Source organism: Ranitomeya imitator, chromosome 4 (assembly GCF_032444005.1).
Source record: "Ranitomeya imitator isolate aRanImi1 chromosome 4, aRanImi1.pri, whole genome shotgun sequence".
Taxonomy (NCBI): domain Eukaryota; kingdom Metazoa; phylum Chordata; class Amphibia; order Anura; family Dendrobatidae; genus Ranitomeya; species Ranitomeya imitator.
Genome location: NC_091285.1, coordinates 555,831,451 through 555,903,539, shown reverse-complemented (window position 1 = coordinate 555,903,539; position 72,089 = coordinate 555,831,451).

Below are 72,089 nucleotides of genomic sequence, written 5' to 3'. Positions count from 1 at the left end.
TTTTTTGCGCCTGATGCAGCTGGTACTCCATTACTGCTTGCTGCTGCTCACACAACCGCTCCAACATATGTAACGTGGAATTCCACCTGGTAGGTAGGTCACATATGATGCGATGTTCAGGAAGGCGAAACCGACGCTGCAGAGCAGCAATGTGGGATCTTGCCAAGCTGGAACGCCGCAAGTGAGCACACTCTAGGCGGGCCTTGTGCAGAAGTGCATCAAGATCCGGATAGTCCCTCAGAAAACTCTGCACAACCAAATTGAGCACATGTGCCAGACATTGGATGTGAGTGAGGTTGCCAAGGCCTAAAGCTGCCACCAGATTTCGGCCATTGTCACACACTACCATGCCTGGCTGGAGATTCGCTGGCACAAACCACACATCGCTCTCCTGCTTTAGGGCATTCCAGAGCTCCTGCGCTGTGTGGCTTCGATTCCCCAAAGAAACTAATTTCAAGACGGCCTGCTGACGTATGGCCACGGCTGTGCTCATGTCAGTCGTAACAGGTAAACGTTCACGGGTCCATGTGGAGGTGGACTGTGACGGATCCTGCAGCGAGGAATCTGAGGAACTGGTGTAAGAGGAGGAGTCAATGCGTACAGACTGGATTCCTGCAATCCTTGGAGTGGGCAGGACACGTCCTGCGCCACTCGCACGGTCTGTACCCGGCTCAACAACATTAACCCAATGGGCAGTGACGGAAAGGTATTGCCCCTGTCCATGTTGACTGGTCCACGCATCGGTGGTGAGGTGGACCTTGCTACTGACGGCGTTCAGTAGCGCATGTTTGATTTGTCCCTCCACATGCTTGTGCAGGGCAGGGACAGCTTGCCTGCTGAAGTAAAAGCGGCTGGGCACCTTGTACTGTGGGACTGCCAATGCCATCAAGTCACGGAAGCTGTCAGTCTCCACCAGCCTGAATGAGAGCATTTCCAGGGACAGAAGTTTGGCAATGCCTGCATTCAGAGCCTGTGCTCGGGGGTGGTTTGCCGAGAATGCCCGCCTTTTCTCCCATGCCTGTACTACCAATGGCTGTAGACTAGGCTGGGAGTGTGAGGATGACTGGGAACATGGTGCTGTGGGTGGAATTACACTAGGTCTCTGGACAACAGTGCCAGAGGTTCTTCCATGGCGATCCAAGGAGGAAGCCGAACCAGCTGTGCGTGAGCTGGAGGAAGAAGCAACACGAGCTGAAGAGGTGGTAGCTACCGCTGTTGGTTGGCCTAGGTCTTCAGTGTGTTTTTGGAACTCCACCGTATTCCTGGTCCGCACATGTTTCCACATATTTGTGGTATTGAGGTTGCTGACACTTTTACCTCTTTTTACTTTCTGATGACACAGCTTGTATTTGACAAAACAAATGTCATCTGCAACTGTGTCAAAAAAGGACCAGGCACTGCAAGTCTTGGGAGCGCCCTTTTTGGCTTTTGAAAGAGACAGGCTCCTAACTGGTGCCAAAGTGGAGGCTACAGGCTCCGCAGTCTTCCCCCTCCCTCTCCCTCTTTGGCCCGTTAGGGGAATCTCTTCCTCTGAGCTGCTCCCACCACCTTCCTGTTCCTCACGCCACGATGGGTCAAGGACCTCATCATCTCCACTACCCTCTGCCACCAACTGCTCCTCCTGGGTAGTCTCGGCAGCACAGTACACACCAGAAAGCGGCACCTGAGTTTCATCATCAGATGCGTACTGCATTGTGGTCACCGCAGGCACTGACCCACCCGCCTCTTCAGAGTCAGAGAGACAAAGCTGTTGAGCATCACTGCACACTGCCTCTTCTTCCATTTCTCCAATACTGCTTGTCTGGCCCCCTGTTTCCAAGCCAAGAGATTCAGAGAACAGAAGTAGAGACGGCTCCTGTCCTGGGCTCTCTGACTGCCTGGCCAATTTGGCAGATGGTGAAGAGACAGATGGCTGCTCTCCAGTGGTCTGTGCCTGAAAGGATGTGGCACTAATTGAAGTCGATGCGTTAGCTGCCATCCATCCGACAACGGCTTCAATTTGATCTTCACGCAGCAGCGGTGCACGGCGCTCTCCGACAAAGCTGCACATGAAGGACTGTTCCCTGCTGAAACTGGGTGATGGTGAGTCATCGGTGCCCGCAGCAGGCACAGAATCACCACGTCCTCTCCCTGCTCCACGCCCACGCCCATGACCCTTACTCCCTGCCCTCTTCATCTTGGTTGACAGATAAAGATAAGCAGAAAAGTACTAAGGCCTTAGTGTGCTTATTCCTGAAATGCTCCTCCTAACAGGTGTAAGAAACACTAATGTTGTAAAGTGTGGACTAGACTTTATTATTGATAAAATGTGGCCTACACAAGTGTTAAGTGGTGTTTGGTGAACTTTACTTTTTTTGGGGGGCAGATCGGGCTACAGAGCGAGTTTAACTCACACGGAGACCGTGCAGACAGCCGTAAACGGCGCTGCAAGGCCCAAAAACGCTCCTCTAGGTTATCCTATCTAGTGTTTTTCCACTATTTTGCTGGAGACGGGTGGAAAGACACTAATAGGAAATTGTTTACAAAATTTTCAACAGGCTGCACTAGTTGAAAAAAAAGGAAAAGTTATTTAACGGTATGAGGCAGTGACAAACCCTGAGCTGAATACAACGGGCTGTCGCTGCACACAGACTACAGGGCGAGCTGCGCTCACACGGAGACCGTGCAGACAGCCGTAAACGGCGCTGCAAGGCCCAAAAACCCTCCTCTAGGTTATCCTATCTAGTGTTTTTCCACTATTTTGCTGGAGACGGGTGGAAAGACACTAATAGGAAATTTTTTTTAAATTTTTCAACAGGCTGCACTATTTGAAAAAAGGACAAGTTATTTTACAGTATGAGGCAGTGACAAACCCTGAGCTGAATACAACCGGCTGTGGCTGCACACAGACTACAGGGCGAGCTGCGCTCACACGGAGACCGTGCAGACACCCGTAAACAGTGCTGCAAGGCCCAAAACCCCCCCTCTAGGTTATCCTATCTAGTGTTTTTCCACTATTTGGCTGGAGACGGGTGGAAAGACACTAATAGGAAATTTTAGAAAAAATGTGCAGCAGGCTGCACTATGAGCAAAAAAGGACAATGGATAGAACTGTGTGAGGCAGTGTGAACCCCCCCTGAGCTGAATACAACCTGGTATATGGCTGCACACAGACTACAGAGTGAGCTGCACACACACACACACACTGAGACCTTGCAGAACGCTGTTAAAACAGCGCTGCAAGGCAAGAGCAAGGTGAACTGAACAGTGAACACAGCATTTGCTAAATTAACCTTGGAAAAGCAAAATAAAGCAATTAGCTATCTCAACTGGCCCTCAGTTAGAACACAGCGTCCTGTCCCTAACTGAAATCACAGCAGAGTGAGCACAAAATGGCGGCAGCGTTTTTTATAGTGCAGAGTGACATCATTTCAGCAGCCAATCACAGCCTTGCCAGTACTTACATGCCCACCATGCTTAACAGGATGTGCCCACACTTCCATTCATTCCTCATTGGCTGCTGCGTTCAGTTTGAATTCTGGGAACTTCCGATTCCGGTATCCGATACGCGGGAAGTATCGGAATTCGGCATCGGAATTCCGATACCGCAAGTATCGGCCGATACCTGATACTTGCGGTATCGGAATGCTCAACACTACCCACGAACGAAAGTTCATTTTAAAAATCGTCAGTGTCTGACCATGTACGGAGCATACCTCATCTCCTGGGCAGGGGAGGAAGCAAAAGACAATACTGACATTACAGCAGGGGATCACAGAGGATTTCTTTTGTCAGGTAAAATATTTCACTGACTGTTTTTAAACAATATTTTACCTCACAAAATGTATCCTCTGCGATCTCCTGCTGTAATGTCAGTATTGTCTTTTACTTCCTCCCCTGCCCAGGAGCTGTGGTATGTTCTGTACACGGTCAGACACAGACAATTATTAAAATGAACTTTCATTCATGGGAAAACCCCTTTAAAATGCAAATATCAATGCCAACATGGCTCCTCCTAAAAAGTATGCCAATGACAATGAAAGGAAAGCAGCACAGGCACAACATCAAAGACAACAACAGGCAAATGAGACTCTTGAAGAGCAACAGCATCATTGGGACTAAAACAATGCATATAAGTGTAGGTGTCAAGCACATGAGTCCCCTGATGCAAAAGTCATTAGATTATCACAGGATGCCGTAAGAAGACAGCACAGTGGTGGAGAAAGAGAGAGCAGACAAGGGGGAGAGCACATGGGGTACACAGGTCAAAGAAGAGATGACATGAGAGGAGAAGACAGCAGATGGGGAGAGAGAAAGCACACAGGGGTGAGAAAGACAGAGCACAGGGGGGAGACAGCTCAAACGGGACAGCACATGAGGGGAGAACACAGCAAATGAAGGAGTGAGACAGCAGACATGGGGGATAGCACATGGGGTAGACAGGTCAAAGAAGAGAGCACAGATGGGAGAAGTCAGTACATGGGGAGAGAGTGGATAGTGGGTGAGCACATGAGGGAGAGATTTGCAACGCTGCAAAGCCTGCCCCCATCGTGACATTACCGCCCTCCCGATGCTATCGCAAAACTTACAACGTTGTTGACAGAAGTCTTCTAAGGAACAGTGACATCAGGGAAGCTATGCCCAACCATTACTGTATTTGCTTTAATTGAATCCTTGAATTCTTTTTAGCATTCACTGCTGGGGGGTGCATCTTTAATTACATGTAGAGTGTTTATGAACCTTTCTAATACATGTTTGAAATGTACATAATGTAAATGTTACTTAAAACCCAATTTAATTCCTGGTTTGGAAAATTACAAAAACCCATTGTCACCTTACTAGAGCATTTTGATTTACCTATGTGTAAGTGGTACATACTATTAATATAAATAAATCTAGATAGTGCAATACAATGTTCAGAATCCCATTAACTTTCAATAAGTCCACTCTCTCCTTAATTGAATTCGTTGAGATTAATGTCTCCAACCATGCGCAAGTAAAATGGTTTTCCTATCAAAGACCCTATGGGCGTTTATAACTATTTCCCATTTTCTACAATAGAAGTCTCTATAAGTAATCATTTATGACTCTTTATTAACCTTGTTCATGCAAGTACATCACTTATCTCATACTGTAATTAAATTTAGCGAGATTTGTTGCTGCCTTCTTGGTGCTTTAGGTCATGATCACATATAATATTACTGGTTATGGGTAATAGATTCTGTGATGGGATCCAAGGAACTAGTCTGATTAATATATGTGAAGTTGTGAAGGAATTTTTCCCCTAATATAGGGCAATTCATATGTGCCTCATGGTTTTTTTGCCTTCCTCTGGATCAACCTGTTTTATTATAGGTTGGACATGATGGATTTGTGTCTTCTTTCAACCTTAACTATTGAAACATCGACCATATGTGTTAGGAGTTGAGTTTCCTCTGCTGCACAGGGGGAATCTCGATCCCTGTCTGCTGCGGTCTCCCATTCTGTACCGGCCGCAGTGGGGCCTGCTCGGCGGAGGCGTCGCTCCCAGCGTCTTGCTGGGACTGATTCTGTGCAAAGGGTTACTGTTGCCTTTTCTGGCTCTCCTGTTGTACCCTGCACTGATCTGTGGCAAGCGGGCTTCTCTGGGACCAAGTCCTTATTTGCACACACTGAGCATGCCCAGGGCAAGATCTCCCGTTGGAGATCGAGGGTCACATGCTCAGGTACTGCAGCACATTCCATTGGTCCTCCAGGAAGGTCCTGAAAGGGCAAAACTTCAGTAGCAGCTTCCTGTGCTGCAACTATATAAACTGCGCATGACCGCACGGCCATGTGCTAGTATTGTCTTGATAATATGTGTGTGTGTTGTGTGTGAAAGTCGCTATTTAAAATACCCTCCCTATTGGATGACTGTTCGCGTAAGGTGTATGTTTGCTGTCTAGCGCCCGACTTATCCAACAGCACGTTACACACATAACAGCGTCTAGTTGCTGTGAGCCTGTACGGCGCCGTGCGCTTCCTGTGCGCTTTCCTTACCCAAGCCTGGGTGGTTAGTGGCGTTCGTCAGTGCGGCACTGCATGCACTCTCGTGCCTTTATATACTATTTTAATAGTTTCCTTACACACCCAGTTGCGGTGTTGTGCCAGCAAGTGGTCTAATCGGACTTCAATCCTGTGTTGGGGTTGTGTTCGCTGACTTCTTGTTCGCGCTCTATGTGCGGTACCACGGTCCTGTGACTCAACAGGATCGCTTCCTTCATGCAGGGTGAAGTTAACCCGTGCGTGTATACTTTTAGTACCGCCATATAGTCCGTCTTACTAGCAGCAGGGTTTTTACCTGCATGGTGGACCTCGGACTGCGAACGCACCTAGTTTCATATCATCTATACTTGGTGCGTTCCGCCAGTCCCTAACAGAATACTAGCGCCAAGGTCTGGCTAGTAATGATGGACGATCAGCGTTTACAGCGATACATCCAGCAGCTGGAGGGAAGGTTGGCGGCTCTTGAGCGTTCAACCTCAGCTGTGGATGTTACTGCTGTCGCTGTTCAGGCTGCAAATGTGGCTGCAGCTACCTTGTCCACTGCCGCCCCTGTACCGACGCTATCTCGCCTCCCGCTACCAGAGAAATTTTCTGGTGACAGTAAGTCCTGTAGGGGTTTCGTGAGTCAGTGCTCAATACATCTCGAGCTTCTGGCCTCTCGTTTCCCTACAGAGCGGGCTAAAGTTGGCTTTATCATATCTTTATTGTCGGACAGGGCGTTGCAGTGGGCTACGCCGCTGTGGGAGCGTGGCGATCATGTGGTGCAGAGTGCTCTGTTATTCCTGAGCACTCTGAAACAGGTCTTTTTAGGACCTCGTGTCACCCATGATACGGTGCTCCAACTGTTGGCATTGACTCAGGGCTCGTCCTTGGTCAGCCATTTTGCCGTCCACTTCCGCACTCTAGCATCTGAGCTGGAGTGGTCGGATAAAGCCCTTATTCCCATATTTTGGAGGGGGCTGGCTGACCACGTTAAGGACGCCCTGGCCACTAGGGAGATTCCCGCCACACTGGAAGAATTAATAACAGTATCTACTCGTATTGACCTCCGTTTTCACGAGTGGAGGTTAGAGCGAGCCCAGTGTAGGCAGAGGTTTCGGCTGGCTCCCACCTTCGCCAAACCTTTGGAATCTCCAGCCCAGGCTCCTGAGTCTCATGAACCTAAGGTAGTTTCACGAGCGGAATCGAAGTTCCGGACCGCTCGTGCACTCCAGGTTTGCCATATTTGCCAACAGTCAGGACATCTAGCCACCAAATGTCACCAGCGGTCGAGGAAACGTCAGCATCTAGTGGTGGTAGGTGGAGGTGCACTAGACACGGCGACGTTTGCCTCCAAATTGTCCTTTAAGGAGACAATAACTTTTGGCTCATCCTCCCACTCGGTGGAGCTCTGCGTGAATTCTGGAGCGGAGGGCAATTTTATGTCTTCTGCCTTCGCCCAACGTCACTCAATACCCCTGATTATGCTATCTCAACCAGTAACGGTACGAGTGGTGAATGGGTCGACACTCCCCGCACAGATAACACATCAGACCATCCCTTTTACTCTGTCCATGTCACCATCCCATCAGGAGATTATATCTCTGCTCATCATTCCTGAGGGGATTGATGAGGTCCTGTTGGGGATACCTTGGTTACGGTACCACTCTCCTCACATTGAGTGGTCCTCAGGCAGAATTCTGGGATGGGGTGAATCATGTGGGGGTAGGTGTCACCGAGAGTGCGTTCAGGTTGCTACTACAGAGGTACCCGCAGATCTTTCCTCTCTTCCTAAGCAATATTGGTCTTATGCAGACGTGTTCTCCAAAAAGGCGGCGGAGACCTTTCCGCCCCATCGCCCCTATGACTGTCCTATCGATCTCTTGCCAGGTGCGGAGCCTCCCCGGGGTCGAGTTTATCCATTATCTCCACCGGAGACAGAGGCCATGTCTCAGTACATTCAAGAGAATCTGGCAAGAGGGTTCATCAGGAAGTCAGTGTCACCTGCTGGGGCAGGGTTCTTCTTCGTGCAGAAGAAGATTGGGGAATTACGTCCATGCATAGACTACAGGGGTCTTAACGCTATCACCGTTAAGAACAAGTATCCTTTGCCCTTGATATCCGAGCTCTTCGATAGGCTTCGGGGAGCTAGAGTGTTTACTAAATTAGATCTGCGGGGTGCTTATAACCTGATTCGCATCCGTGAGAGGGACGAATGGAAAACGGCGTTTAACACCAGAGATGGGCACTATGAGTATCTGGTGATGCCCTTCGGGCTCTGTAATGCACCAGCCGTTTTCCAAGACTTTGTCAACGACATCTTCCGGGATATGCTTTCCACCTCAGTTGTAGTCTATCTGGATGATATTCTCATATTTTCTCCAGATATTGACTCCCACCGGAGAGATGTTTGCAGAGTCTTCGACCTCCTACGGGCAAACTCTCTTTATGCTAAGTTGGAGAAGTGTATGTTTGAGCAGGAGTCCTTACCTTTCCTGGGCTATATCATCTCCGCCCAGGGATTGGCTATGGATCCTGCCAAACTACAGGCTGTGATGGACTGGCAAGAGCCCCATTCTCTTAAAGCGGTGCAGCGCTTTATGGGGTTCATTATCTATTACCGCCAGTTCATTCCCCACTTCTCAACTCTGGTAGCTCCCATGGTAGCCCTCACCAAGAAGGGAGCGAATCCCAAATTGTGGTCGGAAGAGGTCTCCAAGGCCTTCACTTCTATTAAGTCCCACTTTGCTAGCGCTCCCATCTTACATCGTCCCGTTGTGGATAAGCCATTCCTAATGGAGGTGGCTGCCTCATCCGTTGGTGCTGGAGCAGTCCTCTATCAAAAGGATGCTCAAGGTCGGAAGCATCCATGCTTCCTCTTATCTAAGACCTTCATGCCAGCGGAGAGAAACTACTCCATCGGGGATAGGGAGCTGCTAGCAATGAAATTGGCCTTTTCTGAGTGGAGACATCTTCTGGAAGGTGCACGCTTTCCCTTCCAAGTTTACACGGACCACAAAAATTTGGTCTATTTGCAAACAGCCCAGCGGCTAAATTCTCGTCAGGACAGATGGTCCTTGTTCTTTTCCCGGTTCCACTTTTCCCTTCATTTTCTCGCCAGGGAGAAGAATATTCGTGCTGACGCTCTCTCTCGCTCCCTTATGTCAACTGAAGAGGAGGAAGAGGAGCCTTGGCTTATTGTCCCTTCCGAGAGCCTGAGAACCGTAGCGCCGGTTTCGCTGGAGTCTGTGCCTCCGGGCAAGACTTTTGTGCCCATTAATTTGCGACCGGAGGTTCTCTCTTGGGCTCATTCGTCCAGGGTGGGTGGACACTTTGGGACAAAGAGGACATCTGAGCTACTGGCGAGGACGTACTGGTGGCCGCATATGGCCCGGGATGTCAGGGATTATATTCTGGCGTGTGTCTCCTGCGCCAAAAATAAATCTCCGCGTCAAAGGCTAGCTGGGTTGCTCTATCCCTTGCAGGTGGCAGATAGGCCCTGGGAGATGGTCGGGATGGACTTTGTCGTGGGTTTACCCAAATCTCGCGGCTGTACCATCATTTGGGTCATCACCGATCATTTCTCAAAAGTGGTGCATTTGGTGCCGCTACCACGGTTACCTTCTGCACGGGCCTTGGCAGCGTTGTTCATTAAACACATCTTCCGCCTACATGGTATGCCTGACAAAATTGTCAGTGACCGGGGTCCCCAGTTTGCGTCTCGGTTCTGGAGAGAGCTTTGTTGTCTTCTCAGTATTGAGTTGAATCTCTCTTCCGCTTATCATCCCGAGATGAATGGATTGGTAGAGAGGGCCAACCAGACCTTGGTCACATACCTGCGACATTTTGTTTCAGCCAGGCAGGATGACTGGGCATCCTTGCTATCATGGGCAGAGTTTGCGCTGAACAACGCCGTAGCCGACTCCACTTGACAAACCCCATTCCTCCTTAACTATGGTCAGCATCCACGGGTACCTGTGCCTATGCCCGTGTCTTCCGCAGACTCCAGGGTGGCAGACTGGGCTGTGGAGGCACGGGATATTTGGGACCGCACTCAGGATGCCATTCGGGCCTCAAAGGAGAGAATGAGGTCCTCCGCCGATGCTCATCGGCGCCCCGCTCCGACCTTTGCTCCTGGCGACTTTGTGTGGCTCTCCGCCCGTAACATCAGGCTGCGAGTTGAGTCCACTAAGTTTGCTCCTCGCTACTTGGGTCCCTTCAAAGTGCTCGAACAGGTTAATCCTGTGATTTATCGGTTGGCTCTTCCGCCACGCCTGGGTATCACCGACACCTTTCATGTGTCCCTCCTGAAACCCGTGTACATGTCCCGGTTTTCCGAGTCATCTGCTGGGACATCGGGTTCGTCTTCGGACGATTATGAGGTGAATGCTATTTTGGGGTGCAAGGTGGTACGTGGCAAAAAAATGTTTTGGGTGGACTGGAAGGGTTATGGTCCTGAGGACAGGTCCTGGGAGCCTGCTGAGCACATTCGGGCTCCGCAGCTCATTGCTGCCTTCGAGCATAGCGAGGTCCAGGGGGGGGGGCCCTAAGGGGGGGTTGATGTTAGGAGTCGAGTTTCCTCTGCTGCACAGGGGGAATCTCGATCCCTGTCTGTTGCGGTCTCCCATTCTGTACCGGCCGCAGTGGGGCCTGCTCAGCGGAGGCGTCGCTCCCAGCGTTTTGCTGGGACTGATTCTGTGCAAAGGGTTACTGTTGCCTTTTCTGGCTCTCCTGTTGTACCCTGCACTGATCTGTGGCGAGCGGGCTTCTCTGGGACTAAGTCCTTATTTGCACACACTGAGCATGCCCAGGGCAAGATCTCCCGTTGGAGATCGAGGGTCACATGCTCAGGTACTGCAGCACATTCCATTGGACCTCCAGGAAGGTCCTGAAAGGGCAAAACTTCAGTAGCAGCTTCCTGTGCTGCAACTATATAAACTGCGCATGACCGCACGGCCATGCGCTAGTATTGTCTTGATAATATGTGTGTGTGTTGTGTGTGAAAGTCGCTCTTTAAAATACCCTCCCTATTGGATGACTGTTCGCGGAAGGTGTATGTTTGCTGTCTAGCGCCCGACTTATCCAACAGCACGTTACACACATAACAGCGTCTAGTTGCTGTGATCGCCTGTACGGCGCCATGCGCTTCCTCTGCGCTTTCCTTACCCAAGCCTGGGTGGTTAGTGGCGTTCGTCAGTGCGGCACTGCATGCACTCTCTTGCCTTTATATGCTATTTTAATAGTTTCCTTACACACCCAGTTGCGGTGTTGTGCCAGCAAGTGGTCTAATCGGACTTCAATCCTGTGTTGGGGTTGTGTTCGCTGACTTCTTGTTCGCGCTCTATGTGCGGTACCGCGGTCCTGTGACTCAAAGGATCGCTTCCTTCATGCAGGGTGAAGTTAACCCGTGCGTGTATACTTTTAGTACCGCCATATAGTCCGTCTTACTAGCAGCAGGGTTTTTACCTGCATGGTGGACCTCGGACTGCGAACGCACCTAGTTTCATATCATCTATACTTGGTGCGTTCCGCCAGTCCCTAACAAGTTTGCCTTGTGCAGGCATGTACTACGGAGGACAGAGAATGAACTTCAATCCAACATTGTAGCCAGCATGCAGCCAGCGGATAAGGAAAGGGTGAATCAAAAACCCCAAAACCCCGCCTCCATGGCTGAAGATTGTTCCCTCCAAATTCAGGTGACAGTGTCCCTTTAACATTTGTAACATAATTAAAATAATAAACTACAATATTTGTTAACTGTCAGTCGAAAAGAAAAAAATCCATTTGTCCCAAGATGCCAAATCTATATGGAAGTATGTATTGTTGCATTATGTGACTATACAGCCTGCCATCCAGCAGAGACACTGAGCAGCGTGTGCTAACTCTGCTCAGTATATCACGGTGAACTCCTATCACCGCAAGTCTGAAAAAGTTCAAACACTTGAGGTGCCATCAGAAAGGTCCTGGGAGTTCACATCCAAAGAACTAAGTTCAACTCATTGACGTCAGCGCGAGTTCTGTTACAACTTTTCCTACGGTGCTCGCGCTGACATAATAGAAGTTCACAGCGAAACACTAAGTAGGGTTAGCACACACTTTTAAGTGTTTCTGCTGGATGGCATACTATATATCTGCATCATGCAACAATTCAGCCTGCCATCTAGTTGTAGCAGAGCTAGACTTGTCGTGGGACAAATAGATCATTATCGTCTCGGCGGACAGGAGAGGAATATTATTGTTTATTACTTTAATTCTGCTAAGAGATATTGGTTTCTGTGGACTAAGCAATGACATGAGTATGGTTTAAATTAGATTTATTAAAGGAGCCTGTGTGATTCTTTCAATTAGTGACGGAGCCAAATTTTTGAAATCTGACCAGTGTCAATTTATGTGGTAGTAACACTGGAATACTTCAACAAATCCCAATGATTTTGAGATTGTTTTTTCGTGACACATTATACTTTATAATAATGGTAAATTTAGGTTGATATATTTTGTGTTTATTTATAAAAAAATATCAGAAATTTGAGAAAAATGTTAAAAAAATTTGCAATTTTCAAACTTTGAATGATTATCCCTTTAGTCCAGATAGTCATACCACAGCAAAGCATTAATACATAACAATTCCCACATATCAGCTTTACATCCGCACCATTTGTAAAATGTTCTTTTATTTTGTTAGCATTTTAGAAGAATTAAAAATGTAGCAGTAATTTTTCATTTTTTCAAGGAAATTTACAAAATTTATATTGGGAAACCCCCAAAAGCGATACCATTTTAAAAACAGTACCCCCTGACATATTGAAAACTGCTGGCAGGTAGTTTATTAACACTGCAAGTGCTTTTCAGGAATTAATGCAAAGTGGCATGACAGAAATGAAAAAGTGTATTTTTATCGCCTAAATGCCTCTAACCTCTGAACAGGTTATAACAGCCGTCAGACTCTAGGGCCGCTCTTTGGTCGTGAATTGCCATGGCAAATATCAGGACCACAAAATCATGATTGGAGGGCACCAACTGGGATAAAGAGGAAGCCCCCACACTCTGTTAACCATTTTAAATGATGTTGTCACTATTGACAGCAGCATCTAAGGGTTTAAACAGATTTGGACGGTGCAAACACTGATCGTGGCTAATGGAGCAAGTTGTCAGCTATAGTGTACAGCCGACAGCTGCTGGATTGTCACCTGAATGGGGATGCTATTCTCTTATATCTTAGTTTAGTTAAAAGATGTATTGGCGGTCATTAAGGGGTTAAAAGACTTTATTCTCTGTGTGTTTTTTATACAATATGACTATGGGGTTAGTAATGGGGATCTTATAGACACTTCTCCATTACCAACCCTCTGGGCTTGATGTCACCTGACAATACAAAGGTGACATCTACCCTCCAACTATCACACCAGAAGCCACCGCACCAGAACAAGTGGGAACACAGAGGCTAAGTGCCAGATTTGGCGCATCTTATAGATGCGCCATAACTGGGGCAGCTGAAAGCTGATATTTTTAGTCCAGGAGGAGGCCAATATCCATGGCCCCTTCCTAGGCTATTTATTTGAGCCAGCAGCTGTCTGCCTCGCCTTTGCTGGTTATTAAAAATAGATGGATTCTATGTCATTTTTGGAGGGTCCCTCAATTTAATAACCAGGAAAGGTTAAGTGTACAGCTCTAAGTTGATATGAATAGTCTGAGAACCTTTATGAAGATTGTCTCTTTTCCAGAATATTAACATCAACTTTCCCTCTGCGGATTATGAAAATTACGGGGGACCCTCACACATTTTTTTAATTACTTTTTAAATTGTCAACATAAACAGTAAAGTCACCTGAGTTCATAGCAGCTGTTTCTTTTACTTTGCTAGTGCCAGTCTCTCCATTACTAAGCCGTGGCTTGAAGTCACCTGACAATACAAAGGTGACACCAACCCCACAAATATGAACTCCACTTGCCATCGTCACAGAGCAAGTAAGGCAAAGCGCTAGAATTGGTGCATCTATTAGGTGTGCCTTTTCTGGGTGGCTGTAGGATGCTATTTTTAGGCTGGTTGGGATCAATATCCATGGCCCCTTACTAGCCTGAGAATATCAGCCACCAGCTGTCAGCTTTAGCTTGGCTAGCTATCAAAAATAGGTGGGACCCCACAACATTTTTTTTATTTATTTTATTTATTTAAATAATTAAAAAAACAGCATGGGGACCCCACTATTCTTGAAAACCAGCCTTGCTAACGCTGACATCTGAGGGTTGTAGTCCGCAGCTGTCAGTTTTGCCCGGCTGCTTTTCAAAATTACAGGGAACCGTTGTAAATTTTTTAAAAATTATTTACTTATAGCACAATTGATGGGTCAATTGACGCCACATTTCCTGGTGTTTGCCCCTAATTTTAGCTGTTTTGGCAGCTTTTTGCTCCCCCGAAGTATTGTCTATGCGTTTGGTTTTGCCTCCATTTGAAGCAATTGGGGTTTGCATACACTACCGTTCAAAATAGAATACCAGCTGCCTACTTCTTCCTTAAATAGTTCTTGCATAATTTGGAGTTGTGCTTTGGTCATTGTCCTGTTTTAGGATGAAATTGGCTCCAATCAGGTGCTGTCCACAAGGTATGGCATGGCGTTGCAAAATGGAGTGATAGCCTTCCTTATTCAAAATCACTTTTACCTTGTACTAATCTCCCACTTTACCAGCACCAAAGCAACCCCAGACCATCACATTACCTCCACCATGCTTGAAAGATGGCATCAGACACTCTTCCAGCATCTTTAAGTTGTTCTGCATCTCACAAATGTTATTCTGTGTCATCCAAACACCTCAAACTTGAATTTGTCTGTCCATAACACTTTTTTCCAATCTTCCTATGTCCAATGTCTGTGTTCTTTTACCCATATTAATATTTTCCTTTTATTAGCCAGTCTCATATATGGCTTTTTCTTTGCCACTCTGCCCTGAAGGCCAGCATGTAGACATTGACATTTTGCGTGTACTATTTAATGAAGCTGTCAGTTGAGCTGTGATGTGTCGATTTCTCAAGCTACAGATTCTAATATATTTGTCTTACTGTTCAGTTGTGCAGTGGGGCCTCCCACTTCTCTTTCTACTCTGGTTAGAGCCTTTTTATGCTCTCCTCTGAAGAGAGTAGTACACACCATTGTAGGAAATCTTCAGTGTCTTGGCAATTTCTCACAAGGAATAACCTTCAGTTCTAAGAAGAAGAATAGACTGTCGAGTTGCATATGGAAGTTCTTTTTTTCTGGCCATTTTGAGAGTTTAATGAAACCAGCAAATGTAATGCTCCAAATTCTCAACTGGCTTAAAGGAAAGTCAAATTTATAGGTTCTCTAATCAGCCAAACTGTTTTAAGCTGTGCTAACATACTTCCACAAGGGTTTTTAAGAGTATTCTAACCATCCATTAGCCTTCTTACACAGTTAACAAACACAAAGTAACATAAGAACACTGGAATGATGGTTGTTGGAGATGGGCCTCTATACACCTATGAAGATATTGCATTACAAACCAGACGTTTGCAGCTAGAATAGTCATTTACCACATTAACAATGTATAGAATGTACTTCTGAATCATTTAATGTTAGCTTCATTGGAAAAAACTGTGCTTTTCTTTCAAAAATAAGGAAATTTCTAAGTGACCCTAAACTTTTGAACGGTAGTGTATATTCGTCGAACCATTTGGTGAACATTGGGATGTTCGCTGATCCGAACCAAACCAAACCCTGAATTGTTTGCTTATCTCTAGTTTTAGCCACATACCTCCATCTTGAATTGGATTGAAAACCCATTGTACAGCTTGAATTTTTAAACCTGTGACATTACATAGATGTACATTGTTGAAATGTGTGGAAATAAAAGAGATTTGTATCTCTTTTGCCAATATCTGACAAATGCCTTTTATATGTGTTTTTAAAGCACAAGATGTGAATTATTTTTCTTCCCATACAGTAACATAGTAACATAGTATTTAAGGTTGAAGGAAGACTGTAAGTCCATCTAGTTCAACCCATAGCCTAACATGTTGATCCAGAGGAGGCAAAAAAAAACATGCAGAAAACACTAATCTCTGCATTGGGGAAAAAAAATTCCTTCCCGACTCCACATATGGCAATCAGACCAGTTCTCTGGATCAACACCCTATCATGGAATCTAATATGTATAACCTGTAACAATATACTTTTCAAGAAATGTATCCAGTCCCTTCTTAAATTTTAGTAGTGAATCACTCATTACAACATCATACGGTAGAGAGTTCCATAGTCTCACTGCTCATACAGTAAGGAATCGGTGTCTGTAATTATGATTAAACCTTCTTTACTCCAGACGTAGAGGATGCCCCCTTGCCCCCATCTCAGGTCTAAGAGTAAAGAGATCAATAGAAAGGTCTTTGTACTGCCCTCTCATATATTTATACATTGTAATAAGATCACCGCTGAGCCTTCATTTTTCCAAACTAAATAACCCCAAGTTTAATAACCTATCTTGGTATTGCAGACCCCCCAGTCCTCTAATAACCTTGGTCGCTCTTCTCTGCACCCGCTCCAGTTCAGCTATGTCTTTCTTATACACCGGAGACCAGAACTGTACACAGTATTCTAATTGTGATCGCACTAATGACTTGTATAAAGGTAAAATTATGTTCTCCTTATGAGCATCCATGCCTCTTTTAATGCATCCCATTATTTTATTTGACTTTGTAGCAGCTGCCTGACACTGGCCACTAAATGTGAATTTGTCTGTTAGGTGTCGAGTTCCCGCCTCTGCACAGGGGGAATCTCGAACCATCTCTGCTGCAGTCTCCCATAATTCTCCAGCCGCAGTGGAGTCTGCTCAGTGGAGACGTCGGTCCCAGCGTCTTGCTAAGTCTCACTCTGTGCATAGGGTTACTGCTGCTTTTCCAGCTTCTGCCATTGAAGCCAGTGCTGGGCAGCCGCGAGCAGACGCTTTCGGAACTAAGGGTACCGTCACACTGAAACGACGCTGCAGCGATACGACAACGATGTCGATCGCTGCAGCGTCGTTATTTGGTCGCTGGAGAGCTGTCACACAGACAGCTCTCCAGCGACTAACGATCCCGAAGTCCCTTGGTAACCAGAGTAAACATCGGGTTACTAAGCGCAATGCCGTGCTTAGTAACCCGATGTTTACCCTGGTTACCAGCGTAAACGTAAAAAAAACAAACACTACATACTTACATTCCGTGTCTGTCCTCCTCCGGCGCTGTGCTTTCCTCTGCACTGTCAGCGCCGGTCAGCCGTAAAGCAGAGCGGTGACGTCACCGCTGTGCTTTCCGGCTGGCCAGCGCTCACAGCCAGTGCAGAGAAGCACAGCTCCGGGGGACAGACATGGAAGGTAAGTATGTAGTGTTTGTTTTTTTACGTTTACGCTGGTAACCAGGGTAAACATCGGGTTACTAAGCGCGGCCCTGCGCTTAGTAACCCGATGTTTACCCTGGTTACCAGTGAAGACATCGCTGAATCGGCGTCACACACGCCGATTCAGCGATGTCAGCGGGAGATCCAGCGATGAAAGAAAGTTTCAAACGATCTGCTACGACGTACGATTCTCAGCGGGGTCCCTGATCGCAGTAGCGTGTCAGACACACCGATATTGTAACGATATCGCTGGAACGTCACGGATCGTGCCGTCCTAGCGATCAAAGTGCCACTGTGTGACGGTACCCTAAGTCCTGCTTTTCCCCTTCTGAGCATGCCCAGGGCAAGATCTCCCGTTTGAGATCGAGGGTCACATGCTCAGATGCTGCAGCAGATCACATTGGTCCTCCAGGAAGGTCCTGAAGGTGCTCAACTTCTGTAGCAGCCTCCCATTGGTCCTTCTGGGAAGGTCATGTGCATGCTGCTTCTATATAAGGTTCGCATGACCGCACGGCCATACGCTAGTATACAATTGTAATCGTGTGTGTGTTGATGAGTGCAAGTCGTTCCTTAAAAAAAAAACCCATCCCTTGTGTATGACTGTTCACGTAAGGTGTATGGCTCAATCTAGCGCCTGGCTGAACTCACAACGTTAACACACGAAACAGCGTCTACTGCCACGCGCCATTAGAGCGCTTCTTTAGCCCAAGTCTGGGTGGTTTGTGGTGTCTGCCAGTACGGTACAGTTGGCACTCTCGTGCAGCTTTAATTATTATTTTGGTTACGCTGACACCCCATTAGCGGTGTCGAGCGCAAGAAGTCCAGACGGACTCGGATCTCAAGTCTTGGGACTGAGCTCGGTGACTCCTTGTTTGCGCTCTGGCGTGCGGTACTGCGGCCCTGTGACTTAACAGGGTTCGCTTCCTTCACACAGGGTGAAGTTTGCCCGTGTGTGTATTCACATTGTACCGCCATATAGTCCGTCATTACTTGGCAGCAGGTTCCATCTCTGCACGGTGGACCCCGGGCTGCGAACGCACCTTATTCTATCTTACTTATTATTTGGTGTGTTCCCCTAGCCCTAACATTGTCTTCCACCCATACACCCAGGTCTTTTTCAGTGATAGTTTTGCCCAATGTTTTACAGTTAAGCACATAAATATACATCTTATTTCTTCTGCCCAAGTGCATGACCTTAAATTTATCCCCATTAAAGCTCATTTGCCATTTATCAGCCCAAGCTTCTAGTTTACATAAATTATCCTGTAATATAAAATTGTCCTTCTCTGGATTGATTACCCTGCAGAGTTTACTGTCATCTTCAAATATTGAAACTCTATTCTGCATGCCCCCTACAAGATCATTAACCCCTTAATCCCATATGACGTACTATCCCGTCAAGGTGCCCTGGGACTTAATTCCCAGTGATGGGATAGTACATCATATACGATCGGCCGCCCTCACAAGGGGAGCGCGGCCGATCGCGGCCGGGTGTCAGCTGCCTATCACAGCTGACATCCGCCACTATGTGAAAGGAGCGGTCACGGACCGCTCCCGGCACATTAACCCCCGGCACACCACGATCAAACATGATCGCAGTGTGCTGGCGGTGCAGGGAAGCATCGCGCAGGGAGGGGGCTCCCTGCGGGCTTCCCTGAGACCCCCGCAGCAACGCGATGTGATCGCATTGCTGCGTTGGTCTCCTACCTTCCTCCCTGCAGCAAGGCCCGGATCCAAAATGGCCACGGCATCCGGGTCCTGCAGGGACGGAGGTGGCTTAGTGCCTGCTTGGTAAGCCTGCTGTGCAAACTGTCAGATCAACGATCTGTGATGTCACCCCCTGGGACAAGGTAAAAAAGTCACACAAAAAAAATTTCCACATGTGTAAAAAAAAATAGAAAAAAGATAATTCCTGAATAAAGAAAAAAAAAATTATTCCCATAAATACATTTCTTTATCTAAATATAAAAAAAACAATAAAAGTACACATATTTAGTATCGCCGCGTCCGTAACGACCCCACCTATAAAACTGTCCCACTAGTTAACCCCTTCAGTAAACACCGTAAGAAAAAAAAAACGAGGCAAAAAACAACGCTTTATTATCATACCACCGAACAAAAAGTGGAATAACACGCGATCAAAAAGACGGATATAAATAATCATGGTACCGCTGAAAGCGTCATCTTGACTCGCAAAAAACGAGCCACCATACAGCATCATCAGCAAAAAAAATAAAAAAGTTATAGTCCTGAGAATAAAGCGATGCCAAAATAATTATTTTTTCTATAAAATAGTTTTTATCGTATAAAAGCGCCAAAACATAAAAAAATGATATAAATGAGGTATCGCTGTAATCGTACTAACCCGAAGAATAAAACTGCTTTAGGCCGGCTTCACACTCAGCGTATGAAAATATGGTCCGTATATTACGGCCGTAATACGCTGAAAAGTCCCGAAAATAGTGGTCCGTAGCTCCTCCGTAGGCAGGGTGTGTCAGCGTTTTTTGCGCATGGCATCCTCCGTATGGCATCCGTACTGCGTGGTTTTCTCGCAGGCTTGCAAAACCAACATACCGCTATAGAAGTGATCCATGTGTCCCAAAAAGAAAAAATATATATATATATATACTGCCTGGGAGCTTTCTAGGTAAGTTCCCACGATCTATGAACATCCAGCAGAGGGCGCCTCACCGCAAATGAAGCTAAATATAGATCATTGATCTATATTTAGCCTCATTCCCCGGGGTTTTGCAGCAAGGAGCAGCCTGCATTAGCGGAACTCCTTGCTGCAAAATGTTTTAACCCCTTCAGAAGGATTTACATAGTTGGACGTTACAGATCTGCGGAGGGTAAGTATATTGTTGGTTTATTATGTTTTTTCTTTCACAGAACGAGGGTCTTCAGTGACTGGATTGGGCGTAGAATAAAATACTCCAACAACCATTGTTTTTATTTCATTAAAATAATTTTAAATAATGTGTTTGTGTTTTATTTAACCCTTTACTACAATTGGATTAATAATGGATAGGTGTCATAATTGACGCCTCTCCATTATTAATTAGGCTTAATGTCACCTTACAATAGCAAGGTGGCATTAACCCTTCATTACCCCATATCCCACCGCTACACGGGAATGGGAAGAGAGTGGCCAAGTGCCAGAATAGGCGCATCTTCCAGATGTGCCTTTTCTGGGGTGGCTGGGGGAAGATATTTTTAGCCAGAGGGGGGCCAATAACCGTGGACCCTCTCCAGGCTATTAATATCTGCCCTCAGTCACTGGCTTTACTACTCTGGCGGAGAAAATTGCGCGGGAGCCCACGCCAATTTTTTCCGCCATTTAACCCTTTATTTTAAGAGCTAGAACGGCCAAATTTTGCAGATACACACTACTAACATTAGTAGTGTGGAATCTGCAAAAAAAAAAGGAGAGAAGACATGGTTTACTGTATGTAAACCATGTCTCAAATCATGTCGGGTTTAGGAAGGAGAAAGAAAAAGCCGGTAATTGAATTACCGGCTTTCAAGCTGTATAGCGCTGGAATAAATATTAATATATATACATATATGTGTCTCACTGACATATATATATATATATATATATATATATATATACCTATTCTATGTGTACACATTTATTCTACCTATTGGTCTGTAAGCTGTCAGTGTGATTTTACTGTACACCGCACTGAATTACCGGCTTTTCTCTCTAACAGCGCTGCGTATTTCTCGCAAGTCACACTGCTTGTCCGTGTGTAATCCGTATTTTTCACGCTTTCATAGACTTTCATTGGCGTATTTCTTGCGCAGTACGGTGACAAACGCAGCATGCTGCGATTTTGTACGGCCGTAGAAAGCCGTATAATACTGATCAGTAAAATACGGCAGATAGGAGCAGGGGCATAGAGAATAATTGTGCCGTATTTTTTGCGAGTTTTACGGACGTAGTTTCTGCGCTCTTACGTCTGTAAAACTCGCAAGTGTGAAGCCGGCCTTATCCATTTTACCAAATGCGGAACGGCATAAACGCCTCCCCCAAAAGAAATTCATGAATAGCTGGTTTTTAGTCATTCTGCCTCACAAAAATCAGAATAAAAAGCGATCAAAAACTGTCACGTGTCAGAAAATGTTACCTATAAAAACGTCAACTCGTCCCGCAAAAAACAAGACCTCACATGACTCTGTGGACTAAAATTTGGAAAAATTATAGGTCTCAAAATGTGGAGACGCAAAAACGTTTTTGCTATAAAAAGCGTCTTTTAATGTGTGACAGCTGCCAATCATAAAAATCCGCTATAAAAAACGCTATAAAAGTAAATCAAACCCCCCTTCATCACCCCCTTAGTTAGGGGAAAATAATAAAATAAAAAAAATGTTTTTATTTCCATTTTTCCGTAAGGGATAGGGTTAGGGTTAGGGCTAGGGTTAGGGCTAGGGTTAGGGTTAGGGTTAAGGCTAGGGTTTGGGTTAGGGCTGGGTTAGAGATAGGGTTAGGGCTAGGATTAGGGTTAGGGCTAGGGTTAGGGCTAGGGTTAGGGTTAGGGTTGGGCTAGGGTTAGGGTTAGGGCTAGGATAAGGGGTTAGGGCTAAGGGTTAGGGCTAGGGTTAGGGTTAGGGCTAGGGCTAGGGCTAGGGTTAGGGTTAGGGTTAGGGCTAGGGTTAGGGTTGGGGCTAAGGTTGGAGCTAAAGTCAGGGTTAGGGTTGGGGCTAAATTTAGGGTTAGGGTTGGGGCTAAAGTTAGGGTTAGGGTTGGGGCTAATATTAGGGTTTGGATTACATTTACGGTTGGGATTAGGGTTTGGATTAGAGTTAGGGGTGTGTCAGGGTTAGGGGTGTGGTTAGGGTTACTATTAGGATTAGGGTTAGGGGTGTGTTTGGATTAGGGTTTCAGTTAGAATTGGGGGTTTCCATTGTTTAGGTACATCAGGGGCTCTCCAAACGCGACATGGCGTCCGATCTCAATTCCAGCCAATTCTGCGTTGAAAAAGTAAAACAGTGCTACTTCCCTTCCGAGCTCTCCTGTGCGCCCAAATAGGGGTTTACCCCAATATATGGGGTATCAGCGTACTCGGGACAAATTGGACAACAACTTTTGGGGTCCAAGTTCTCTTGTTACCCTTGGGAAAATAAAAATTTGGGGGGCTAAAAATCATTTTTGTGGGAAAAAAAAGATTTTTTATTTTCACGGCTCTGCGTTGTAAACTGTAGTGAAACACTTGGAGGTTCAAAGTTCTCACAACACATCTAGATAAGTTCTTTGTGAGGTCTAGTTTCCAATATGGGGTCAATTGTGGGGGGTTTCTAATGTTTGGGTACATTAGGGGCTCTGCAAATGCAACGTGACTCCTGCAGACCAATCCATCTAAGTCTGCATTCCAAATGGCGCTCCTTCCCTTCCGAGCTCTGCCATGCGCCAAAACAGTGGTTCCCCCCCCACATATGGGGTATCAGTGTACTCAGCACAAATTGGACAGCAACTTTTGGTGTCCAATTTATCCTGTTACCCTTGTGAAAATACAAAACTGGGGGCTAAAAAATCATTTTTGTGAAAAAAAAAAGAATTTTTATTTTCGCGGCTCTGCGTTATAAACTGTAGTGAAACACTTGGGGGTTCAAAGCTCTCAAAACACATCTAGATAAGTTCCTTAGGGGTTCTACTTTCCAAAATGGTGTCACTTGTTGGGGGTTTCCATTGTTTAGGCACATCAGGGGCTCTCCAAACGCGACATGGCGTCCGATCTCAATTCCAGCCAATTCTGCGTTGAAAAAGTAAAACAGTGCTACTTCCCTTCCGAGCTCTGCCATGCGCCCAAACAGTCGTTTACCCCCACATATCGGGTATCAGCGTACTTAGGACAAATTGCACAACAACTTTTGTGGTCTAATTTCTTCTTTTACCCTTGGGAAAATAAAAAATTGGGGGCGAAAAGATCATTTTTGTGAAAAAATATGATTTTTTATTTTTACGGCTCTGCATTATAAACTTCTGTGAAGCACTTGGTGGGTCAAAGTGCTCACCACACATCTAGATAAGTTCCTTAGGGGGTCTACTTTCCAAAATGGTGTCATTTGTGGGGGTTTTCAATGTTTAGGCACATCAGGGGCTCTCCAATCGCGACATGGCGTCCCATCTCAATTCCAGTCAATTTTGCATTGAAAAGTCAAATGGCGGTCCTTCCCTTCCGAGCTCTGCCATGCGCCCAAACAGTTGTTTACCCCCTCATATTGGGTATCAGCGTACTCAGGACAAATTTTACAACAACTGTTGTGGTCCATTTTCTCCTGTTACTCTTGGTAAAATAAAACAAATTGGAGCTGAAATAAATTTTTTGTGAAAAAAAGTTAAATGTTCATTTTTATTTAAACATTCCAATAATTCCTGTAAAACACCTGAAGGGTTAATAAACTTCTTGAATGTGGTTTTGAGCACCTTGAGGGGTGCAGTTTTTAGAATGGTGTCACACTTGGGTATTTTCTATCATATAGACCCCCTCAAAATGACTTCAAATGTGATGTGGTCCCTAAAAAATATTGGTGTTGTAAAAATTAGAAATTGCTGGTCAAATTTTAACTTTTATAACTCCCTAACAAAAAAAAATTTTGGTTCCTAAATTGTGTTGCTGTAAAGTAGACATGTGGGAAATGTTACTTATTAATTATTTTGTGTGACATATCTCTGTGATTTAAGGGCATAAAAATTCAAAGTTGGAAAATTGTGAAATTTTCAAAATTTTCACCAAATTTCCATTTTTTTCACAAATAAACGCAGGTAATATAAAATAAATTTTTACCACTACCATGAAGTACAATATGTCACGAGAAAACAATGTCAGAATCACTGGGATCCGTTGAAGCGTTCCAGAGTTATAACCTCATAAAGGGACAGTGGTCAGAATTGTAAAAATTGGCCCGGTCATTAACGTGCAAACCACCTTAAGGGGTTAATAAATATGTTAAAAAGAAGAGGGCCCAATACTGACCCCTGTGGTACCCCACTGCTAACCGTGACCCGTTCCGAGTGTGCTCCATTATTAACCACCCTTTGTTTCCTATCCCTGAGCCAGCTCTTAGCCCACTTACACATATTTACCCCAATCCGCATTGTTCTCATTTTATGTATCAACATTTTGTGTGGCACTGTATCAAAAGCTTTTAAAAAATCCATGTACACCATGTCCACTGCGTGTCCTTGGTCTAGCCCAGAACTTACCTCTTCATAGAAACTTATCAGATTAGTTTGACAGGAACGGTCCCTCGTAACCCATGTTGGTATTGCGTCATGAGGTTATTCCTCTTCAGATACTCAAGTATAGCATCCCTTAGAATGCCCTCCAGGGTTTTACCCAGAGTAGAGGTAAAGTTTACTGGCCTATAAATGCCAAGTTCAGTTTTTGCCCACTTTTTGAATATTTTCACCACATTTGCTATACGCTAGTCCTGTGGTACAGACACTGTTATTATGGAGTCTTTAAAGATCTACTATATAATTGTCTAAGGGTCACTTCCATCTGTCTGTCTGTCTTTCTGTCTGTCTGTCATGGATATTCATTAGTCGCGGCCTCTGTCTGTCATGAAAATACAAGTCACTGATTGGTCATGGCAAAACGCCCACGACCATTGCCACGACCAATCAGCGACGGGCACAGTCCCCCGGCAAAATGGCCGCTCCTTCCTCCCCGCAGTCAATGCCCGCTCCATACTCCCCTCCAGTAAGCCCTCACACAGGGTTAATGCCAGCATTAATGGACCGCGGTGTAACGCACTCCATTAACGCAGCAATTAACCCTGTGTGACCAACTTTTTACTATTGATGCTGCGTATGCAGCATCAATAGTAAAAAGATCTAATGTTACAAATAATAATAAAAAAAAACATTATTCTCACCCTCCGACGTCGTCCTGACCTCGGCAGCGCAAGTGGCAGGTTCCGGTGCCAAGGATGCTATATGAGAAGGACCGCGACGTCATCACAGGTCCTGCGCTCATATCAACCCTGGGACCGGAAGCTGCTGCGTGCACCGCACACAGGCGCCAGGACTACAAGGGGCCTTCGGAGGGTCAGTATATTATTATTTTTTATTTTAAGTCTTTTTTAACCTGTGATATACGTGGCTGGGCAATATACTACGTGACTGGCCAATATACTATGTGACTGGGCAGTATACTACGTGTCTGTGCTGTATACTACGTGGCTCTGTGCTGTATACTACAATGCTGTGCAATATACTACATGGCTGGGCAATATACTACATGACTGGGCAACATACTACATGGCTGGGCAATATACTACGTGACTGGGCAATATACTACGTGACTGGGCAATATACTACGTGGCTGGGCAATATACTACATAGCTGGGCAATATAGTACGTGACTGGGCAATAAACTACGTGGCTGGGCTATATACTACATGGCTGGGCAATATACTATGTGGCTGGGCAATATACTACGTGGGCTGTGCAATATACTACGTGGACATGCATATTCTAGAATACCCGATGCGTTAGAATCGGGCCGCCATCTAGTTAAAAATAATGGTCTATCAATGACTGTACTTAATTCCTGCAGTACTCGGGGGTGTATCCCATCTGGGTACGGAGATTTGTCAATTTCAGTAATTTTCAGACACCGTCGTACTTCCTGCTGGGTTAAGCAGGTGACATTTATTGAGGAATTTTTGTTTTCACTGATCATGTTGTCCATCATGGGATTTTCTTGTGTAAATACTGTTGAAAAAAAGTCATTTAGCATATTGGCTTTTTCCTCATCCTCATCCACCATTTCACCCAGACTATTTTTAAAGGGGCCAACACTATCATTTTCTAGTTTCTCACTATTTATGTAGTTAAAGAATATTTTGGGATTATTTTTACTCTCTCTGGCAATGAGTCTCTCCGTCTCAATCTTTGCTACTTTGATTTGCATTTTACAGAGTTTATTTAATTTTCTATATTTATTTAATGCCTCATCACTACGTACTTCCTTTAATTCTCTAAATGCTTTCTTTTTGTCACTTTTTGCGCCCCTTACAGCCCTATTTAGCCATAGCGACTTCCTCATATTTCTAGCATGTTTATTCCCATAGGGTATATACTGTGCACAGGTCCTACTCAGGATGCTAATAAACATCTCACATTTTTGTGTACTTTTATGTCTCAGGATATTGTCCCAGTTTATTGCACTAAGATCCTCTCTCATCCGTTGGAAATTTGCCCTCCTGAAGTTTAGTGTCCTTGTAACCCCTCTACTACACATCTTATTAAATGATATATGAAAACTTATTATTTTGTGATCACTATTCCCCAAGTGACCCCAGCCCTTATATTTGCTATGCGGTCTGACCTGTTGGTTAATATTAGGTCTAGCAGTGCCCCCCTTCTTGTTGTGAAAGGTAATTGTCTCTCATAGTTGTTAAAAACCTGTTACCTTTGCTGGAACTGCAGATTTCCGTTCCCCAATCTATTTCAGGGTAGTTGAAGTCCCCCATAATAATGACTTCTCCTTGAGTCGCTGCTTCATATATTTGCTTAACAAAGATATTATCTATTGCTTCCATTATTTTTGGAGACTTATAACAAACCCCTATCAGTAGGGTTGAGCGAAACGGGTCGTTCATTTTCAAAAGTCGCCGACTTTTGGCAAAGTCGGGTTTCATGAAACCCGATCCGACCCCTGTGTGGGGTCGGACATGCGGTACGCGACTTTCGCGCCAAAGTCGCGTTTCAATGACGCGAAAAGCGCCATTTCTCAGCCAATGAAGGTGAACGCAGAGTGTGGGCAGCGTGATGACATAGGTCCTGGTCCCCACCATCTTAGAGAAGGGCATTGCAGTGATTGGCTTGCTGTCTGAAGCGTCACAGGGGCTATAAAGGGGCGTTCCCGCCGACCGCCATCTTACTGCTGCTGATCTGAGCTTAGGGAGAGGTTGCTGCTGCTTCGTCAGAAGCAGGGATAGCGTTAGGCAGGGTCCATTAACCACCAAACCGCTTGTGCTGTAGCGATTTCCACTGTCCAACACCACCTTCGGTGTGCAGGGACAGTGGAAGCTACATTTTTTTTTTTTCTCAGCGCTGTAGCTCATTGGGCTGCCCTAGAAGGCTCCCTGATAGCTGCATTGCTGTGTGTACGCTGCTGTGCAAACCAACTGCTTTTTTCAAAGCACAAATCCTGTTGTTCTGCACAGCTATCTTGTTTGTTTGTCCACACTTTTTATTTAATTTGTGCATCAGTCCACTCCTTATTGCTGCCTGCCATACCTGGCTGAGATTACTGCAGGGAGATAATAATTGTAGGACAGTCCCTGTTTTTTTTTTTTTTTTTTTGTGGGAGATTAAGATTGGCATTTCTGCTACAGTGCCATCCCTGTGTGTGCCATCTCTCACTCAGTGGGCCATAGAAAGCCTATTTATTTTTTTGCTTGATTTGGGTTCTAAAATCTACCTGAAAAAATCACTACATCAATCAGTGGGAGAAAAATATTGGCCTCAGGGCTTGTGTGCCACTCCTGACTCCTGTGTGTGCCTTCTCTCACTCAGTGGGCCATAGAAAGCCTATTTGTTTTTTTGCTTGATTTGGGTTCTAAAATCTACCTGAAAAAATCACTACCTCAATCAGTAGGAGAAAAATATTGGCCTTTGGGCTTGTGTGCCACTAATGACTCCTGTGTGTGCCATCTCTCACTCAGTGGGCCATAGAAAGCCTATTTATTTTTTTGCTTGATTTGGGTTCTAAAATCTACCAGAAAAAATCACTACATCAATCAGTGGGAGAAAAATATTGGCCTCAGGGCTTGTGTGCCACTCCTGACTCCTGTGTGTGCCATCTCTCACTCAGTGGGCCATAGAAAGCCTATTTATTTTTTTGCTTGATTTGGGTTCTAAAATATATCTGAAAAAATCACTACATCAATCAGTGGGAGAAAAATATTGGCCTCAGGGCTTGTGTGCCACTCCTGACTCCTGTGTGTGCCATCTCTCACTCAGTGGGCCATAGAAAGCCTATTTATTTTTTTGCTTGATTTGGGTTCTAAAATCTACCTGAAAAAATCACTACATCAATCAGTGGGAGAAAAATATTGGCCTCAGGGCTTGTGTGCCACTCCTGACTCCTGTGTGTGCCATCTCTCACTCAGTGGGCCATAGAAAGCCTATTTATTTTTTTGCTTGATTTGGGTTCTAAAATCTACCTGAAAAAATCACTACATCAATCAGTTGGAGATAAATATTGGCCTCTGGGCTTGTGTGCCACTCCTGACTCCTGTGTGTGCCATCTCTCACTCAGTGGGCCATAGAAAACCTATTTATTTTTTTGCTTGATTTGGGTTCTAAAATCTACCTGAAAAAATCACTGCATCAATCAGTGGGAGAAAAATATTGGCCTCAGGGCTTGTGTGCCACTCCTGTGTGTGCCATCTCTCACTCAGTGGGCCATAGAAAGCCTATTTATTTTTTTGCATGATTTGGGTTCTAAAATCTACCTGAAAAAATCACTACATCAATCAGTGGGAGATAAATATTGGCCTCTGGGCTTGTGTGCCACTCCTGACTCCTGTGTGTGCCGTCTCTCACTCAGTGGGCCATAGAAAGCCTATTTGTTTTTTTGCTTGATTTGGGTTCTAAAATCTACCTGAAAAAATCACTACATCAATCAGTGGGAGAAAAATATTGGCCTCAGGGCTTGTGTGCCACTCCTGACTCCTGTGTGTGCCATCTCTCACTCAGTGGGCCATAGAAAGCCTATTTATTTTTTTGCTTGATTTGGGTTCGAAAATCTACCTGAAAAAATCACTACATCAATCAGTGGGAGATAAATATTGGCCTCAGGGCTTGTGTGCCACTCCTGACTCCTGTGTGTGCCATCTCTCACTCAGTGGGCCATAGAAAGCCTATTTATTTTTTTGCTTGATTTGGGTTCTAAAATCTACCTGAAAAAATCACTACATCAATCAGTGGGAGAAAAATATTGGCCTCAGGGCTTGTGTGCCACTCCTGACTCCTGTGTGTGCCATCTCTCACTCAGTGGGCCATAGAAAGCCTATTTATTTTTTTGCTTGATTTGGGTTCTAAAATCTACCTGAAAAAATCACTACATCAATCATTGGAAAAAAAATATTGGCCTCAGGGCTTGTGTGCCACTCCTGACTCCTGTGTGTGCCATCTCTCACTCAGTGGGCCATAGAAAGCCTATTTATTTTTTTGCTTGATTTGGGTTCTAAAATCTACCTGAAAAAATCACTACATTAATCAGTGGGAGAAAAATTTTGGCCTCAGGGCCTGTGTGCCACTCCTGACTCCTGTGGGTGCCATCTCTCACTCAGTGGGCCATAGAAAGCCTATTTATTTATTTTTTTGCTTGATTTGGGTTCTAAAATCTACCTGAAAAAATCACTACATCAATCAGTGGGAGAAAAATTTTGGCCTCAGGGCCTGTGTGCCACTCCTGACTCCTGTGTGTGCCATCTCTCACTCAGTGGGCCATAGAAAGCCTATTTATTTATTTTTTTGCTTGATTTGGGTTCTAAAATCTACCTGAAAAAATCACTACATCAATCAGTGGGAGATAAATATTGGCCTCTGGGCTTGTGTGCCACTCCTGACTTCTGTGTGTGCCATCTCTCACTCAGTGGGCCATAGAAAGCCTATTTATTTTTTTGCTTTATTTGGGTTCAAAAATCTACCTGAAAAAATCACTACATCAATCAGTGGGGGAAAAATATTGGCCTCAGGGCTTGTGTGCCACTCCTGACTCCTGTGTGTGCCATCTCTCACTCAGTGGGCCATAGAAAGCCTATTTATTTTTTTGCTTGATTTGGGTTCTAAAATCTACCTGAAAAAATCACTACATCAATCAGTTTGAGATAAATATTGGCCTCTGGGCTTGTGTGCCACTCCTGACTCCTGTGTGTGCCATCTCTCACTCAGTGGGCCATAGAAAGCCTATTGATTTTTTTGCTTGATTTGGGTTCTAAAATCTACCTGAAAAAATCACTACATCAATCAGTGGGAGAAAAATATTGGCCTTTGGGCTTGTGTGCCACTCCTGACTCCTGTGTGTGCCATCACTCACTCAGTGGGGCATAGAAAGCTTTTTTTTTTTTTTTTTTTTTTTTATTTGGTTTCTAAATTGTCCTTGAAAAAATCATTTTATTTTATTTGGTTTCTAAATTCTTCCTGAAAAAATCATTTTATTTTATTTTGTTCCTAAAGTCTCCCTGAAAAAAAAAAAAAAAACAGTGGGAGATTAATATTGCCCTTTCTGCTTGTGTGCCACTCCTGACTCCTGTGTGTTAAGGACTGGCGGAACGCACCAAGTATAGATGGTAAGAAACTAGGTGCGTTCGCAGTCCGAGGTCCACCGTGCAGGTAAAAGACCCTGCAGCTAGCAAGACGGACAATATGGCGGTACACTAAAGGATACACGCGTGGGTTAAACCTCACCCAGCGTGAAGAAAGCGATCCTGTTAATTCACAGGACCGCAGTACCGCACTAGTGCGCGAGCAAGTGGTCAGCGGACTTAACCCCAGAAGGGATTGGAGCCCGATTAGACCCTTGCTGGCGTAACACCGCAACTGGGTGTGTAGAGAACCTAAAGAAATATAAGTGCACAAGAGTGCGAGCGATGCCGCACTAACGGACGCCACTAACCACCCAGACTCGGGTATGGAAAGTGCAAGGCAGGCGCACGGCGCCGTACTGGCAGGCACAGCTACAGGACGCTGAGATGTGTGTTTAGTGCTGTAGGCTAAGTCGGGCGCTAGGTAGCAGCCATACACCTTCCGCGAACAGACATTCACTAGGGTAGGGGTTTCCAAGGACGACTTGCACTCACAACATACACACATTAGCAAATGTTAGACAATACTAGCGCATGGCCGTGCGGTCATGCGCAGTTTATATAGCAGCAGCACAGGAAGTGGCCACAGCACTTTTGCCCTTCTAGGACCTGCCAAGAGGACCAATGGAATGTGCTGCAGAGCCAGAGCACATGACCCTCGATCTCCAACGGGAGACCTTACGCTGGGCATGCTCAGTACATGCAGACAAGGACTTAGTCCCAGAGAAGTCCGCTCGCTGCTGACCAGCACTGACTTTAATGGCAGAGACTGGAGAAGCAGCACTAACTCTCAGAACAGAGTGAGAATGAGCAAGACGCTGGGACCGACGTCCTTGCTGAGCAGGCTCCACTGCGGCTGGACAAGAATGGGAGACCGCAGCGGAAGAGGCTCGAGATTCCCCCTGTGCAGAAGCGGGAACTCGACCCCTAACACTGTGTGTGCCATCTCTCACTCAGTGGGCCATAGAAAGCCTTTTTTTGTTTTTTTATTTGGTTTCTAAATTGTCCTTGAAAAAATCATTTTATTTTATTTGGTTTCTAAATTCTTCCTGAAAAAATCATTTTATTTTATTTTGTTTCTAAAGTCTCCCTGAAAAAAAAAAAAAAATAGGTGGGAGATTAATATTGCCCTTTCTGCTTGTGTGCCAGTCTTGACTCCTGGGTGTGCCATCTCTCTCTCTCTCTCTCTCAAATTGTGGGCCATAGAAAGCCTATTTATTTTTTTTTTGCTTGATTTGGATTCCCAAATCTACCTGAAAAAATCACTACATCAATCAGTGCGAGAAAAATATTGTCCTCTGGGCTTGTGTGCCACTCCTGACTCCTGTGTGTGCCATCTCTCACTCAGTGGGCCATAGAAAGCCTTTTTTTGTTTTTTTATTTGGTTTCTAAATTGTCCCTCAAAAAATCATTTTATTTTATTTGGTTTCTAATTTCTTCCTGAAAAAATCATTTTATTTTAATTTGTTTCTAAAGTCTCCCTGAAAAAAAATAAATAAATAAAACAGTGGGAGATTAATATTGCCCTTTCTGCTTGTGTGCCAGTCTTGACTCCTGGGTGTGGCATCTCTCTCTCTCTCTCTCTCTCTCTCAAATTGTGGGCCATAGAAAGCCTATTTATTTTTTTGCTTGATTTGGGTTCCAAAATCTACCTGAAAAAATCACTACATCAATCAGTGGGAGAAAAATATTGGCCTCTGGGCTTGTGTGCCACTCCTGATTCCTGTGTGTGCCATCTCTCACTCAGTGGGCCATAGAAAGCCTTTTTTTGTTTTTTTATTTGGTTTCTAAATTGTCCCTGAAAAAATCATTTTATTTTATTTGGTTTCTAAATTCTTCCTGAAAAAATCATTTTATTTTATTTTGTTTCTAAAGTCTCCTTGAAAAAAAATAAAAATAAAAAATAGGTGGGAGATTAATATTGCCCTTTCTGCTTGTGTGCCAGTCTTGACTCCTGGGTGTGCCATCTCTCTCTCTCAAATTGTGGGCCATAGAAAGCCTATTTATTTTTTTTTGCTTGATTTGGGTTCCCAAATATACCTGAAAAAATCACTACATCAATCAGTGGGAGAAAAATATTGTCCTCTGGGCTTGTGTGCCACTCCTGACTCCTGTGTGTGCCATCTCTCACTCAGTGGGCCATAGAAAGCCTTTTTTTGTTTTTTTTATTTGGTTTCTAAATTGTCCCTGAAAAAATCATTTTATTTTATTTGGTTTCTAATTTCTTCCTGAAAAAATCATTTTATTTTAATTTGTTTCTAAAGTCTCCCTGAAAAAAAAAAAATAAATAAAACAGTGGGAGATTAATATTGCCCTTTCTGCTTGTGTGCCAGTCTTGACTCCTGGGTGTGGCATCTCTCTCTCTCTCTCTCTCTCTCTCAAATTGTGGGCCATAGAAAGCCTATTTATTTTTTTGCTTGATTTGGGTTCCAAAATCTACCTGAAAAAATCACTACATCAATCAGTGGGAGAAAAATATTGGCCTCTGGGCTTGTGTGCCACTCCTGATTCCTGTGTGTGCCATCTCTCACTCAGTGGGCCATAGAAAGCCTTTTTTTGTTTTTTTATTTGGTTTCTAAATTGTCCCTGAAAAAATCATTTTATTTTATTTGGTTTCTAAATTCTTCCTGAAAAAATCATTTTATTTTATTTTGTTTCTAAAGTCTCCTTGAAAAAAAATAAAAATAAAAAATAGGTGGGAGATTAATATTGCCCTTTCTGCTTGTGTGCCAGTCTTGACTCCTGGGTGTGCCATCTCTCTCTCTCAAATTGTGGGCCATAGAAAGCCTATTTATTTTTTTTTGCTTGATTTGGGTTCCCAAATATACCTGAAAAAATCACTACATCAATCAGTGGGAGAAAAATATTGTCCTCTGGGCTTGTGTGCCACTCCTGACTCCTGTGTGTGCCATCTCTCACTCAGTGGGCCATAGAAAGCCTTTTTTTGTTTTTTTATTTGGTTTCTAAATTGTCCCTGAAAAAATCATTTTATTTTATTTGGTTTCTAAATTCTTCCTGAAAAAATCATTTTATTTTAATTTGTTTCTAAAGTCTCCCTGAAAAAAAAAAAATAGGTGGGAGATTAATATTGCCCTTTCTGCTTGTGTGCCAGTCTTGACTCCTGGGTGTGCCATCTCTCTCTCTCTCTCTCTCAAATTGTGGGCCATAGAAAGCCTATTTTTTTTTTTTGCTTGATTTGGGTTCCAAAATCTACCTGAAAAAATCACTACATCAATCAGTGGGAGAAAAATATTGTCCTCTGGGCTTGTGTGCCACTCCTGACTCCTGTGTGTGCCATCTCTCACTCAGTGGGCCATAGAAAGCCTTTTTTTGTTTTTTTATTTGGTTTCTAAATTGTCCCTGAAAAAATCATTTTATTTTATTTGGTTTCTAAATTCTTCCTGAAAAAATCATTTTATTTTAATTTGTTTCTAAAGTCTCCCTGAAAAAAAAAAAATAGGTGGGAGATTAATATTGCCCTTTCTGCTTGTGTGCCAGTCTTGACTCCTGGGTGTGCCATCTCTCTCTCTCTCTCTCTCAAATTGTGGGCCATAGAAAGCCTATTTTTTTTTTTTGCTTGATTTGGGTTCCAAAATCTACCTGAAAAAATCACTACATCAATCAGTGGGAGAAAAATATTGTCCTCTGGGCTTGTGTGCCACTCCTGACTCCTGTGTGTGCCATCTCTCACTCAGTGGGCCATAGAAAGCCTTTTTTTGTTTTTTTATTTTGTTTCTAAAGTCTCCCTGAAAAAAAAAAAAAAACAAACAGTGGGAGATTAATATTGATATTTGTGCTTGAGTGACAGTCCTGCGTGTGTGGCATCTCTGTGATTTGGTGCCACAGAAAACAGAGTGTGTAACATTGTGCCTGATTTTCCTTGTGGTCTCACCAACCTGTAAAGGGATATTGAAATCATACTGAAGCTATAGCTCACCGTGTAAGTTGTTTGACAGCAACAAATAAAGTTACTTTGGTTAAGTTTTTAAAGCAATGAGGAAGTCTGGTGCAAGAGGTCGTGGCCGTGGGCGTTCATTGTCAGCTGGTAATGATGGTAGTGGTAGTGGAGAATCAGGTGGTCGTGGGAAAAAAAATATTCCACCTAAGTCTGGAGCTGTGGAGCCAGGTTCGTCGTCTGGCTACACAAGGCCTCGAACGCTCTCTTTTCTGGGAGTAGGAAAACCGCTTTTAAAGCCGGAGCAGCAACAGCAAGTTTTGGCTTATCTTGCTGACTCAGCCTCTAGCTCTTTTGCCTCCTCTTCTGAAACTGGTAAATGTAAAAGCAGTGCGTCGCTTGTGGATGTTCACGGTCAGGGACAAGTCGCTTCCTTGTCCTCTTCAGCAAAAACAACAACAAGAGAGAAGGATGCAGCAGGCGACACAACGGGTTACTCCATGGAGCTCTTTACACATACCGTCCCTGGCTTAGAAAGTGAAACACTTAACAGGCCATGCCCATTACAAGTAGATTCTGACATGGAGTGCACTGATGCACAGCCACAGCCAGACTACTATGCTGGTCCTTTGACTCAGACCACAACATTGCCCTCTCAGGGTACTGATCCACAATCAGACCCTGATGAGACTATGTTGCCCCGTCACGAACGCTATACCACCGACCGACACGGTGACACAGACGAAGTTGCACACGAGCTAGAAGAGGAGGTAATAGATGACCCAGTTGTTGACCCCGATTGGCAGCCATTGGGGGAACAGGGTGCAGGCGGCAGTAGTTCAGAAGCGGAGGTGGAGGAGGGGCCGCAGCAGGCATCAACATCGCAACAGGTTCCATCTGCCGGGCCCGTATCTGGCCCAAAACGCGTGTCAAAGCCAAAACCTGTTGGAGGACAGCGTGGCCATCCGGTTAAAGCTCAGTCTGCAATCCCTGAAAAGGGATCCGATGCTAGGAAGAGTGCAGTCTGGCATTTTTTTAAACAACATCCAATTGATCAGCGCAAAGTCATCTGTCAAAAATGTTCAACTAGCTTAAGCAGAGGTCAGAATCTGAAAAGTCTCAATACTATGCATGCATAGACATTTAACGACCATGCATTTTCAAGCCTGGACTAACTACCAAACGTCCCTTAAGGTTGTAGCACCCTCGGCCAATGAAGCTAGTCAGCAACGCAACATCCCTTCCGTCACTGTAAGGCCACCATTTTCCGCTCCACCGGCAGTATCTGTGCAGGTTTCTTTGCCAGCCAAAAGCAGTCAGGGTCAGGGAATCACCAGTTTTGTAGGAGGAAATATTCCATCTAGGGCACCGGCGGAAACAATACCGTCTCCAACCGTCTCTCAGTCTGCCATGTCCACCGGCACACCCGCATGTTCCACGATCTCCAGCTCTCCAGTCCAGCTCACCCTACATGAGACTATGGTTAGAAAAAGGAAGTACTTAGCCTCGCATCCGCGTACACAGGGTTTTAACGCCCACATAGCTAGACTAATCTCGTTAGAGATGATGCCCTACCGGTTAGTTGAAAGTGAAGCTTTCAAAGCCCTGATGGAGTACGCTGAACCACGCTACGAGCTACCCAGTCGACACTTTTTTTCCAGAAAAGCCATCCCAGCCCTGCACCAGCATGTTAAACAGCGCATCATCCATGCACTCAGGCAATCTGTGAGTACAAAGGTGCACCTGACTACAGATGCATGGACCAGTAGGCATGGCCAGGGACGTTACGTGTCCATCACGGCACACTGGGTGAATGTGGTGGATGCAGGGTCCACAGGGGACATCAATTTCGGGACAGTTGTGCCTAGCCCACGGTCTAGGAAACAGTTGGCTGTAGGCGTTCGCACCCCCTCCTCCTCCTCCTCGTCCTCCTGCAGAAGCGACAGCTCTTCCACAGACCGCAGTCGGCCAACCACTCCATTGGCAGCTGACACTGTTGCACACCAGTTGTCCCATTATGGGCCAGCTACTGGCAAGCGTCAGCAGGCTGTATTGGCTATGAAGTGTTTGGGCGACAACAGACACACCGCGGAAGTTCTGTCCGAGTTCTTGCAACAAGAAACGCAGTCGTGGCTGGGCACTGTAGATCTTGAGGCAGGCAAGGTAGTGAGTGATAACGGAAGGAATTTCATGGCTGCCATCTCCCTTTCCCAACTGAAACACATTCCTTGCCTGGCTCACACCTTAAACCTAGTGGTGCAGTGCTTATTGAAAACTTATCCTGGGTTCTCCGACCTGCTCCTCAAAGTGCGTGGACTTTGCTCACATATCCGACGTTCGCCTGTACACTCCAGCCGTATGCAGACCTATCAGCGGTCTTTGAACCTTCCCCAGCATCGCCTAATCATAGACGTTGCAACAAGGTGGAACTCAACACTGCACATGCTTCAGAGACTGTGCCAACAGAGGCGGGCTGTTATGTTTTTGTGGGAGGATACACATACACGGGCAGGCAGTAGGATGGCAGACATGGAGTTGTCAGGTGTGCAGTGGTCGAAGATACAAGACATGTGTCAAGTCCTTCAGTGTTTTGAGGAATGCACACGGCTGGTTAGTGCAGACAATGCCATAATAAGCATGAGCATCCCCCTAATGTGTCTGCTGATGCAAAGTTTGACGCACATAAAGGATCAGGCGTCTGCACCAGAGGAAGAGGAAAGCCTTGATGACAGTCAGCCATTGTCTGGTCAGGGCAGTGTACAGGACGAGGTAGCGGGCGAAGAGGAGGTGGAGGACGAGGAGGATGATGGGGATGAGTATATTTTTAATGAGGAAGCTTTCCCGGGGGCACTGGAAATTGGTTGCGTGGCAAGGCCGGGTTCTGTTTTTTTGAGGGACACAAGTGACGTAGATTTGCCTGAAACTGCCCCTCAACCAATCACAACCGCAGATTTGACAACTGGAACTTTGGCCCACATGGCGGATTATGCCTTACGTATCCTCAAAAGGGACACACGCATTACTAAAATGATGAACGATGATGATTACTGGTTGGCCTGCCTCCTTGATCCTCGCTATAAAGGCAAATTGCAAAATATTATGAACTTGGAACTAATATTAGCAACCAAACAATCAACTCTTGTTGACCGTTTGCTTCAGGCATTCCCAGCACACAGCGCCCGTGATCGTTCTCACATGAGCTCCAGGGGGCAGCAGACCAGGAGTGTTAGGGGTGCACACATCAGAAGAGGCGTTGGACAGAGGGGTTTTCTGACCAGGTTGTGGAGTGATTTTGCTATGACCGCAGACAGGACAGGTACTGCTGCATCAATTGAAAGTGACAGGAGACAACATTTGTCCAGTATGGTTACTAACTATTTTTCATCCCTTATCGATGTTCTCCCTCAACCGTCATTCCCATTTGATTACTGGGCATCAAAATTAGACACCTGGCCAGAATTGGCAGAATATGCATTGCAGGAGCTTGCTTGCCCGGCAGCTAGTGTCCTATCAGAAAGAGTATTCAGTGCTGCAGGTTCAATATTAACCGAAAAAAGGACTCGTCTGGCTCCCCAAAATGTTGATGATCTAACATTCATTAAAATGAACCACAACTGGATTTCGAATTCTTTTGCCCCACCTTGCCCGGCAGACACCTAGCTTTCCTACGAAAAGCTCTTGCCTGTGGACTACTGTGAATTACTTTTCGAATGTCTAATTTGCTGCAGCTGATTGTCCAGCACACGACATGTTTACACCTCCCTAAATGGCCAAACTCCCCACACGGGGCCGTGGTATCGCGACTTAGCGCAAGCACCCGTGAGAGTGCTGTTTGTCTGAAGAGGTGGGTGTGCCCGCTTTTGGTCGACGGCACTGCCACTGGGTCCCTCATAGTACAATAAAGTGTCCCTGGCGGTGGTGGTGCGCACCCAACGTCAGACACACTGTTGTAACATGAGGGGCCCTGGGCCTGTACCGCCGGCCACAAGAGAGTTCACCCAACCCCAGGTCAAACATTGCTCTACCACTTCCCCAGTTATCTCTCACACTTCCACCAATGTTTAGTCTATGCGCTGACATCCTTCCATTCCTGCCACTGACAATACCATTGTGTTGACAAGATATGATGGTACTTAACATAGTCAGGGGCAGTGTCCTCTATTTACCACAGTAAATACTTTGCGCTAAATTAGTAGGTCTGAAACTACGCAGAGGATCCCACCCCTGAACCTAATGATTGCACCCTTTAGTGTTTTCGTTTTGTCTTAATGCGAGACATTCACATTTATTTATTGTTTTGGACTACTAACTGGCAGACACTCATTACAATCAGCCTCCGCTGACCAGACCACTGCTGCCCGTCTACCCCTGGAACCAATTTTAAATTGCCTACAGCCAGCCCATTTTATTATGTTAGGCCTTCGAAGCCTGTCTGCGGCCCGTTCTTTCAACTACTACTACACTGACCTGTCTATTGCTGCCCGTGTACTCCTGGAACCAATTATAAAGTGCCTACAGCCTGTCCAATTTTATTATGTTAGGCCTTCGAAGCCTGTCTGCGGTCCCTCCTTCCACTAGTCCTCCACTGACCATTCTACTGCTGCCCGTGTACCCCTGGAACTAATTTTAAATTGCCTACAGCCCAATTTTTTTATGTTAGGCCTTCGAAGCCTGTCTGCGGTCCCTCCCTCCACTAGGCCTCCACTGACCATTCTACTGCTGCCCGTGTACCCCTGGAACCAATTTTAAATTGCCTACAGCCAGCCCAATTTTTTTTATGTTAGGCCTTCGAAGCATGTCTGCGGTCCCTCCTTCCACTAGGACTCCACTGACCATTCTACTGCTGCCCGTGTACCCCTGGAACCAATTTTAAATTGCCAACAGCCCTATTTTGTTATGTTAGGCCTTCGAAGCCTGTCTGCGGTCCCTTCTTTCTACTACTCCTACACTGACCAGACCACTGCTGCCCGTGTACCCCTGGAACCTATTTTTTATTGCATAGAGCATCCTTTTTTTAATAGTAGGCGTACAAAGTCTGTCTGCGGTCCACTATTGAAATTGTCCTCCACTGCCCAGAGCAATGCTGCCTGTGTACCCCTGTAACCTTTTTTAAGCTGCAGTGAGCCACAATTTTTGGTTTAAGGCCTACTACCTGTGTCTGTCTGCGCCACTCAATTCTGCTGTGTTCCTTTGAAAAAAGCTGAGCGTCAACAGTCTAGTTTCCAGCCTCTAGGAATTTTAAAACTGCATTGGGGGTACAACTTTGGTAGGTCATACTAACGGTGTCTGCCGCCCCAAGGTGTGCCCCAGGTTTCGTCCACATTGCTTCGGTCTTCCGACTCTCGTTTAGTAGTTGTAGAAAACTACACTGCATTAGGCCTACAAATTGGGTATGGGGTGTAGAGAGATGGTGTGTTCCACTCCAAGGTGTTCCCCAGGTTTCCTCGCCATTGCTTCGATCTTAATGCTCTCGTTTAGTAGTTGTTGGAAACTACACTGCATTAGGCCTACAAATTGTGTATGGTGTGTAGAGACGGTGTGTTCCACTCCAAGGTGTTCTCCAGGTTGCCTTTCCTGAGCTTCTATCTTCAGGCTCTCGTTTAGTAGTTGTTGGAAACTACACTGCATTAGGCCTACAAAATGGGTATGGGGTGTAGAGAGATGGTGTGTTCCACTCCAAGGTGTTCCCCAGGTTTCGTCCACATTGCTTCGGTCTTCCGACTCTCGTTTAGTAGTTGTAGAAAACTACACTGCATTAGGCCTACAAATTGGGTATGGGGTGTAGAGAGATGGTGTGTTCCACTCCAAGGTGTTCCCCAGGTTTCCTCGCCATTGCTTCGATCTTAATGCTCTCGTTTAGTAGTTGTTGGAAACTACGCTGCATTAGGCCTACAAATTGGGTATGGGGTGTAGAGAGATGGTGTGTTCCACTCCAAGGTGTTCCCCAGGTTTCCTCGCCATTGCTTTGATCTTAATGCTCTCGTTTAGTAGTTGTTGGAAACTACGCTGCATTAGGCCTACAAACTGGGTATGGGGTGTAGAGAGATGGCGTGTTACACTCCAAGGTGTTCCCCAGGTTTCCTATCCATTGCTTCGATCTTCTGGCTCTCGTTTAGTAGTTGTTGGAAACTACACTGCATTAGGCCTACAAATTGGGTATGGGGTGTAGCGAGATGATGTGTTCCACTCCAAGGTGTTCCCCAGGTTTCGACCATATTGCTTCGGTCTTCCGACTCTCGTTTAGTAGTTGTAGAAAACTACACTGCATTAGGCCTACAAATTGGGTATGGGGTGTAGAGAGATGGTGTGTTCCACTCCAAGGTGTTCCCCAGGTTTCCTCGCCATTGCTTCGATCTTAATGCTCTCGTTTAGTAGTTGTTGGAAACTACGCTGCATTAGGCCTACAAATTGGGTATGGGGTGTAGAGAGATGGTGTGTTCCACTCCAAGGTGTTCCCCAGGTTTCCTCGCCATTGCTTCGATCTTAATGCTCTCGTTTAGTAGTTGTTGGAAACTACGCTGCATTAGGCCTACAAATTGGGTATGGGGTGTAGAGAGATGGTGTGTTACACTCCAAGGTGTTCCCCAGGTTTTGTCCACATTGCTTCGGTCTTCCGACTCTCGTTTAGTAGTTGTAGAAAACTACACTGCATTAGGCCTACAAATTGAGTATGGGGTGTAGAGAGATGGTGTGTTCCACTCCAAGGTGTTCCCCAGGTTTCCTCGCCATTGCTTCGATCTTAATGCTCTCGTTTAGTAGTTGTTGGAAACTACGCTGCATTAGGCCTACAAATTGGGTATGGGGTGTAGAGAGATGGTGTGTTCCACTCCAAGGTGTTCCCCAGGTTTCCTCGCCATTGCTTCGATCTTAATGCTCTCGTTTAGTAGTTGTTGGAAACTACGCTGCATTAGGCCTACAAATTGGGTATGGGGTGTAGAGAGATGGTGTGTTACACTCCAAGGTGTTCCCCAGGTTTCCTCTCCATTGCTTCGATCTTCTGGCTCTCATTTAGTAGTTGTTGGAAGCTACACTGCATTAGGCCTACAAATTGGGTATGGGGTGTAGAGAGATGGTGTGTTCCACTCCAAGGTGTTCCCCAGGTTTCGTCCACATTGCTTCGGTCTTCCGACTCTCGTTTAGTAGTTGTAGAAAACTACACTGCATTAGGCCTACAAATTGGGTATGGGGTGTAGAGAGATGGTGAGTTCCACTCCAAGGTGTTCCCCAGGTTTCCTTGCCATTGCTTCGATCTTAATGCTCTCGTTTAGTAGTTGTTGGAAACTACGCTGCATTAGGCCTACAAATTGGGTATGGGGTGTAGAGAGATGGTGTGTTCCACTCCAAGGTGTTCCCCAGGTTTCCTCGCCATTGCTTCGATCTTAATGCTCTTGTTTAGTAGTTGTTGGAAACTACGCTGCATTAGGCCTACAAATTGGGTATGGGGTGTAGAGACGGGGTGTTCCACTCCAAGGTGTTCTCCAGGTTGCCTTTCCTGAGCTTCTATCTTCAGGCTCTCGTTTAGTAGTTGTTGGAAACTACACTGCATTAGGCCTACAAAATGGGTATGGGGTGTAGAGAGATGGTGTGTTCCACTCCAAGGTGTTCCCCGGGTTTCCTCGCCATTGCTTCGATCTTAATGCTCTCGTTTAGTAGTTGTTGGAAACTACGCTGCATTAGGCCTACAAATTGGGTATGGGGTGTAGAGAGATTGTGTTCCACTCCAAGGTGTTTACCAGGTTTCGTCCACATTGCTTCGGTCTTCCGACTCTCGTTTAGTAGTTGTAGAAAACTACACTGCATTAGGCCTACAAATTGGGTATGGGGTGTAGAGAGATGGTGTGTTCCACTCCAAGCTGTTCCCCAGGTTTCCTCGCCATTGCTTCGATCTTAATGCTCTCGTTTAGTAGTTGTTGGAAACTACACTGCATTAGGCCTACAAATTGTGTATGGGGTGTAGAGACGGTGTGTTCCACTCCAAGGTGTTCTCCAGGTTGCCTTTCCTGAGCTTCTATCTTCAGGCTCTCGTTTAGTAGTTGTTGGAAACTACACTGCATTAGGCCTACAAAATGGGTATGGGGTGTAGAGAGATGGTGTGTTCCACTCCAAGGTGTTCCCCAGGTTTCCTCGCCATTGCTTCGATCTTAGTGCTCTCGTTTAGTAGTTGTTGGAAACTACGCTGCATTAGGCCTACAAATTGGGTATGGGGTGTAGAGAGATGCTGTGTTCCACTCCAAGGTGTTCCCCAGGTTTCCTCGCCATTGCTTCGATCTTAATGCTCTCGTTTAGTAGTTGTTGGAAACTACGCTGCATTAGGCCTACAAATTGGATATGGGGTGTAGAGAGATGGTGTGTTACACTCCAAGGTGTTCCCCAGGTTTCCTATCCATTGCTTCGATCTTCTGGCTCTCGTTTAGTAGTTGATGGAAACTACACTGCATTAGGCCTACAAATTGTGTATGGGGTGTAGAGACTGTGTGTTCCACTCCAAGGTGTTCTCCAGGTTGCCTTTCCTGAGCTTCTATCTTCAGGCTCTCGTTTAGTAGTTGTTGGAAACTACACTGCATTAGGCCTACAAAATGGGTATGGGGTGTAGAGAGATGGTGTGTTCCACTCCAAGGTGTTCCCCAGGTTTCGTCCACATTACTTCGGTCTTCCGACTTTCGTTTCGTAGTTGTAGAAAACTACACTGCATTAGGCCTACAAATTGGGTATGGGGTGTAGAGAGATGGTGTGTTCCACTCCAAGGTGTTCCCCAGGTTTCCTCGCCATTGCTTCGATCTTAATGCTCTCGTTTAGTAGTTGTTGGAAACTACACTGCATTAGGCCTACAAATTGTGTATGGGGTGTAGAGACGGTGTGTTCCACTCCAAGGTGTTCTCCAGGTTGCCTTTCCTGAGCTTCTATCTTCAGGCTCTTGTTAAATAGTGGTTAAATGGAACAACTGCATTTGGCGTACTAGTTGGTTTGGGGCCTACTAACAGTGTCTGCCGCTCCTTGCTGTTCTCCTGGTTTCCTGTCCTGAAATTCCATTTTCAGGCTCTCATTAAGTAGTTGTTAATGTTAGACTGCATTTGGCCTACTAGTTGGGTTGGGGCCTACTATCAGTGTCTGCCACTCCTTGCTGTTCTCCTCCACTGAACAAAGCTGTGCCGCTTGTTTACTACGGTTGCCAATTTTGAACTGCATTTCGACTACTTACTGATTTGGGCCTACTCTCTGTGTCAGCCTCTCATTCCAGTTGTCCTCCACTGCAATGCCCCCTGGTTAGTCCTGTGTTACCAATTTTGAACTGCATTTAGCCAACTTTATTCTTTGGGCCTATATCTGTGTTTCCTCCTCATCCTGCCCATTGCCCAGCCAGTGATAGATGAGTCTGCTGGTACATTGACCCATAACGCTAAATTCCCCGTGCACGCTACATAGCAAGATTGTGACCCTGCTGAAAGTCAGGTTCCTCTTCCCGCATACCATACCACCTTACACGGGGACAAAGAGGAAGGTGCAGATGAAAGTGCAGGTTCCTTCATCAGGTGGGGGGAGGAATACTAGTTGGCGATGTCACTGGCACAGGGCCTCTCATAGTACGCAAAAGTGTTGCTGCCGGTGGGAGGCGACCCCGCCGTGCAAACACACCGCTGTACTTTGAGGGGCCCTGTGCCAGTGCCAATGCCAACGAGTGGGCCCCCCCTGCTTGCTCAGGATCTCAGCACTTGCAAAGTTGAAATACTTACCTCTCCCTGCTCCACTGCCGTGACGTGTTCCAGATTTCCTGGGCCCACTAATTACTTGAATCAGCCCTACCCCCCACAACTTTAGCCAAATGACCCCAAATTTCAAATGCCTTCCAATTATTATAAGGTAAATTACGATTGACAAGCTTCTGTAACAAGAATGGATGTTTTTGCCATTAAAATGGGCAGTGTAGATGTTTTCCTGGCCTCCACTCACTGCCGACTATGCTCCCCCATTGACTTGCATTGGGTTTCGTGTTTCGGGCGATACCCGACTTTTCGCGATAATCGGCCGATTCCACTCGACTCGACTTCTAAGATAGTCGGGTTTTGCGAAACACGACTCGACTCTAAAAAGGTCAAGGTCGCTCAACCCTACCTATCAGTAATTTATTATTTCCCCCCCTCCCTTTTTCTGCACCCACAGTGACTCTACATTTTCATATGACCATATATACATTATTATGTTCCCTCTGTGTTTTGTATTGTAAATTACCTGTTTTCTTCTCGTTATCATTAGGGTTGAGCAACCTTGACTTTTTTAGGGTCGAGCCGGGTTTCGCGAAACCCGACTATCTCAAAGGTGGAGTCGAGTGAAATCGGCCGATTATGGCGAAAAGTCGAGGATCGACCGAAACACGAAACCCAATGCAAAGCCAATGGCAATTATTATTTTTATTTTTTTTCTTCTCTCTCTCTCTCTATCTTTCTCTCTCTTTCTCTCTCTCTCTCTCTCTCTCTCTCTCTCCCCCTCCGTCCGTCCGTCCCTGAACTGAAAAGCTGGTGTTACACAGTGCAAATCGCTACAGCGCACAAGCGACAACATGGCGATAGGCGTCCACGCCCCTAAGACCTATGTCATCACTCTGCCCACGCCCCTTCATTGGCTGAAAAAATGGCGCCAAGCGCGTCATACGAAACGCGACTTTGGCGCGAAAGTCGCGTACCGCATGACCGACCCCACACAGGGATCGGGTCGGGTTTCATGAAACCCGACTTTGCCAAAAGTCGGCGACTTTTGAAAATGAACGATCCGTTTCGCTCAACCCTAGTTATCAGCATATCCTACACACACTTTCCTGAGAAGGAAAAACCTCTATGAAGGTGATAATCAACATCTTATCTACATTACTACAGTATATTCTGGACTTCACAACTTCTCACTGACTGGTCTCAAGGTATAAGTCAATGCCAGGTCTGTGTTGACAGCTCTATGTGTGTTACAGTAACCGTTCACAAGGTTTTTGGTTTCCATAGGAATTAATTAGTCTATTATTTTCTTGGAAACCAGTTCTCTGGGTGAAACATTTACAAATCTTCTTGGCTTAACATCATTTCACTACTTTGGTGAGAAAGGGGTCACCATCTTTACTTTGGTCTTTTACTCAAGATTAATTGGACCTTCAAAAATCTTTGAGAAATAATTGAGGTCATAAATAAATGTTTAGAATAGGTAGAAACAATGAGTCAAATACAACTGTAATGCTGAAACACATCAGTTCAGAGGTAAGCCAGGGTAATATATACGGGCCTGTTGTCTCTTGTAAGAACCACAGATACATTTATAGTGGAGGAAAGTGGCACTATGATAATTATTATCCTCACCAAGCTCCACATAAAATAAACCAACAGTCCTTAATTGTGTGCAGAAAAAGACTGTCTCATATAATTTATGAAAAATATAGAGATGCAAAAGTTGAAAGCAAAAAAAGTTGGCCTGAGAACGAGTAGACTGACTTCAGAAACTCTAACAGACTGCTTCCATGGCATCATGCATCAAAAGCAAAGGCATGCTGTCAGGCTGACTATTAGACCTCTGCTTGACAAGGCCGGGTTCACATTAGCGTATCTGTGCGCAACGTATAGATCAGTATAGATCAGCATGTGTCTTGTGTGCCTATAGTTAACATTGTGTACGCATGGACATGCATTGGCATCAGTTTGTATGTGGATGTGTCCGCATGCGTTGTTTTGCGCGCCCGTCGAGCACAACATATTGAATTTTTTGTCACATAAAATATGCGCAGGCATGCGCATGCGGATGAGTGCATCAAAACAATGCATTGCTGTCTATGGGAACGCATTGGTATGCAAGCACATGCGTACGCATGTGTTCGATGCGCTTGCGTACTTCAGACTGCACAAGTCGAGGAACACACCCATTGAGACACGCCATCCTGGAAATATTGAACGCATGCACATAAACAATGCAAGCGCCGACAAAAGACGCATACAAACGCATGCACACGCAGCGGGGTTTTTTGCATCAAGCGTAAGCTGATGCAGATAAAAAATGCAGCGTAAGCATGCATTTTAATAAGTTTTTGCACATGCAGATAATATGCTGTGCACAGATACCCTAATGTGAACTGGGCCTTAGATGTTCCATGTTTAAAGATGCCTGCATTAGTTTAGTTTTATATATATGTTATTTATATACAGTATATTGTAGAATGCGTTTTGCAATACAGTATATTAATCAGGTATGTCATAAATCGGACAACTGTGATTAAACAAGTAGATGTGCATCAGCAAGAAATAGCACTTGTACACATCCATAAATGTAATTCTGCTCATTAGACAATTTTTATAATTGTTACTCTTATTAAAGTGGCACTCCCATCAACATTTTTATAATCTTAATATATTGCAATCATCATATTATACAGCACTGTGTACTTACAATTTCTCATTTTGCCTTTCTACCAAGTTAATTATTTTCTTCTCTTACCGTATGTAAAAGCAGGAAGTGTCTTGTCCCTGCATTTAACATCCCCTTCTTCTACTCCTGACTCAGCTCCTGCCTCCTTACCCTGTTTCTACTTAAAGCTTAGAAGGATTCAGCTAGTCAATTTTTAAACAAGTGATATCACAGACCTAATGGATTACAGAAGTGGGTGAAAGTTCAAAATGAGCAATTGTAGGTACATAGTGATACATAATCTGATGACTAGGGTTGAGCGAAACGGGTCGTTCATTTTCAAAAGTCGCCGACTTTTGGCAAAGTCGGGTTTCATGAAACCCGATCCGACCCCTGTACGGGGTCGACCATGCGGTACGCGACTTTCGCGCCAAAGTCGCGTTTCAATGACGCGAAAAGCGCCATTTCTCAGCCAATGAAGGTAAACGCAGAGTGTGGGCAGCGTGATGACATAGGTCCTGGTCCCCACCATCTTAGAGAAGGGCATTGCAGTGATTGGCTTGCTGTCTGCGGCGTCACAGGGGCTATAAAGGGGCGTTCCCGCCGACCGCCATCTTACTGCTGCTGATCTGAGCTTAGGGAGAGGTTGCTGCCGCTTCGTCAGAAGCAGGGATAGCGTTAGGCAGGGTACATTAACCACCAAACCGCTTGTGCTGTAGCGATTTGCACTGTCCAACACCACCTTTGGTGTGCAGGGATAGTGGAAGCTACATTTTTTTTTTCTCAGCGCTGTAGCTCATTGGGCTGCCCTAGAAGGCTCCCTGATAGCTGCATTGCTGTGTGTACGCAGCTGTGCAAACCAACTGCTTTTTTCAAAGCACAAATCCTCTTGTTCCTTCCTTTCTGCACAGCTATCTTGTTTGTTTGTCCACACTTTTTATTTAATTTGTGCATCAGTCCACTCCTTATTGCTGCCTGCCATACCTGGCTGAGATTACTGCAGGGAGATAGTAATTGAAGGACAGTTCCTTTTTTTTTTTTTGTGGGAGATTAAGATTGGCATTTCTGCTAGAGTGCCATCCCTGTCTGTGCCATCTCTCACTCAGTGGGCCATAGAAAGCCTATTTATTTTTTTGCTTGATTTGGGTTCTAAAATCTACCTGAAAAAATCACTACATCAATCAGTGGGAGAAAAATATTGGCCTCAGGGCTTGTGTGCCACTCCTGACTCCTGTGTGTGCCATCTCTCAGTCAGTGGGCCATAGAAAGCCTATTTATTTTTTTGCTTGATTTGGGTTCCAAGATCTACCTGAAAAAATCACTACATCAATCACTGGGAGAAAAATATTGGCCTCAGGGCTTGTGTGCCACTCCTGACTCCTGTGTGCATCATCACTCACTCAGTGGGCCATAGAAAGCCTATTTTTTTTGCTTTATTTGGGTTCTAAATTCTACCTGAAAAAATCAATAAATCAATCAGTGGGAGATTAATATTGGCCTTTGGGCTTGTGTGCCAGTCCTAAGCGTGCCATCTCTCTCACAAATAGTGGGCCATAGAAAGCCTATTTATTTATTTTTTTTGGTTTTATAAATTCTCCCTGAAAAAAAAAGGGAGATTAATATTGGCCTTTGGGCTTGTGTGCCAGTCCTAAGCGTGCCATCTCTCTCTCTCAGATAGTGGGCCATAGAAAGCCTATTTATTATTTTTTTTATTGGGTTTATAAATTTTCCCTGAAAAAAAAAAAAAAAAAGTGGGAGATTAATATTGGCCTCTGGGCTTGTGTGCCAGTCCTGAGCGTGCCATCTGTCTCACAAATAGTGGGCCATAGAAAGCCTATTTATTTATTTTTTTTTGGTTTTATAAATTCTCCCTGAAAAAAAAAGGGAGATTAATATTGGCCTTTGGGCTTGTGTGCCAGTCCTAAGCGTGCCATCTCTCTCTCTCAGATAGTGGGCCATAGAAAGCCTATTTATTATTTTTTTTATTGGGTTTATAAATTTTCCCTGAAAAAAGAAAAATAAAAGTGGGAGATTAATATTGGCCTCTGGGCTTGTGTGCCAGTCCTGAGCGTGCCATCTCTCTCACAAATAGTGGGCCATAGAAAGCCTATTTATTTTTTTGGTTGATTTGGGTTCTAAATTCTACCTGAAAAAATCAATAAATCAATCAGTGGGAGATAAATATTGGCCTCTGGGCTTGTGTGCCACTCCTGACTCCTGTGTGCGTCATCTCTCACTCAGTGGGCCATAGAAAGCCTATTTTTTGTTTTATTTGTTTTCTAAATTCTCCCTGAAAAAATCATTTTATTTTATTTGGTTTCTAAATTCTTCCTGAAAAAATCATTTTTTTTTATTATTTTTTTTTTCTAAAGTCTCCCTGAAAAGAAAAGAAAAATCAAATCAGTGGGAGATTAATATTGCCCTTTCTGCTTGTGTGCCAGTCTTGACTCCTGGGTGTGCCATCTCTCTCTCTCTCTCTCCAATTGTGGGCCATAGAAAGCCTATTATTTTTTTAGCTTGATTTGGGTTCCAAAATCTACCTGAAAAAATCACTACATCAATCATTGGGAGAACAATATTGGCCTCTGGGCTTGTGTGCCACTCCTGACTCCTGTGTGCGTCATCTCTCACTCAGTGGGCCATAGAAAGCCTATTTTTTGTTTTATTTGTTTTCTAAATTCTCCCTGAAAAAATCATTTTATTTTATTTGGTTTCTAAATTCTTCCTGAAAAAATCATTTTTTTTTATTATTTTTTTTTCTAAAGTCTCCCTGAAAAAAAAAAAAATCAAATCAGTGGGAGATTAATATTGCCCTTTCTGCTTGTGTGCCAGTCTTGACTCCTGGGTGTGCCATCTCTCTCTCTCTCTCCAATTGTGGGCCATAGAAAGCCTATTATTTTTTTAGCTTGATTTGGGTTCCAAAATCTACCTGAAAAAATCACTACATCAATCATTGGGAGAACAATATTGGCCTCTGGGCTTGTGTGCCACTCCTGACTCCTGTGTGCGTCATCTCTCACTCAGTGGGCCATAGAAAGCCTATTTTTTGTTTTATTTGTTTTCTAAATTCTCCCTGAAAAAATCATTTTATTTTATTTGGTTTCTAAATTCTTCCTGAAAAAATCATTTTTTTTTATTATTTTTTTTTTCTAAAGTCTCCCTGAAAAAAAAAAAAATCAAATCAGTGGGAGATTAATATTGCCCTTTCTGCTTGTGTGCCAGTCTTGACTCCTGGGTGTGCCATCTCTCTCTCTCTCCAATTGTGGGCCATAGAAAGCCTATTATTTTTTTTGCTTGATTTGGGTTCCAAAATCTACCTGAAAAAATCACTAAATCAATCAGTGGGAGATAAATATTGGCCTCTGGGCTTGTGTGCCACTCCTGACTCCTCTGTGCGTCATCTCTCACTCAGTGGGCCATAGAAAGCCTATTTTTTGTTTTATTTGTTTTCTAAATTCTCCCTGAAAAAATCATTTTATTTTATTTGGTTTCTAAATTCTTCCTGAAAAAATCATTTTTTTATTATTATTTTTTTCTAAAGTCTCCCTGAAAAAAAAAAAAAAAATCAAATCAGTGGGAGATTAATATTGCCCTTTCTGCATGTGTGCCAGTCTTGACTCCTGGGTGTGCCATCTCTCTCTCTCTCTCTCCAATTGTGGGCCATAGAAAGCCTATTATTTTTTTAGCTTGATTTGGATTCCAAAATCTACCTGAAAAAATCACTACATCAATCATTGGGAGAACAATATTGGCCTCTGGGCTTGTGTGCCACTCCTGACTCCTGTGTGCGTCATCTCTCACTCAGTGGGCCATAGAAAGCCTATTTTTTGTTTTATTTGTTTTCTAAATTCTCCCTGAAAAAATCATTTTATTTTATTTGGTTTCTAAATTCTTCCTGAAAAAATCATTTTTTTTTATTATTTTTTTTTCTAAAGTCTCCCTGAAAAAAAAAAAAATCAAATCAGTGGGAGATTAATATTGCCCTTTCTGCTTGTGTGCCAGTCTTGACTCCTGGGTGTGCCATCTCTCTCTCTCTCCAATTGTGGGCCATAGAAAGCCTATTATTTTTTTTGCTTGATTTGGGTTCCAAAATCTACCTGAAAAAATCACTACATCAATCAGTGGGAGATCAATATTGGCCTCTGGGCTTGTGTGCCACTCCTGACTCCTGTGTGCGTCATCTCTCACTCAGTGGGCCATAGAAAGCCTATTTTTTGTTTTATTTGTTTTCTAAATTCTCCCTGAAAAAATCATTTTATTTTATTTGGTTTCTAAATTCTTCCTGAAAAAATCATTTTTTTTTATTATTTTTTTTTTCTAAAGTCTCCCTGAAAAAAAAAAAAAAAATCAAATCAGTGGGAGATTAATATTGCCCTTTCTGCATGTGTGCCAGTCTTGACTCCTGGGTGTGCCATCTCTCTCTCTCTCTCTCCAATTGTGGGCCATAGAAAGCCTATTATTTTTTTAGCTTGATTTGGATTCCAAAATCTACCTGAAAAAATCACTACATCAATCATTGGGAGAACAATATTGGCCTCTGGGCTTGTGTGCCACTCCTGACTCCTGTGTGCGTCATCTCTCACTCAGTGGGCCATAGAAAGCCTATTTTTTGTTTTATTTGTTTTCTAAATTCTCCCTGAAAAAATCATTTTATTTTATTTGGTTTCTAAATTCTTCCTGAAAAAATCATTTTTTTTTATTATTTTTTTTTTCTAAAGTCTCCCTGAAAAGAAAAAAAAAATCAAATCAGTGGGAGATTAATATTGCCCTTTCTGCTTGTGTGCCAGTCTTGACTCCTGGGTGTGCCATCTCTCTCTCTCTCTTTCTCCAATTGTGGGCCATAGAAAGCCTATTATTTTTTTAGCTTGATTTGGGTTCCAAAATCTACCTGAAAAAATCACTACATCAATCATTGGGAGAACAATATTGGCCTCTGGGCTTGTGTGCCACTCCTGACTCCTGTGTGCGTCATCTCTCACTCAGTGGGCCATAGAAAGCCTATTTTTTGTTTTATTTGTTTTCTAAATTCTCCCTGAAAAAATCATTTTATTTTATTTGGTTTCTAAATTCTTCCTGAAAAATTCATTTTTTTTATTATTTTTTTTTTCTAAAGTCTCCCTGAAAAAAAAAAAAAAATCAAATCAGTGGGAGATTAATATTGCCCTTTCTGCTTGTGTGCCAGTCTTGACTCCTGGGTGTGCCATCTCTCTCTCTCTTTCTCCAATTGTGGGCCATAGAAAGCCTATTATTTTTTTTGCTTGATTTGGGTTCCAAAATCTACCTGAAAAAATCACTAAATCAATCAGTGGGAGATAAATATTGGCCTCTGGGCTTGTGTGCCACTCCTGACTCCTGTGTGCGTCATCTCTCACTCAGTGGGCCATAGAAAGCCTATTTTTTGTTTTATTTGTTTTCTAAATTCTCCCTGAAAAAATCATTTTATTTTATTTGGTTTCTAAATTCTTCCTGAAAAAATCATTTTTTTTTTATTATTTTTTTTTCTAAAGTCTCCCTGAAAAAAAAAAAAATCAAATCAGTGGGAGATTAATATTGCCCTTTCTGCTTGTGTGCCAGTCTTGACTCCTGGGTGTGCCATCTCTCTCTCTCTCTCCAATTGTGGGCCATAGAAAGCCTATTATTTTTTTAGCTTGATTTGGGTTCCAAAATCTACCTGAAAAAATCACTACATCAATCATTGGGAGAACAATATTGGCCTCTGGGCTTGTGTGCCACTCCTGACTCCTGTGTGCGTCATCTCTCACTCAGTGGGCCATAGAAAGCCTATTTTTTGTTTTATTTGTTTTCTAAATTCTCCCTGAAAAAATCATTTTATTTTATTTGGTTTCTAAATTCTTCCTGAAAAAATCATTTTTTTTTATTTTTTTTTTTTCTAAAGTCTCCCTGAAAAAAAAAAAAATCAAATCAGTGGGAGATTAATATTGCCCTTTCTGCTTGTGTGCCAGTCTTGACTCCTGGGTGTGCCATCTCTCTCTCTCTCCAATTGTGGGCCATAGAAAGCCTATTATTTTTTTTGCTTGATTTGGGTTCCAAAATCTACCTGAAAAAATCACTAAATCAATCAGTGGGAGATAAATATTGGCCTCTGGGCTTGTGTGCCACTCCTGACTCCTCTGTGCGTCATCTCTCACTCAGTGGGCCATAGAAAGCCTATTTTTTGTTTTATTTGTTTTCTAAATTCTCCCTGAAAAAATCATTTTATTTTATTTGGTTTCTAAATTCTTCCTGAAAAAATCATTTTTTTTATTATTATTTTTTTCTAAAGTCTCCCTGAAAAAAAAAAAAAAATCAAATCAGTGGGAGATTAATATTGCCCTTTCTGCATGTGTGCCAGTCTTGACTCCTGGGTGTGCCATCTCTCTCTCTCTCTCCAATTGTGGGCCATAGAAAGCCTATTATTTTTTTAGCTTGATTTGGATTCCAAAATCTACCTGAAAAAATCACTACATCAATCATTGGGAGAACAATATTGGCCTCTGGGCTTGTGTGCCACTCCTGACTCCTGTGTGCGTCATCTCTCACTCAGTGGGCCATAGAAAGCCTATTTTTTGTTTTATTTGTTTTCTAAATTCTCCCTGAAAAAATCATTTTATTTTATTTGGTTTCTAAATTCTTCCTGAAAAATTCATTTTTTTTATTATTTTTTTTTCTAAAGTCACTCTGAAAAAAAAAAAAATCAAATCAGTGGGAGATTAATATTGCCCTTTCTGCTTGTGTGCCAGTCTTGACTCCTGGGTGTGCCATCTCTCTCTCTCTCTCCAATTGTGGGCCATAGAAAGCCTATTATTTTTTTTGCTTGATTTGGGTTCCAAAATCTACCTGAAAAAATCACTACATCAATCATTGGGAGAACCATATTGGCCTCTGGGCTTGTGTGCCACTCCTGACTCCTGTGTGCGTCATCTCTCACTCAGTGGCCCATAGAAAGCCTATTTTTTGTTTTATTTGTTTTCTAAATTCTCCCTGAAAAATCATTTTATTTTATTTGGTTTCTAAATTCTTCCAGAAAAAATCATTTTTTTTTTATTATTTTTTTTTTCTAAAGTCTCTTTGAAAAAAAAAAAAAAATCAAATCAGTGGGAGATTAATATTGCCCTTTCTGCTTGTGTGCCAGTCTTGACTCCTGGGTGTGCCATCTCTCTCTCTCTCTCCAATTGTGGGCCATAGAAAGCCTATTATTTTTTTAGCTTGATTTGGGTTCCAAAATCTACCTGAAAAAATCACTACATCAATCATTGGGAGAACAATATTGGCCTCTGGGCTTGTGTGCCACTCCTGACTCCTGTGTGCGTCATCTCTCACTCAGTGGGCCATAGAAAGCCTATTTTTTGTTTTATTTGTTTTCTAAATTCTCCCTGAAAAAATCATTTTATTTTATTTGGTTTCTAAATTCTTCCTGAAAAAATCATTTTATTCTATTATTTTTTTTTTCTAAAGTCTCCCTGAAAAAAAAAAAAAATCAAATCAGTGGGAGATTAATATTTACATTTGTGCTTCAGTGACAGTCCTGCGTGTGTGGCATCTCTCTCATTTGTTGCCACCAAAAACAGAGTGTGTAACATTGTGCCTGATTTTCGTTGTGGTCTCACCCACCTGTAAAGGGGTAGCTAAATCATACTGAAGTTATAGCTCACCATGTAAGTTGTGTGACAGCAACAAATACCGTTAGTTTGGTTACATTTTTAAAACAATGAGGAAGTCTGGTGGAAGAGGTCGTGGCCGGGGGCGTTCATTGTCAGCTGTAATGAGGGTAGTGGTAGTGGTGGAGCATCAGGTGGTCGTGGGAAAAAAAATATTGCACCTAAGTCTGGAGCTGTGGAGCCAGGTTCGTCGTTTGGCTACACAAGGTCTCGAACGCTCCCTTTTCTGGGAGTAGGAAAACCGCTTTTAAAGCCGGAGCAGCAAGAGCAAGTTTTGGCTTATCTTGCTGACTCAGCCTCTAGCTCTTTTGCCTCCTCTCGTGAAACTGGTAAATGTAAAAGCAGCGCGTCGTTAGTGGATGTTCACGGTCAGGGACAAGTCGCTTCCTTGTCCTCTTCAGCAAAAACAACAACAGAGAAGAATGCAGCAGGCGACACAACGGGTTACTCCATGGAGCTCTTTACACATACCGTCCCTGGCTTAGAAAATGAAGCAGTTAACAGTCCATGCCCATTACAAGTTGAATCTGACATGGAGTGCACTGATGCACAGCCACAGCCAGACTACTATGCTGGTCCTTTGACTCAGACCACAACATTGCCCTCGCAGGGTAATGATCAAGAATCAGACCCTGATGAGACTATGTTGCCCCATCACGAACGCTATACCACCGACCGACACGGTGACACAGACGAAGTTGCACACGAGCTACAAGAAGAGGTAATAGATGACCCAGTTCTTGACCCCGATTGGCAGCCATTGGGGGAACAGGGTGCAGGCGGCAGCAGTTCTGAAGCGGAGGAGGAGGGGCCGCAGCAGGCATCAACATCGCAACAGGTTCCATCTGCCGGGCCCGTATCTTGCCCAAAACGCGTGGCAAAGCCAAAACCTGTTGGAGGACAGTGTGGCCATCCGGTTAAAGCTCAGTCTGCAATGCCTGAAAAGGTATCCGATGCTAGAAAGAGTGCAGTCTGGCATTTTTTTAAACAACATCCAATTGATCAGCGCAAAGTCATCTGTCAAAAATGTTCAACTACCTTAAGCAGAGGGCAGAATCTGAAAAGTCTCCATACAAGTTGCATGCATAGACATTTAACCACCATGCATTTGCAAGCTTGGACTAACTACCAAACGTCCCTTAAGGTTGTAGCACCCTCGGCCAATGAAGCTAGTCATCAACGCAACATCCCTTCCGGCAGTGTAGGGACACCATTTTCCGCACCACCTGCAGTATCTGTGCAGGTTTCTTTGCCAGGCCAAAGCAGTCAGGGTCAGGGAATCACCAGTTTCGTAGTAGGAAACACTGCATCTAGGGCACCGGCGGCAACAATACCATCTCCCACCGTCTCTCAGTCTGCCATGTCCACCGGCACCCCCGCTAGTTCCACGATCTCCAGCTCTCCAGTCCAGCTCACCCTACATGAGACTATGGTTAGAAAAAGGAAGTACTTAGCCTCGCATCCGCGTACACAGGGTTTGAACGCCCACATAGCTAGACTAATCTCGTTAGAGATGATGCCCTACCGGTTAGTTGAAAGCGAAGCTTTCAAAGCCCTGATGGACTACGCTGTACCACGCTACGAGCTACCCAGTCGACACTTTTTTTCCAGAAAAGCCATCCCAGCCCTCCACCAGCATGTTAAAGAGCGCATCTTCCATGCACTCAGGCAATCTGTGAGCACAAAGGTGCACCTGACAACAGATGCATGGACCAGTAGGCATGGCCAGGGACGTTACGTGTCCATCACGGCACACTGGGTGAATGTTGTGTATGCAGGGTCCACAGGGGACAGCAAGTTTGGGACAGTTCTGCCTAGCCCACGGTCTAGGAAACAGTTGGCTGTAGCCGTTCGCACCCCCTCCTCCTCCTCCTCGTCCTCCTGCAGAAGCGAGAGCTCGTCCACAGACCGCAGTCGCACAACCACTCCATCTGCAGCTGCCACTGTTGCACACCAGGTCTCCCATTATGGGGCAGCTACTGGCAAACGTCAGCAGGCTGTATTGGCTATGAAGTGTTTGGGCGACAACAGACACACCGCGGAAGTTCTGTCCGAGTTCTTGCAGAAAGAAACGCAGTCGTGGCTGGGCACTGTAGATCTTGAGGCAGGCAAAGTAGTGAGTGATAACGGAAGGAATTTCATGGCTGCCATCTCCCTTTCCCAACTGAAACACATTCCTTGCCTGGATCACACCTTAAACCTGGTGGTGCAGTGCTTCCTGAAAAGTTATCCGGGGTTATCCGACCTGCTCCTCAAAGTGCGTGGACTTTGCTCACATATCAGCCGTTCGCCCGTACACTCCAGCTGTATGCAGACAAATCAGCGTTCTTTGAACCTTCCCCAGCATCGCCTAATCATAGACGTTGCAACAAGGTGGAACTCAATACTGCACATGCTTCAGAGACTGTGCGAACAGAGGCCGGCTGTTATGTTTTTGTGGGAGGATACACATACACGGGCAGGCAGTAGGATGGCAGACATGGAGTTGTCAGGTGTGCAGTGGTCGAAGATTCAAGACATGTGTCAAGTCCTTCAGTGTTTTGAGGAATGCACACGGCTGGTTAGTGCAGACAACGCCATAATGCGTCTGCTGATGCAAAGTTTGACGCACATAAAGGATCAGGCGTCTGCAGCTGAGGAAGAGAAAAGCCTTGATGACAGTCAGCCATTGTCTGGCCAGGGCAGTGTACAGGACGAGGTAGCGGGCGAAGAGGAGGAGGAGGACGAGGAGGATGATGGGGATGATTATAATTTTAATGAGGAAGCTTTTCCGGGGCCACTGGAAATTGTTGGCGCGGCAAGGCCGGGTTCTGGTTTTTGGAGGGACACAAGTGACGTGGATTTGCCTGAAACTGCCCCTCAACCAAGCACAAGCGCAAATTTGAGAACTGGAACTTTGGCCCACATGGCGGATTATGCCTTACGTATCCTCAAAAGGGACACACGCATTACTAAAATGATGAACGATGACGATTACTGGTTGGCCTGCCTCCTTGATCCTCGCTATAAAGGCAAATTGCAAAATATAATGCCACATGACAACTTGGAAATAATATTAGCAACCAAACAATCAACTCTTGTTGACCGTTTGCTTCTGGCATTCCCTGCACACAGCGCCCGTGATCGTTCTCACACGAGCTGCAGGGGCCAGCAGACCAGAGGTGTTAGAGGGGCAGAAATCAGAAGTGGCGTTGGCCAGAGGGGTTTTCTGACCAGGTTGTGGAGTGATTTTGCTATGACCGCAGACAGGACAGGTACTGCAGCATCAATTCAAAGTGACAGGAGACAACATTTGTCCAGTATGGTTACTAACTATTTTTCATCCCTTATCGATGTTCTCCCTCAACCGTCATTCCCATTTGATTACTGGGCATCCAAATTAGACACCTGGCCCGAATTGGCAGAATATGCATTGCAGGAGCTTGCTTGCCCGGCAGCTAGTGTCCTATCAGAAAGAGTATTCAGTGCTGCAGGTTCAATACTAACAGAAAAAAGGACTCGTCTGGCTACCCAAAATGTAGATGATCTAACCTTCATTAAAATGAACCACAACTGGATTTCGAAATCTTTTGCCCCACCTTGCCCGGCTGACACCTAGCTTTCCTATGAAAAGGTCTTGCCTGTGGACTATTCTGAATGACTTTTCCAATCTTGTAATTTTCTGCACCTGATTGTCCAGCATACGACATGTTTACACCTCACTAAATGGCCAAACTCCCCACACGGGGCCGTGGTATCGCCACTTGGTGCCAGCACCCGAGGGAGTGCTGTTTGTCTGAAGAGGTGGGTGTGCCCGCTTTTGGTCGACGGCACTGCCACTGGGTCCCTCATAGTACAATAAAGTGTCTCTGGCGGTGGTGGTGCGCACCCAACGTCAGACACACCGTTGTAATATGAGGGGCCCTGGGCCTGTACCGCCGGCCACAAGACAGTTCCCCCCCAGCTCAAACAGTGCTCTACCACTTGCAAAATTATCTCTCACAGCTCCACCAATGTTTAGTCTATGCGCTGACATCCTTCAATGCCTGGCACTGACAATACCATTGTATTGACATTTTTGTTATGTTAGGCCTTCGAAGCCTGTCTGCGGTCCCTCCTTCCACTAGGCCTCCACTGACCATTGTACTGCTGCCCGTGTACCCCTGGAACCAATTTTAAATTGCCAACAGCCCTATTTTTTTATGTTAGGCCTTCGAAGCCTGTCTGCGGTCCCTCCTTCCACTAGGCCTCCACTGACCATTGTACTGCTGCCCTTGTACCACTGGAACCAATTTTAAATTGCCAACAGCCCTATTTTTTTATGTTAGGCCTTCGAAGCCTGTCTGCGGTCCCTCCTTCCACTAAGCCTCCACTGACCACACCACTGCTGCCCGTGTACCCCTGGAACCAATTTAAAATTGCCTACAGCCATCTGTTATTATGTTAGGCCTTCGATGCCTGTTTGCGGTCCCTCCTTCCACTAGGCCTCCACTGACCACACCACTGCTGCCCGTGTACCCCTGGAACCAATTTAAAATTGCCTACAGCCAGCCCAATTTTTTTATTTTAGGCCTTCGATGCCTGTCTGCGGTCCGTTCTTTCTACAACTACTACACTGACCAGGCCACTGCTGCCCGTGTTCCCCTGGAAACAATTTAAAATTGCCTACAGCCATGTGTTATTATGCTAGGCCTTCGATGCCTGTTTGCGGTCACTCCTTCCACTAGGCCTCCACTGACCACACCACTGCTGCCCGTGTACCCCTGGAACCAATTTAAAATTGCCTACAGCCAGCCCAATTTTTTTATTTTAGGCCTTCGATGCCTGTCTGCAGTCCGTTCTTTCTACAACTACTACACTGACCAGGCCACTGCTGCCCGTGTTCCCCTGGAAACAATTTAAAATTGCCTACAGCCATGTGTTATTATGTTAGGCCTTCGATGCCTGTTTGCGGTCACTCCTTCCACTAGGCCTCCACTGACCACACCACTGCTGCCCGTGTACCCACGGAACCAATTTAAAATTGCCTACAGCCATGTGTTATTATATTAGGCCTTCGATGCCTGTTTGCGGTCACTCCTTCCACTAGGCCTCCACTGACCACACCACTGCTGCCCGTGTACCCCTGGAACCAATTTAAAATTGCCTACAGCCAGCCCAATTTTTTTATTTTAGGCCTTCGATGCCTGTCTGCGGTCCGTTCTTTCTACAACTACTACACTGACCAGGCCACTTTTCCCCGTGTTCCCCTGTAAACAATTTAAAATTGCCTACAGCCATGTGTTATTATGTTAGGCCTTCGATGCCTGTTTGCGGTCACTCCTTCCACTAGGCCTCCACTGACCACACCACTGCTGCCCGTGTACCCACGGAACCAATTTAAAATTGCCTACAGCCATGTGTTATTATGTTAGGCCTTCGATGCCTGTTTGCGGTCACTCCTTCCACTAGGCCTCCACTGACCACACCACTGCTGCCCGTGTACCCCTGGAACCAATTTAAAATTGCCTACAGCCAGCCCAATTTTTTTATTTTAGGCCTTCGATGCCTGTTTGCGGTCACTCCTTCCACTAGGCCTCCACTGACCACACCACTGCTGCCCGTGTACCCACGGAACCAATTTAAAATTGCCTACAGCCATGTGTTATTATGTTAGGCCTTCGATGCCTGTCTGCGGTCACTCCTTCCACTAGGCCTCCACTGACCACACCACTGCTGCCCGTGTACCCACGGAACCAATTTAAAATTGCCTACAGCCATGTGTTATTATGTTAGGCCTTCGATGCCTGTCTGCGGTCTCTCCTTCCACTAGGCCTCCACTGACCACACCACTGCTGCCCGTGTACCCACGGAACCAATTTAAAATTGCCTACAGCCATGTGTTATTATGTTAGGCCTTCGATGCCTGTCTGCGGTCACTCCTTCCACTAGGCCTCCACTGACCACACCACTGCTGCCCGTGTACTCCTGGAAACAATTTAAAATTGCCTACAGCCAGCCCAATTTTTTTATTTTAGGCCTTCGATGCCTGTTTGCGGTCACTCCTTCCACTAGGCCTCCACTGACCACACCACTGCTGCCCGTGTACCCACGGAACCAATTTAAAATTGCCTACAGCCATGTGTTATTATGTTAGGCCTTCGATGCCTGTCTGCGGTCACTCCTTCCACTAGGCCTCTACTGACCACACCACTGCTGCCCGTGTACCCCTGGAACCAATTTAAAATTGCCTACAGCCAGCCCAATTTTTTTATTTTAGGCCTTCGATGCCTGTCTGCGGTCCGTTCTTTCTACTACTGCTACACTGACCAGGCCACTGCTGCTCGTGTTCCCCTGGAACCAATTTAAAATTGCCTACAGCCATGTGTTATTATGTTAGGCCTTCGATGCCTGTTTGCGGTCACTCCTTCCACTAGGCCTCCACTGACCACACCACTGCTGCCCGTGTACCCACGGAACCAATTTAAAATTGAGAACAGCCATGTGTTATTACGTTAGGCCTTCGATGCCTGTCTGCGGTAACTCCTTCCACTAGGCCTCCACTGACCACACCACTGCTGCCTGTGTACCCCTGGAACCAATTTAAAATTGCCTTACAGCCAGCCCAATTTTTTTATTTTCGGCCTTCGATGCCTGTCTGCGGTCCGTTCTTTCTACTACTAATACACTGACCAGGCCACTGCTGCCCGTGTACCCCTGGAACCAATTTAAAATTGCCTACAGCCATGTGCAATTATATTAGGCCTTCGATGCCTGTTTGCGGTCACTCCTTCCACTAGGCCTCCACTGACCACACCACTGCTGCCCGTGTACCCACGGAACCAATTTAAAATTGCCTACAGCCATGTGTTCTTATGTTAGGCCTTCGATGCCTGTTTGCGGTCACTCCTTCCACTAGGCCTCCACTGACCACACCACTGCTACCCGTGTACCCACGGAACCAATTTAAAATTGCCAACAGCCATGTGTTATTATGTTAGGCCTTCGATGCCTGTCTGCGGTCACTCCTTCCACTAGGCCTCCACTGACCACACCACTGCTGCCCGTGTACCCCTGGAACCAATTTAAAATTGCCTACAGCCAGCCCAATTTTTTTATTTTAGGCCTTGATGCCCGTCTGCGGTCCGTTCTTTCTACTACTAATACACTGACCAGGCCACTGCTGCCCGTGTTCCCCTGGAACCAATTTAAAATTGCCTACAGCCATGTGTTATTATGTTAGGCCTTCGATGCCTGTTTGCGGTCACTCCTTCCACTAGGCCTCCACTGACCACACCACTGCTGCCCGTGTACCCACGGAACCAATTTAAAATTGCCAACAGCCATGTGTTATTATGTTAGGCCTTCGATGCCTGTCTGCGGTCACTCCTTCCACTAGGCCTCCACTGACCACACCACTGCTGCCCCTGTACCCCTGGAAACAATTTAAAATTGCCTACAGCCAGCCCAATTTTTTTATTTTAGGCCTTCGATGCCTGTTTGCGGTCACTCCTTCCACTAGGCCTCCACTGACCACACCACTGCTGCCCGTGTACCCACGGAACCAATTTAAAATTGCCTACAGCCATGTGTTATTATGTTAGGCCTTCGATGCCTGTCTGCGGTCACTCCTTCCACTAGGCCTCCACTGACCACACCACTGCTGCCCGTGTACCCACGGAACCAATTTAAAATTGCCTACAGCCATGTGTTATTATGTTAGGCCTTCGATGCCTGTCTGCGGTCACTCCTTCCACTAGGCCTCCACTGACCACACCACTGCTGCCCGTGTACCCCTGGAACCAATTTAAAATTGCCTACAGCCAGCCCAATTTTTTTATTTTAGGCCTTCGATGCCTGTCTGCGGTCCGTTCTTTCTACTACTACTACACTGACCAGGCCACTGCTGCCCGTGTTCCCCTGGAACCAATTTAAAATTGCCTACAGCCATGTGTTATTATGTTAGGCCTTCGATGCCTGTTTGCGGTCACTCCTTCCACTAGGCCTCCACTGACCACACCACTGCTGCCCGTGTACCCCTGGAACCAATTTAAAATTGCCTACAGCCATCTGTTATTATGTTAGGCCTTCGAAGCGTGTCTGCGGTCCTTCCTTCCAATAGTTCTCCACTGACCAGACCAATGCTGGCCGTGTACCCCTGGAACCCAGCTGAAAGTGCATGTAGCCTCCTTTTTTTCTTTGTTTTATATTTAGAAAGCCCAGATGAACTACGCTGTGCAACGGTTCAAGCTACTCAGTCGACATTTCTTTTGCGAGAAAAGCCATCCCAGCCCTCCACCGGCATGAAAAAGTCTGCATTGTCATAGCACTCAGGCAATCAAACAGTAGAAAGGTGCACCTGACAAGAGACGCATGGACCAGTAGGCATGTCCACAAAAAGTTACGTGTCCATTACGGCGCACTGGGTTAATGTGTTGGATGCATGGTCCACAGGGGACAGCCTACAAAGTCTGTCTGCAGTCCCTAAATCCAATTTTCCTCCGCTGACCACACCACTGCTGCCCGTGTACCCCTGGAACCAATTTTACAGTGTCTACAGCCTAATTTTGTTATGTTAGGCCTACTACGCCTGTCTGCGGTCCCTCCTTCCAATACTCGTCCACTGACCACACCACTGTTGCCCGTGGACCCCTGGAACCTATTTTTAATTGCATAGAGCATCCTTTTTTTAATAGTAGGCGTACAAAGTCTGTCTGCGGTCCACTATTGAAATTGTCCTCCACTGCCCAGAGCACTGCTGCTTGTGTACCCCTGTAACTTTTTTAAGCTGCAGTGAGCCACATTTTTGGTTTAAGTCCTACTACCTGTGTCTGTCTGCGCCACTCAATTCAGCTGTGTTCCTTTGAAAAAAGCTGAGCGTCAATAGTCTTGTTTTCAGCCTCTAGGAATTTTAAAACTGCATTGGGGGTACAACTTTGGTAGGGCCTACTAACGGTGTCTGCCTCCCCAAGGTGTGCCCCAGGTTTCCTCGCCATTGCTTCGATCTTAATGCTCTCGTTTAGTAGTTGTTGGAAACTGCACTGCATTAGGCCTACAAATTGGGTATGGGGTGTAGAGAGATGGTGTGTTCCACTCCAAGGTGTTCCCCAGGTTTCCTCTCCATTGCTTCGATCTTCATGCTCTCGTTTAGTAGTTGTTTGAAACTACGCTGCATTAGGCCTACAAATTGGGTATGGGGTGTAGAGAGATGGTGTGTTCCACTCCAAGGTGTTCCCCAGGTTTCGTCCACATTGCTTCGGTCTTCTGACTCTCGTTTAGTAGTTGTAGAAAACTACACTGCATTAGGCCTACAAATTGGGTATGGGGTGTAGAGAGATGGTGTGTTCCACTCCAAGGTGTTCCCCAGGTTTCGTCCACATTGCTTCGGTCTTCCGACTCTCGTTTAGTAGTTGTAGAAAACTACACTGCATTAGGCCTACAAATTGGGTATGGGGTGTAGAGAGATGGTGTGTTCCACTCCAAGGTGTTCCCCAGGTTTTCGTCCACATTGCTTCGGTCTTCCGACTCTCGTTTAGTAGTTGTAGAAAACTACACTGCATTAGGCCTACAAATTGGGTATGGGGTGTAGAGAGATGGTGTGTTCCACTCCAAGGTGTTCCCCAGGTTTCCTCTCCATTGCTTCGATCTTCATGCTCTCGTTTAGTAGTTGTTGGAAACTACGCTGCATTAGGCCTACAAATTGGGTATGGGGTGTAGAGAGATGGTGTGTTCCACTCCAAGGTGTTCCCCAGGTTTCCTCGCCAATGCTTCGATCTTCATGCTCTCGTTTAGTAGTTGTTGGAAACTACACTGCATTAGGCCTACAAATTGGGTATGGGGTGTAGAGAGATGCTGTGTTCCACTCCAAGGTGTTCCCCAGGTTTCGTCCACATTGCTTCAGTCTTCCGACTCTCGTTTAGTAGTTGTAGAAAACTACACTGCATTAGGCCTACAAATTGGGTATGGGGTGTAGAGAGATGGTGTGTTCCACTCCAAGGTGTTCCCCAGGTTTCGTCCACATTGCTTCGGTCTTCCGACTCTCGTTTAGTAGTTGTAGAAAACTACACTGCATTAGGCCTACAAATTGGGTATGGGGTGTAGAGAGATGGTGTGTTCCACTCCAAGGTGTTCCCCAGGTTTCGTCCACATTGCTTCGGTCTTCCGACTCTCGTTTAGTAGTTGTAGAAAACTACACTGCATTAGGCCTACAAATTGGGTATGGGGTGTAGAGAGATGGTGTGTTCCACTCCAAGGTGTTCCCCAGGTTTCGTCCACATTGCTTCGGTCTTCCGACTCTCGTTTAGTAGTTGTAGAAAACTACACTGCATTAGGCCTACAAATTGGGTATGGGGTGTAGAGAGATGGTGTGTGCCACTCCAAGGTGTTCCCCAGGTTTCCTCGCCAATGCTTCGATCTTCATGCTCTCGTTTAGTAGTTGTTGGAAACTACACTGCATTAGGCCTACAAATTGGGTATGGGGTGTAGAGAGATGGTGTGTTCCACTCCAAGGTGTTCCCCAGGTTTCCTCTCCATTGCTTCGATCTTCATGCTCTCGTTTAGTAGTTGTTGGAAACTACACTGCATTAGGCCTACAAATTGGGTATGGGGTGTAGAGAGATGGTGTGTTCCACTCCAAGGTGTTCTCCAGGTTGCCTTTCCTGAGCTTCGATCTTCCGGCTCTCGTTTAGTAGTTGTTGGAAACTACACTGCATTAGGCCTACAAATTGGGTATGGGGTGTAGAGAGATGGTGTGTTCCACTCCAAGGTGTTCCCCAGGTTTCCTGTCCATTGCTTCGATCTTCATGCTCTCGATTAGTAGTTGTTGGAAACTACACTGCATTAGGCCTACAAATTGGGTATGGGGTGTAGAGAGATGGTGTCTTCCACTCCAAGGTGTTCTCCAGGTTGCCTTTCCTGAGCTTCGATCTTCCGGCTCTCGTTTAGTAGTTGTTGGAAACTACACTGCATTGGGCCTACAAATTGGGTATGGGGTGTAGAGAGATGGTGTGTTCCACTCCAAGGTGTTCCCCAGGTTTCCTCTCCATTGCTTCGATCTTCATGCTCTCGTTTAGTAGTTGTTGGAAACTACGCTGCATTAGGCCTACAAATTGGGTATGGGGTGTAGAGAGATGGTGTGTTCCACTCCAAGGTGTTCTCCAGGTTGCCTTTCCTGAGCTTCGATCTTCTGGCTCTCGTTTAGTAGTTGTTGGAAACTACGCTGCATTAGGCCTACAAATTGGGTATGGGATGTAGAGAGATGGTGTGTTCCACTCCAAGGTGTTCCCCAGGTTTCCTGTCCATTGCTTCGATCTTCATACTCTCGTTTAGTAGTTGTTGGAAACTACACTGCATTAGGCCTACAAATTGGGTATGGGGTGTAGAGAGATGGTGTGTTCCACTCCAAGGTGTTCTCCAGGTTGCCTTTCCTGAGCTTCGATCTTCCGGCTCTCGTTTAGTAGTTGTTGGAAACTACACTGCATTAGGCCTACAAATTGGGTATGGGGTGTAGAGAGATGGTGTGTTCCACTCCAAGGTGTTCCCCAGGTTTCTTGTCCATTGCTTCGATCTTCATGCTCTCGTTTAGTAGTTGTTGGAAACTACACTGCATTAGGCCTTCAAATTGGGTATGGGGTGTAGAGAGATGATGTGTTCCACTCCAAGGTGTTCTCCAGGTTGCCTTTCCTGAGCTTCGATCTTCCGGCTCTCGTTTAGTAGTTGTTGAAAACTACACTGCATTAGGTCTACAAATTGGGTATGGGGTGTAGAGAGATGGTGTGTTACACTCCAAGGTGTTCTCCAGGTTGCCTTTCCTGAACTTCTATCTTCAGGCTCTCATTAAATTGTGGTTAAATGGAACAACTGCATTTGGCGTACTAGTTGGTTTGGGGCCTACTATCGGTGTCTGCCACTCCTTGCTGTTCTCCTGGTTTCCTGTCCTGAAATTCCATTTTCAGGCTCTCGTTAAGTAGTTGTTAATGTTAGACTGCATTTGGCCTACTAGTTGGGTTGGGGCCTACTATCGGTGTCTGCCACTCCTTGCTGTTCTCCTCCACTGAACAAAGCTGTGCCGCCTGTTTACTACGGTTGCCAATTTTGAACTGCATTTCGACTACTTACTGATTTGGGCCTACTCTCTGTGTCATCCTCTCATTCCAGTTGTCCTCCACTGCAATGCCCCCTGGTTAGTCCTGTGTTACCAATTTTGAACTGCATTTAGCCAACTTTATTCTTTGGGCCTATATCTGTGTTTCCTCCTCATCCTGCCCATTGCCCAGCCAGTGATAGATGAGTCTGCTGGTACATTGACCCATAACGCAAAATTCCCCGTGCACGCTACACAGCAAGATTGTGACCATGCTGAAAGTCAGGTTCCTCTTCCCGCATACCATACCACCTTACACGGGGACAAAGAGGAAGGTGCAGATGAAAGTGCAGGTTCCTTCATCAGGTGGGGGGAGGAATACTAGTTGGCGACGTCACTGGCACAGGGCCTCTCATAGTACGCAAAAGTGTTGCTGCCGGTGGGAGGCGCCCCCGCCGTGCAAACACACCGCTGTACTTTGAGGGGCCCTGTGCCAGTGCCAATGCCAACGAGTGGGCCCCCCCTGCTTGCTCAGGATCACAGCACTTGCAAAGTTGAAATACTTACCTCTCCCTGCTCCACTGCCGTGACGTGGTCCAGATTTACTGGGCCCACTAATTACTTGAACCAGCCCTACCCCCCACAACTTTAGCCAAATGACCCCCAATTTCAAATGCCTTCCAATTATTATAAGGTAAATTACGATTGACAAGCTTCTGTAACAAGAATGGATGTTTTTGCCTTTAAAATGGGCAGTGTAGGTGTTTTCCTGGCCTCCACTCACTGCTGACTATGCTCCCCCATTGACTTGCATTGGGTTTCGTGTTTCGGGCGATACCCGACTTTTCGCCATAATCGGCCGATTCCACTCGACTCGACTTCTAAGATAGTCGGGTTTCGCGAAACACGACTCGACTCTAAAAAGGTCAAGGTCGCTCAACCCTACTGATGACTGCAATATATTAAAGCATGGAGATGACCACGGCACTACTGTATAATGGTGCACAAGTTGGATCCAATACCCTTCAATGATAAGAAAACTTGGCACTTAGAGTAGATGAAATTAAATCATGATTTAATATGCAATCCAACAATAAAGGTTCACCAATGTTTCGGTCTACATTAGACCTTCCTTGGTATACCTATTGTCCAATTGAAAAGTTTTCAGATTGTGATTTATCCCCTGGGTCAGCTAGGAAGCCCTGAACATGGTGTCCACCGCTGGTTCACACAGATGCTTTGTTTCAATTGGACAATAGGCACACTGAGGAAGGTCTAATGTAGACCGAAACATTTGTGAACCTTTATTGTTGGATTGCATATTAATTCATTTATTTAATTCTAACTACTCTGTGAGCCAAGTTTTCTTACGTGAAATATATAAAAATGATCAAAACTTTAATTTGAGCGCTTCTTTAATTTAATTAAAATTTAAAAGCTGTTTATATGGGATGATGATAACCCCATTGATCATTTTATGATAAATACCCAACGTGAAGATGTGAAATGGTCAAAAAATGTGCTGTAATATACCACATAAAAATTTTACATAAAATCTATGCAGCAGATCCTCTCATGTAAACAGGTATCTGCCTTTCTTTTGTAATTCCGACATAATCAAAAAAAGGAAACACGATCCCACAATCGCAGTAAAAAATATTAACTGTATCATTTTTTCACTCTCAATTCATGAATAAAATGTTTATTCAGTGAAGAAAGATTTTCACGCTACTGAGATAACAGATGACAGTTGTATGGAGAATGGAGGTAGAAGCAGCTCCAGGCAGCCACAGATAATCTGCTGCAAATTCTCCTGAAAAGACAAGACTTTATTTGTTAAAATGGCAAAATGCTTGTAAAAATAGTCAGGTTCAGAACTTACTTACTGTATATACTCACTTATAAGCTGAGTTTTTCAGCACATTTTTTATGCTGAAAAAGCCCCCCTCGGCTTACACTAGATTGAGGGTCCCACAAGAAGGAGGGGGAGTGGCAGCGGCGGAGCAGGGGGTCACAGGAGGCAGGAGCCGGCTGCCGAGGCTCAAGCCCGTGCCCACTGCTAAAGAGAAATTAAGATTTACTGCTCTGGCAGTGAATGTCATTTCTCTTTAATACACATTAGTCGCAGATAGGGATGAGGGGGCCATGCATATCAGGCTTATGCTCAAGTCTATAAGGTTTCCTAGTTTTTTGTGGTAAAATTAGGTGCCTCGGCTTATATTTGGGTCAGCTTATAATTGAGTATACATGGTAATAATTAAAATCCTCTCCATTCTCAAGAACAATGATATTTTAAATTGTTTTGTTTACTGCTTGTTGCATAAGTTACCGTTCACTGCTGCAGTCTATCAGAGGTAGCCACTCCTAGTCAAGGAGTGCAGTGCTCAAAAGCTCTTTATCAGGGTTGAGTAAAGGTACCGTCACACTAAGCGACGCTGCAGCGATACCGACAACGATGTCGATCGCTGCAGCGTCGCTGTTTGGTCGCTGGAGAGCTGTCAAACAGACAGCTCTCCAGCGACCAACGATCCCGAGGTCCCCGGTAACCAGGGTAAACATCGGGTTACGAAGCGCAGGGCCGCGCTTAGTAACCCGATGTTTACCATGGTTACCAGCGTAAACGTTAAAAAAACAAACACTACATACTTACCTTCAGCTGTCTGTCCTCTGGCGCTGTGCTTTCCTCTGCACTGTCAGCGCCGGTCAGCCGGAAAGCAGAGCGGTGACGTCACCGCTCTGCTTTCCGGCTGGCCGGCGCTGACACAGGATGCAGGAGGAGTGCAGAGAAGCAGAGCGCCGGGGACAGACAGCTGAAGGTAAGTATGTACTGTTTGTTTTTTTAACGTTTACGCTGGTAACCAGGGTAAACATCGGGTTACTAAGCGCGGCCCTGCGCTTAGTAACCCGATGTTTACCCAGGTTACCAGTGAAGACATCGCTGGATCGGTGTCACACACGCCGATCCAGCGATGTCAGCGGGAAGTCCAGCGACGAAATAAAGTTCTGGACTTTCCTCAGCAACCAACAATCTCCCAGCAGGGGCCTGATAGTTGGTCGCTGTCACACATAACGATTTCCTTAACGATATCGTTGCTACTTCACAAAAAGCAACGATATCGTTAACGATATCGTTATGTGTGACGGTACCTTAAGCACTAAAGTGCTTAGATGCTCGTTACTCTAATTGAGCAATTACTAATGCTAGAATGCTCGTTTCAGGCAAAGAGTTTAATGGAGTCAGAGGGAAATCTGAGCATTTTTCCAGCAAACCCTAACAAGAAGGTCTGGGGGGCAGTGAAAATGTTGAAATGGACAGAAAAAGTGCTGAATGAAAAGAGAACAGCATAGTGAAGATCCTTAGAAGCATCTCTGACTCCCAGATCGCTGAGAACAATGGTGTCACACTTTTACTCCACTTTAAGGACTGATAAAATATTCAAAGTTGACGAGATATTGAAGTTTACAGGAGAAAATATTAAGAAACATTGTGTTAGGAGTCGAGTTTCCTCTGCTACACAGGGGGAATCTCGATCCGTCTCCGCTGCGGTCTCCCATTCTCCTCCAGCCGCAGTGGAGTCTGCTCAGCAGGGACGTCGATCCCAGCGTCTCGCTCAGTCTGACTCTGTGAGAAGAGTTACTGCTGCTTCTCCAGCTTCTGCCTTTAAAGCCAATACTGGTCAGCAGCGAGCGGACTTCTCTGGGACTAAGTCCTTATCTGCACACACTGAGCATGCCCAGGGCAAGATCTCCCGTTGGAGATCGAGGGTCATGTGCTCAGGCTCTGCGGCACATTCCATTGGTCCTCTTGGCAGGTCTTGGAAGGGCAAAAGTTCTGTAGCCACTTCCTGTGCTGCAACTATATAAACTGCGCATGACCGCACGGCCATGCGCTAGTATTGTCTCATAATGTTATATGTGTGTGTGTAGATGAATGTGTGTCGAAGGATGAAAGCTCCTAAATATCCCTCCCTAGAGTTGTTGTCTGCTCGCGGATGTTGGTAGCTATCTAGCGCCCGACTAATCATCTGCACGATACACACATTACAGCGTCCTCTTGCTGTGTCCGCCTGTACGGCGCCGTGCGCTTGCCTTGCGCTTTCCATACCCAAGCCTGTGTGGTTGGTGGAGTCCGTCAGTGCGGCATTGCTCGCACTCCTGTGCATTTATATATCTATATTTAAGTTTCCTTTCACACCCAGTTGCGGTGTAGTGCCAGCGAGGGTCTAATCGGACTTCAATCCCAGTTGGGGTTAAGTACGCTGACTACTCGCTCGCGCTTTAGGTGCGGTACCGCGATCCTGTGACACAACAGGATTGCTTCCTTCACGCTGGGTGAGGTTGAACCCACGTGTATATACTTTAGTGTACCGCCATATAGTCTGTATTTACTAGCAGCAGGTTTTCACCTGCACGGTTGACCCCGGACTGCGAACGCATCTATATCACCTTTCTTGGTGCGTTCCGCCGGTCCTAACATAATACTAGCGCCAGGGTCTGGCTAGTAAAAGATGGACGATCAGCGTTCACAGCGGTACATCCAGCAGCTGGAGGGAAGGTTGGCGGCTCTTGAGCGTTCAACCTCAGCTGTGGATGTCACTGCTGTCGCTGTTCAATCTGCTAGTGTTGCTGCAGCCACCTTGTCCACTGCCGCTCCTGTTCCGACTCTAACTCGCCTCCCGCTTCCAGAGAAATTCTCTGGTGACTGTAAGTCTTGTAGGGGTTTCGTGAGTCAGTGCTCTATCCATCTCGAGCTTCTGGCCTCTCGTTTCCCTACAGAGCGGGCTAAGGTGGGATTTATAGTGTCTCTTCTGTCAGACAGAGCGTTGCAGTGGGCTACGCCGCTATGGGACCGTGGCGATCATGTGGTGCAGAGTGCTCCGTTGTTTCTGAGCACTCTGAAACAGGTCTTTTTGGGACCTCGTGTCACCCATGATATGGCGCTCCAATTGTTGGCATTGACTCAGGGCTCGTCCTTGGTCAGTCATTTTGCAGTCCACTTCCGCACCTTAGCATCTGAGCTCGAGTGGTCGGATAAAGCCCTCATTCCAATATTTTGGAGGGGGCTGGCTGACCACGTTAAGGACGCCCTGGCCACTAGGGAGATTCCCGCCACACTGGAGGAATTAATAACTCTATCCACTCACATTGATCTCCGTTTTCACGAGCGGAGGTTAGAGCGAGCCCAGTGTAGGCAGAGGTTTCGGCTGGCTCCCACCTTCGCCAAACCTTTGGAATCTCCAGACCAGGCTCCTGAGCCCCATGAGCCTGTGGTAGAGTCTCGAGCAGGATCTAAGTCCCGGACCGCTCGTGCACTCCAGATTTGTCATCTTTGCCAACAGTCTGGACATCTTGCCTCCAGATGTGTCCAGCGGTCGAGGAAACGTCAGCGTCTAGTGGTAGTTGGTGGAGGTGCACTAGACACGGCGACGTTT